Consider the following 72,089-nt stretch of genomic DNA (forward strand, 5'->3'; position numbering starts at 1 on the left):
GCGGAGAAGCAAAACCTGCAGCCTAGAACTGTTCCAGTTAACGCAAATGATGTGAGGAGAGCAGACAGGCGAAAGCAGTAAGCCCCAGAGTCATGTAAAATGCAAAAGAAATACTACTTTATTAAGGCCTTCCGATGGTGAGGGCTAACAGACATCCAGCAAGCTAAACCGTCAGAAAGGATTGCCGGTGTGTGTGTGTGTGTGTGTGTGTGTGTGTGTGTGTGTGTGTGTGTGTGTTTGTGTGTGCGTGCGCTATTAATTTCTTTTTAATCAGTCTACGTGTTAGGTTTGTATAGACATATACATTAACATCATGTGGTCAAACACTCCTTCTTAGACTCTTTGGGGATGATATGTTTCTCAGCTCTTCTTTGTTAATTGGTTGGAGGTGAGGTGAATTGTCTGAGCCTTGCTATTTAGCCTTTGCCACATCAGGTGGGTTTGCAAAATCATTTAACTTATTAACTTCTGAGATTGAGAAACAGGCCTGTGGGGACAACAGTGACCCATCATGCTGCACACGGAAAAGGAATACACAGCAAAATTGTCTCTTGAAGGCATGTCTATTCACTACAAGGACAGTTTTCATTTAAGTACTAAAACTGCCAGGAGTGCCGTGTCTTTCAAAAAGCATTTTCAGGCCACGTCCTTTTATTTACCAAAAGAACCACGGGCATCGTTGTGTACTGAGAATACCCTTCTCCCGGTCTCTGTAAAGCATACTGACAGATGTTTTTTAACAGCTCAAATTTCCATGCTTAGCTCTACGCATTCATTGATACTGTTAGCATTATGTGGCACGTGTTTGCTTTTTAGCATTACGAAGGCTAATGTCCAAAGAATAAGACGGCAGGTTATGTTGGCTGCCCTACAGAAAAGTTTCATTGTGTTTTCAAATAGAACTCACCTACATCATGTAGGAGCCCTACGTTCTCCCCCACATACTTCCCTAACTCAGAGTGGACGATGAGGCGAAAAATAAACAGAAAATACGTGTTTGGACATATCAAACAGATGCATATATTTTTCAGTGAGCAGCCTCCGGGTATAAAGTGTTTTTGAAGAGTTAATCAGAGGATCAGTGAGTTCAGATTCACTGGCTTGATTGTTGCGATGTTCTGTATCGAAAGGCATGAATTAGGATTGCAGTATTGCCCCATCCTTATTTTCCTTGTTATTAAAACATACATTTCTAATGGATCTATTTGTGAATTTGGATTATTGCTTGCCTTTTTTCCACTTTTTTAGCAAATATTTTACATTGTTTGCTGACCATCAGAACATAATATAATGCCGCAGTAAACTACAAAGGTGAAGTGGAGTTGTTGGATAAGGATAGAACTGTATGGAACGCTGCATCTTACAGCCCACCCCGGGCCACTGGCTATATTTAGGTTTCTCGCGCATTTCTCTACTGATGATTGTATTCCTCTCCATCTCTAAAATGCTAGTTGACCCAAAGCCTAATGTTTTTCACCCTAATGTTCCTTCATGTCCTGTTTTTGTCAAAAGCCATATGCATTGTCTGTGAAATATTCGCCGCTCCAAACTTAAAGCTCCGCTCTTCTGTGGTGTTTCATGGTTAATACATGCCCTGTGATGCTTTTGTGATTGTATTTCTGACCCGAGTCAAGGCTTTGTCCTGAATGCTAGAGCTACAACCGCAAGGCTAACTGGCCTTTATGTGGAGTGTTGGAGTCAAACTCTGTTTTGGCATGGTTAACTGTATTTTTTGATGCCAGTCCAATGTATTGTCTAAATTTCCATCTATAACAGGCAGATAAGTGCTCTTTCTAATGCTCTCTTGCATTGACGAGGGATGGAAATGATAGCTTTCTCTTAGGATCGTAGTGACAATTTGGTACGTTTTACCTTACCAGTCTTGGACCCATTTCCATTTCTGAACTCATGAGTCATCCTTAGTAATGGCAAAGCAGACAAACAAAATAGGTCATAGGTCGCAGTACACTTTATTCAGTGTGATTCCTACATTGTTGTTTTTTTGTTTTTTTTTTTTGGTCTGTACGTACATATCCACTTCTATCTGCGCATTGCAGTACATGAAGGCACAGCAACACACGCTGAACGTCTTAAGTGGTCCAGTGACATCAGCCGGAATTCGAGCATTGCAGGTGTAGAAGCCCTGGGATTTTTCCACAGCCACTAGAGATGTGATTTTTTTTTCCCTCAACCCAACTTCCAAAACGAGCGCCATTTAGCCGACCACTTCTCTCCGCAAAATAAATATTTTAACATCCAATCTATATTCATTATAAAACACATGCCCACCTCTGTACGTGGTTCTGCGGACACAAGCCTTTTATTTATTCATCTTATTTATTTATTTTTCAGGGAACAGTATTTTCCCTCCATCTACAATTATCAGGAGCTATTAGAGGGCACTTTAAAACTCCCGAATCATAGCCGGTAGCGAGTCAAACCACGTGAGATGAAGTTGCTTGAGGGGAAGGGAGGTACATTTGATTGAAACTGACAAGGATAAGTGTAGAAGGCAATAAAATAGAAAAAAGGCTTCTGAATCCATAATGAAGCCAACTGAAGCAGGGCATAAAAGCCAACAGTATTTCATGTGTTAAAAGCATACGACAAACAGATACGGCACAACGGGCCATAACAGTAAAGTCAGCGGGTACACAGCTGCAACTGCTCTGTAACTGCTAAGACTCTTGTTTTGTAAGTGTATAAAACAGACCTTGGAAATGCTTTCAGGGCAGTGGTATTTAATAAACAGATTTCAACACTTTTAATATTTACTGCTATAGTTATTGATATTGGAGTTTGTACCTTTAACAGTTTTCTGTAGATGCTTGACTACAAGCAGTGTAGAAATGACATGCAGAAATAAGCATGTTTATATGTAGTTGTCAGTAGGTAGTACACCACTCTTGTCATAGTGTTGATCAAATCAGATCCAAAGTCCATATGATACATTTCAATTGGTTTTGAAGTTGAGGCATGATTGCATTTTTTAATATATTAGTTTATTCAGTCTTGAGCCTCCCTGAAGCATTAACAGTGCCAAGTGTGCACCTGCACCATATGAAAACAATCTGAACATCCCCTGCATTCATAGAACATTCATAGAACAAAAAACAGATGTCTTTAAGTAAAAAAATGAAAATGAACGTACCTCTGTAATACACCAAACAAATGATCTCTATAAAAATAAAAATATAATTTTTAAAGTTTAGACATGCTCACACAATATTGACAATCTGCTAGGTAAGTGGTAACTTTACACATTATAGAAGGGAGCATCTGTTACACACAGAACTCACACTTGATTACATTCCATGAAGAAACCAAATTAGGGCCTCATTGGATATACGATACCTGACATTGCTAACACAAGTTTGCAAGGCCAGTTCACTTAGGCTGTGATTTGCAAAGCCAACTATACATGTTCATTTTTTAATAATGATTGTTTTTTTTTTTTTGAAAAACATAATTATATCAGGCTCTAACATGTGTTACAGACAGTTGTAACACAAGCCACTGAAGCTACTGTTCTAGTTTACAGAGAAAGGCCCAAAGTGACCTTTAAGAAGATGTGAAAGAATGACATCACTCCACAGAACATAACCTCAGGGTGAGGGAGAAAGGAAGGTCAAGATTTGCACAGCTCTGGCAGCTCTTACAGACGCGTAAGTGTAATAAATGTATATGAATGATGGGTAGAAGACAGGAAACATAAAACCCAGACATTGAAAGATGCATGAATAAAAGCAGATTTTCAACTTTTTGGAGAGGAGTATCATTCCATTCTCTGACTTTTCCATCCAATGTTTAAATTATCATGGTCATTTTTGGTGGTAGTTATAGCAGTAGTAGCAGTAGTAGTATTTATTACTGCCATTAGTGGATACATTGGAAATGTAATTAATTACATTTTATCACATTAGCCATTCAATTTGCTTAATGGTACAACATCAGGGTCCTAACCAGGATTCAAGCATGCAAACTCCTGGGCACACCCTGTGTCTCTGACCGCTTGTCCACACCACCTTGTCTTGGCGTTCACAGGTTTGAGGTGCTCAGAGGCTCGACTGCCACAGAGGAGGCCATTCCATGTCACGGATATGCTGCTCGCACCTGCACCTGCTCACCTGTCAGAACACTTAGCGGCATTTCTCCTGCTTTGTTTTGATTGCTCCTGAAGGCCTGTCACACTCGGTGCATATGACACGGTATATGTGTAATGAGCTGGAACATCCTGCAGTAGAGATACTGTTCGCACGGCTCACTTTTTGCACTTGCGTTCTGTATTAAGAATGTTTCATGCTTTGCTTACAGCTGTTTTCATCCCTGTGCCTTTAGCCTTTGTTTAGCATGCCATTGGGTGCATTTAAAGGAAAACTATGCGGGGTCATTGTGAAACCAGTGAAATGCGTAAACTCGACAGCGCGCTGTTTATTTTGCCATTTATTCATATTATATCGCTTCTCAGAGTAAATTAAATTAGGATGAACAATTGTTCAGCACACCCAAATAACTGAAATTTGCACTTGTGGGATTTGTTTCAGACCATTGGTTCAAGCAGAAATGGCAAGAATGTCGTGAGTTCAGTTACGCTTGAGTTATGCTGTCGGCCAGTGCACTGGTGAATGGCTCAGGGTTAGAAAGCTGAAGTCCCATTGCATCAACGACTTTGCTGAGATGAAGAAAAGGAGGCCCAGGCAAGGCCTGGCCAAATTTACTCAGCATGTTTGTAAATGTAAATCTTATTTACATTTCTCAATGCTGTTTTCTTTCCTTTGCCAACCCATGTTTGGCTAAATGTGTGAACAATGTGCGAACAAGGGGCCTATGCAAATCCTCTCACCTTGCAGTTTATCCTTGGTTTTTTGCTGTTATTTAAGAAATAAGAAAGAAATGTTATTTAAGAAGTGTGGCATGTCTCATTATTTACACAACTTGTGAAAATGTTTTATTAATAATTAAAAAGTGGTGTGCTGAGGTGTTATATGCCAGCTGCTTCATAAGCAGTGCTGTTATTGGCGGACAAGACCAGCGCGCTTTCCGTACCGCCTCCCCTGTCGTGCTGTCACCGTCGTGCTGTTCGGTGCTCTGGCTGCACTAACCTCCGGTGTGGTTTTGAGCGGTTTATTTGACGAGACAGCTCCTGACAAGGTAAAGTGTCTTTACTTATTGAATCTGTCCAGTTGCTCCTTGAAGAGGTTACACAAGGTGACGTCTGACTCACCCGTTTCATGCACCACGTGTTCCATGGGTGGTGAAGCAGCACGAATGCTCTAAATGTGATCATCGCTCTAACGTGCTCAAAAACTTTCCCTTTTGCTGCAGTGAAATTCTGTGAAGGTTACATGCTCAACACGTAAGTGTGTCCATCACACTGAAGATTGCAGGGTTTTATGTGAGTTGAATGGTGCTAGCAGTGCCTTTATGACCTTCAGCCATCTGTATCAGCTCATGCAGCCTCACTCTATTTGCACAATAACGTGGAATCTCTGCACTTGTGTGAACTTGTCTTGGTTATGTTTTATTTTCTCAATACTTCAGGTTATTCATAAATGTTGTCACCACACCTGACAAACTATTTGTTGGCAGCTCTTCCTCCTCTTCCTCCCTCCCATCTTAAACTTCTTTCTCTTCTTCCTCACCTCAATTTCCTCCCTCTCCTTGGTCGTCATTTTGAATGAGTTCTGAACTGTTTGGTGTACCGCAGATATGGAGCTGTCAGAAGGGATGAGAGCAAATGATTTGCAGCTGTTTACCCCTGTGGAAGAATAGCTGGGAGCGCAAATAGCTGTTCATCTTGATGGAAACATCCTCATGACAACCTTTTACATTCCTTTGGCAATGAGTGAGTCAGGTTACTGCCATGTGTCGAAACGAGAATATAAATCAATAGGAAACATTTTGCAGCTGTCAGATATTTAATAACTCTCATTTTCACACTTAAGTCTGTAATGAGTAAACACCCTTTTCCCACATTGCTTAATACAGTGGTTACTCCATTATCATCCTCAGATTGTTTTATGAGCAGAACTAATGGGTTGGGAAGGAAAAGGAAGGAAAAGGAAGGAAAAATTTTTATGGTTATGCACCAAGACGGGTAAAGCACAGTAGTATGCAAACAAATTTTCTTGTTTTATGAACAGCTCCACTGAATAAGCAAATTATGTAGTCGGTGCTTATTTTTGCACTCACTCTGTTCATTTATTATGGCAATTGAAAGCATACTTTATGCAAAATTCTGTTACTGATTATAACACATGCTCTTTGTTAAAGAAAAGCTTTTCTGTGAATATGTATGTGAAATATACAAACCTTTGAATCCCTCTGAATCTGGCACTATGTATTCAGTGGCCACAGCACACATCACTTTCTCTTATGAAACGTGTCGGCAGTTCAAGTGTCCCTCCATGAAACTTATGTAACGTAATGGTAAGCTTTTGTAGTCTTGTCTCTCTGAGTGAAGGATCACGCCAGAGGCCAGTAAAGCGCACTGTAGGACATCTGATTGCTTCTGCTCAGACTGACTTGACTCGATTGCTGCTGCACATTGACACAGCTGCTGCGCGCACATGCACGGTTGCACGCTGTCTTCGGACTGCGTTGAGGAGGTGACCTGATGCATGATCGTTCTCAGTCTGAAACGAGCGTGTCCGCAAGCGACAGCATGCTCTCGATGTTCCTCGGTAACAAAAAGAAAAGGTTATAAAGATAACTGTTACATCCTGTGGGACATACTTTCTGGGCAGTATTTGCACAGGGTTGAGGTGAGGGGGTGTAAGCCACTCTATGGGAATAAAAGTGCATGCGTTCTGTATGTTGCCTAAACCACAGGGAGAGTATAGTGCTGATAACAGCTATACCCCAACTATAACAGGTAAGGCCACCATTAAACAGGTGCAGGGCAGGGCCCAAGAGCAGTGAGAAACCTCTGCAGCTTCACAAACAAGAAACCCCGGAAACCTGGAGCAACAAGCAATGGCATATTAGGGAAGTTTGTTTCCATTTGGACGGTTAGTTTATTCTCCTCCTGTTTTCGGTATGTGAGAACAGTTTACTGTAATGAGCGTAAGTGAATGAGCATAAATGTAATTTTTTCAGAAAAATTATGACATAATATCACTGGACACAATGACTCGTTTCCATAGTGGTTTATATTAACAATTGTATGCCCTGTTGAATGGCATGCTAACAAGCAAACTGTGGATTTAGAACTACCTCAAAATGTTAGCAACTGTTGCTAGATAATAACACAAGTAGATAGTATAGTAGAATATAAATTTTCAGCTTGGGCATTTTATTTATGTTAAATCTGAATAAAATCTATCAGCCTATGCTCAGTCATCCCCCAGCCTATTTTTGTTCCCAGCAGCATAATGTTGAGACACCATTCTCTTTCAAACTTCACGGTAGAATGTCACCTGAGTGACAGGCCACAAATTAAGCTGTAGTAGCCAAGCTAACATGCAGGTGACCAGTGCTGTGATGTCACTGACAGAAACCTAATTTATCCATCTAACGCTGTGTCAAGACTCAGCGTCATTCCCTACAATGGACTTGCATCCAACAGCTGTGTCAGACAGATTTATCACAACCATTTGAGCAAAAGCAGTCCAGTGTCCTGCAGTGTGTAATAATACCCTCTGGCCACATCGTACCACAACAGAGACACTACTGATTCCTGGTGACAGAACTATAGAGATACCACACATTGTCACACGGGTGGTCATTAATAATCTTCTGTCAGGACGTCCACTCTCGCCCAATAACTTATATCATCACTGTGGCGCCATGAAGTGATTTGATTGATTCATAGCGCTCATTAAGCGGTAATGGAACTGGAGCCAGTCCCTGGCCAGGACATGGATGAGTTTTGTGTGTTTGATGCTTGAACACAGAGCACGTTGCCAAGTGTGTCCAATTAAGGGTTTTAGCACGTTGTTGTTGTTGTTTTTTCCCCCACTTGCTTGGCACCGGGCACCATTGGGCCACACTGAGATTGGACAGTGACCGTGACTATAATAGACTATAATCTTTATAGTCGCCCATCTTGCACAACAAGTGTCACACATGATCTCATGGTATGCTCTAAAAAGCAATTAAAGAGTGAAGATCAGCTGTGATAAATAAGAAAAAATATTTTTTGAGTTAAGTAAGCCTGTTTTCGCTAAGATTTCATAAACAGCACAACTCTGCTTGGTTATTCATTTTCTGTGGCTTATTCATCGCAGTTGCTGTCCACTCATTGATCACATCTCCAGGTTTTCCATCTTCCTCCATTCCGTTTCAGCCCCACAAGTGTACATATAGTTTTCCACCAATTTCAATGTACTGATGGTCATTAGACTGATCCTGGATCAGTCTCCATATCAACTCCATTATGTTCCCTACATTCAGCATTTAGGCCACCTCACTACCTGCATGTAGTTTTAGTGTTAGTCTCTGCAATGATGTAAAACTATGTAAAACATGTGAAGGAATTGGCTGACAAAGCTCAACATCATAAAGTCCTATTTTTTCTTTTTTTTTAATTCAACAGTTTGTCGAAAGAACTTGAGTAACTGCATCGTAGGGACACCTTTTTCCAGGTAAATAGCTTACATGTTGACTTCAGGATATTTGCTGAAGCGGTTTGGGACAGCAGTGTCCCTCCTCATACATGAACCTCTTTCTCTGAAGCACCACATATCCTCCTACTGCTGTCACACAGCATTAAGAGATTGCTCGTTGCCTGAAATTAATTGGTAAGAAGTTTAAAACACAGCACATCTCACTTAGACTGAGGGACCCTTAGGCTTGTGTGAGAATGACCGTATTCCCTCCAGTAGCCTGGTAAATGGGAATTAATAGTGTATGTCGTAAGTAAAACTACTGTCTACAATAAGAGGATCCAGACGTGAGTGGATTGTCATCTGAGACAAGTGAGGGGGAGACCCGTCGGCCACGGCTGAGTGCACCGCGAAGTTCTCCAGCCGCGGAGACGCAGCGAGCCCCGCTGCCTTATGGGAATCGCGACTGAGGTGAAATCTCTTTCCTGATGAATTGGGGCTTTTAAAGTGTGTCACTTGATCTATTAAGTAGCACGCCTTCAGCTGAGCCTGTGGGGGCATTACTGAGAGAGAGTAACTGGCCTCCTACCCCTCCCCAGGGTAAAGCCATTCCATTCTGAGTCTAAACAGTAGAGGAGCAAATACTGTAATAATTCAGGTTATTGCTGCACTGTATATTTTGTATAATACATTGTTTAAAATTGACACCTATCAAGTGTCATTAATCCTTTTGTAATCCTACTGAGCTAAGCATTTTGCAATTATCAAAGATGCATTACAGTGAGACAGACTCCTCTAATGTAGCAGTCAGACCCAGCTTAAAACAATAAAGGCTGATGTAATTCTGTAAAAGATATTAGCCGCAATAAATGGTAACAGATTCTAAAGTTGCAGATGCGGTTTTAGGTGTGTAAATGGTACATAACATACAGCCAGTGCCCTGGGATGATACAGATCACTTCGCTGCAATAGGTTTTTTTAAATGGTAATAAATTTGCCTCTCAGTTATCTAACTTTACACAGCAATAGTCACATTTTCATTAAACTTGGAGACAGCTGTGATAAGATATGTTTGAATGATTAGACCTGTGACTGCAGTACAAGAAAGTTTTTTCATATGAATCAATTTTCTTTCCATCTCAGTTTCCCCTGACGGTACAGGGAGATGACCTCTGAACTCCAAAGGAAGAGGTCAGAGGTTATATTGTCAATGTGCTCAATAATGCCAATCAGCAGGGTCTGTCTCAGCGGTTTCTGACAAAATATGCCTTTATTATTTTAGCTCAGGTTGTGATGATGTATGTCAGTTGGTCCAGCTGTGATAAGCCATTTTTTTAATGTTAATTAGTCAATACTGGATGCTGAATTGGATGAGATTAAGGTTCTAAAGGAGAAAATGAAGTGATACATTATATAACCTGCATTGATGCAATATTTGCAAGTCTTTAAGGCAATGCTCTGTGTTAGTTTTTTCTTTTCTTTTTTCAAGCATCAAACCTAAGCTGTTCCAATTCATTCTAATTGTTTCCTTTGTTAAATAAATGGGTCCTATTAGCTAAGAACAGTTGATTTAAGAATTTTTGTGGAGCCAGATTTACTGCAAATTACAAAAGTTTAAGCATGCTTGATTTAATGAACTGTTGTTATTTCTTGCCTTTGATGTAATTACCAAGACCAATGGCACAATACTTGCATAAAAGATTATGCATAAGATCACTGCAGTGTTGCAATCTCCTTTGAGAATTATACCCCCAGTTGTATAACCCGATTAGAGTGAATTTTCAAGCCACTCGTGGTGGATTTGGGTTTCTCGAATGGTAGTGCAGTAGAACAAATCTTGACTAGGTAACAGTATGCATGGATCACAAGGGCATATTGGTAAATGAAGGAATTGTTTGTATTTTATTGTATATGAAGGTCTCCTTGTACCTCCAGCCACCTTCCCTGTACTGATGTTATTGTTTAACATAGTATAGTATTTTCATTTTGATGCTAAAAAACTTAATTGTCATAATCCAGTTTACATGTCTCTTTCTACTTCAATAATCAATCAAATGACTGGCATATTGTCATAGTGTCCTCTGTCTTTTGAGGTATCATGGTTAATGAGAGGTGTTTGATAGTAGCATGCTGTGTTGGAGATGTGTGGAATAATCAGGAAAAGGGTGTGGTGTGGGTGGGATATTGGGTCTTGAGCAAAGCAGAATGTTTTCAGAAAATATCAGATGTACAATAGAATGCATCAATTATAAATTGTATAGATTTTAAGCAAATATTAACACTTGGTTTGATGTTTGAATATCTCTTGACCTTTTGCTTGACTGCTTATCTTGACTGCTGCTTATGCTTCAGCTGGATGTGTGCTCATAAATAATGGCACGTTCAAGCCATTTCAGGAACAACCTGGACTGTAAAGCCTTTTTAGAAAAAAACAAACGTCAGTGAGCCAAAGTATAGTGACAACATACCGTCCACTGCATATATACAAATAATCCAGTAAAAAGGTAAAAGTGAAAAAGCAACAGGTGCATTTTAAAATGAGTAATCCTTGAGTTTACAGTTATGAATCTACATTCAACAATGTACTTTTGATGTACTTATGCTTCTTTTGGCTGTGAGATGTCCCTCAACAACCTTCAATCAACTGCGTGCAGGGCAGAAATATTCTTTTATGGCTTAATATGCCATTTTTTTTGCTCTTTGGTTTATAAGTATACAATAAGTCATCTCTATATTTACTTATTTATATTTGTGTTTTAAAAATATTCCTTTGCGTATCACAAATAGCTTTGTTCACTTCCTGCGTCCTCCTCTCGGTAGTAGGTACTTGGGAGAATCTATTTCAGCAGACAATGAGGAGATAAGTGACCCTGTGGCACTGCTGTATACAGTGTGTGTACCACTTCATGCCTCATACCATGTTTATTAATTAAAGAGCTCGCACTCAGGGCCCCTTCCGTCTCCCTCACACATTGTCCTAATGTGCCGGTAATGTCCTACTAAAAACAAATTATTGATCAAACGGAGGAGGGGAGATGCGCTCTCGGTCCATACTGTAGCGGCGCTGAAACAGAAATCTATAAAGCCATAGACTCCACGCCACCAGGCGACATGTAATATTCACTGTGGTTTCACACTGCTCTGTCGATACACGTCCATTAACAATGGATAAGCTGTCAAAGTGACCCGCTACGGCGAGGGTAGGGAGGAAGGGGGTGGCCTTTGCATGTCCATATTAATATGAATTTTATCCCCTGAGCTCGGTCACCTTAATTCTCTGTCCATTAGCCGTCTCATGTTTCTGTCTTCTTCAGCTTATGTCATTGATTTTCTTTCTTTTTTTTGTCCTCTTTGCCAAAGTGTGCACAGTTATCTGTAAAAGGCGAGGGCGGTGCATAGATTTCGGCTATGTGTCCACAGGGCGTGGGCCCTCCTTTTTATTCCACTTGGTAGCCTGTTTCTGAACTCTGACCTTTGCTGACAGTATTGCTTCGCCTCCTGTTATCTCTTAATTCCGCATAAGCATGCTAAACGGATGTGTCCGATAATGTGGCGAGGGAGATACACTGCCTGGAGTGTCTCTGGGAGACCCGCGAATCTGGACAGATGTGTCTAGATGAGGGCAGGGCTTTGAAGTTAGCCAAATGGAAGCCAGTTTCCTTGTTATTGACAAAATAAAATTATCTTGTGTCACAGTCAGCTTTGAGAGATGGAGTTGATAACAGAGATTTCAGTACGGAAGATAAGAAGAGATTTTGTCTGTCAAGCAGAGCAAAGGTCAAGATATTCTCTGTCATGTTGGGAGTCTCTGGAATCCTAGCCTAATGTGATTGTCTGTGTTGGGCATTCTGTTCTAATTCTGCATCTCCTGCAACTTTGCAAGTTATATTGTGATAATGTCACAGTGCCCACGACGGAATATTACGTAACACAAATTAGCATATTCTACGTATAAATAGAGTTTACATGCTTATTAGTGGTCACTGCTTACAGAATGTCCAAATACATTTAAAATTCAATGTCTTTGCCTATCAAGTTGTGTAAGGTTGCATGTACTTGCCACGTGATAAATCTCCATCTAGAAATATTTGGGCCAGAATGAAAAGTTACAACAACCACAAAACAGGAACTTTTTTAATCGTTACAATCATGCATCTGTTTCAGATAAGATGGAAATCTCACCAAGCTTCTCACTTCTGGTGCTGAAAGACTGAGATGGGCAAATGGGAGGTGGATGATGTCATATTGATTTGGCCGCTTCCTTCAAACCAAATTAATAAATCAGAAATGGGAGCCCTGGAGTCCCACTTAGCACGTTCATGAGACAGATTGCGCCAGGTCCTCACAAAGCAGGATGATCTACAACTTTATGTTTATATATATAATTTTTTTCCTCTCTATCTTTTCCTCTCATGAAAGGGGGTCGCCTTAATCCCTTAGCCCCCTTTCAATTTACCGGAGCTCTGTGCATTACTCCAGGCCACAGAAGTCTACTAAATTAATGGATCAATGAGCCATCTGAAATTCTTCAGGGAGCGTTGAAATGCCCAGGGTTCCTCTCTGCTTTCGGATCTTAACGAATAGGATGTTGTTTATGTTGTAATGTGCGCTGTCATGGAGCTCTTGTTACTAACTTCCCCCTGGACCTCAGGAGACTCTTGGGAAAGCTCTCCACCTCCTGCTCTACAGCGATTGATTTTTTTTTTTTGAGACTTTGAGGATCTTTATTCTATTATCTTATTCACTGCGTAAACAAGTGGTGAAAAAAACTTGTTTTGAATTTTGCATTTTGTACACTGCTTGCTGGTATCATTGATCTGATCTTTGCAAAAACCACAAACACGAGCTAAGTAGAGTGTTCCATGCACAGCGGGATGCAAAGTGAAATAATCTGAAGGGGAATGGAGGTGGTCCTTCCCACAAGCCTCATTTCAAAATGTGGTGAGTCATGAAGTATTCCACTCTTTCTGAAGATGGTAACTTTCCATTGGATCGTTCCTCCAGGAACAGCAGGTACAACAGACTACCCTTTTGATTCAATCTACCTTTTTGCTTAATTATGACTTCTAAAAAAAATGCACATTTCTTCTTTTTCACAAGTTTGGCGAGCTCACTGATCACAAAGTCACATCAAAGATTCGATTTCGATTGTTTGTGTTGCATAAAGTAGAACTTGCACGTATTTGTAAGTCAAAGGGTACGTGTTCATGGAATGTAGGTGTACATCACAGTGTGACAACATGTTCCAAGCGATTAGATCTCTGGAGTAATGATACGCTTTCTCTGCCAATCTGCATTCTGCTTTTCATTTGTCCTTGTCAGCTTCTGTAGAATTAAGGCGAGTGCATTGACATTGATTGGGCCACACACAAGATGAAGCAGTGAAGCCATTGGGGTGAGAAATCGAGTGTAGAAATCAATGTTAAGTCAGGGCTGTCTTCATAAAGAGCCTGATTCAGTTCAACTACAAAACTGGTTTTCTTTAAATTTAAATGAGAAGTTATCAAATGTAACCCATATTTTGTGCAATTTGCGATAACCACTGAACTCCTAATGTGATGCGTTATCCAGCAGCCCATAATCACAATTAAATACACAAGTATTCTAAACTTTGTCATTTGGAATGTATGTTAAAGAGAGGGTTGAATGAGAATTGGGGCTTTACATTGCCTAACTGACATTCCTTCCTAAAAGTTCCAGGGCCTCTTCTCAGCTCAACTGGGGAGAGGTTTGACTAGTCACCCCGTGAATCTTACCCAGCAAGCAGAGTATTCTACAACACGCAAGCAAATTTTTTTGGCACTGTCTTGAGCTGAGAGTATCTGTTGCGACACACGTATTGTGAGGCATATCAGCCTGTTTAGGTGTGTGTATGCGGAGTGGACTGCCTGTTTGGAGCTGACCTCCACTTCGGTTCATGGCCTGTTGACATCTGGCACTCTTAGCCCTGTTATTAGTGCAGCAGCCTCAGGGCAGGAGCTCAGTGGAGCCATGACCTTCATTCACTTAGGGGTTTCAGCTTCTCTTCCCCTCACTGACTGGGCCCACGCACATCTCACAGCGGCAGTCTATGGATCTCTGTTGTCACAGCATTTGTTGTGCCGGCAGCGACAGACGGAAGGATTATTCCCCTGCACTGCACTTACACAGCTATCCTGCTATTCCAGAGTTAGGCCTCTGTTAAATTGGTCTGCAGTGTACATTGTCCTGAAGGTTGAGTTTATGTGTTGCTTATTGTAATTTCTGACACAAAATGATGAGGTCTGCGGTCACAGAAACTGATGAACAAGTTATGTAAGAAACAAAGAAAAGATGGCACTCTAAATATCGCACACCTGCAGCTGACTTGGCCCTGTTTGATCAAATGGACTACTTCAGATGCTGACGTTCTTCTGATTTTGTATTTAAAATAAAAGAATGAAATTCAGCACCCTGAATCGTGTACCCATGAAAGGGCACAGACGTCAGAAGCTGAAGAACTTTTGACCTCAGAGAAATCGAATGTCTAATTCACAGTTCCTTGTCTTTCATCAGGTATTATTCCACAGGACCTTTTCTGCCTGCAGGGGACTGCTTTGTCTGTGGCCGTGATGCTGCAGCTCAATCATAAAGACCAGAGGCATGAGAAGAATTCTCGCTCACCTCACCCCAATTGCAAGGTCTTTGAGGGGATATTATTCATGCAGCAAGGGAACAAACAGTTTTCAGTACATTTCTAAACTGTCATTAGCATAAACACACAGACTTTTCATGGTAGTAGCAGTCAGGTGATTGCCATATATGACTAGCTAATCAGAGCCGATTAAATGTAAACATCCCTTATTAACATAGGTTAACAAAGCATTAGAATCTGCATCATCCAGCTCATGTGACTTTATTAGTTGCTGAGCTCACCACCACCTTAGAAAACTTGGAAGTGTGTATATTATTCTCTTCACTTAGCAGCCTCGTTTGACCCCATCGAAGGTGCACGTCAGTTTTAACCACAGTCATATCTTTCAACACCAGCCAATCAATGAACGTGTGCGCGCTTGTGTGCACAATTCAGTGATCTGCATGCTGAGGATGCACAGGGCTGCACATCTGCCTGGACTCTGACGTGCGTCTCCTCAGAGCACGGCCTGCACCGGCAGAAGCAGCTGACCTAATTGACGCTGGGCTCCCTCCATCAGACTCCCACCAGCTTAGAATAGCACTCCCTGCCCCCGGAGTTTTCCCATCCAGACTGAATGCTTGTCCAATTAACACTCCGCACAGTTAGCCACATCAGACACATAGCTAACAAGCCGCAATTAGAAGCAGCGTACGCGGGCATGCCGAGGGGCCGTGGGGCTTTTTGGAGACGCGTCGAGGCAAGATGGAGGCGGCGTGAGAAGCTGAGGACGTACTCTACCGTGCAGACACTGATTCATTAAATCGATTAAATAATAGCCTGGTGGTTAGATTCCACTTCAGCCCTAGACTGCTGTTTAATCAAGAGCATCACAGATGATAAGATCTCGAATTCTGCTCATTCCATGAAAACACTGCGGCAGGCTATGACAGATAACATTAGGGTTTTTTTAAGTGTGAGTTCACCCAGAATCGTGTACAATGACGATTGTAAACAGCTGTTCTGTCCAAATACTTTAATTAGCTCTGTTAAATATTTAACTATGTAACTTTGCTGAGCCAGTTAGCTTTCCTAAATGGTAAAGTTAGGTAAATTTTGGCTAGGAATCACAGAAAAGTTGAATCCTGAGTGAAAATTGGTACTTCTGGATATAAATTGTGTTGTTGGAAAATATATAGATTCCTCTTCATTTCTACAGGTGTCAATGACCACTGAACTCAATGTTGTGTAATTATCAGAAATATTTATCTAGATGTGTTTTTTCAAAGCTAAGGGCGAAGCTTAGCACACTATACTGTATAGATGATGGTGTCCCATGTCAAACATTTTTTGCACTTATTTGGTCATCTGAGGTAACCATTCCACAGACTCATCATTCATACAGGTATTAAACTGCAAACATTTATTTGTTGGACACACAAAGGACAAAACTGTATTGAAACCATCAGTGAAAGGGATATATTTATAAAAGATAAAAATGCTTAATTGGTTCAGTTCATGAAACCTTTTCATCTTCTACTTGATCAGTTTTTGAAATAGTTTGAAATACAGAGTGATTGTATGCAAAGCATTGTTGTTGTAACTAAAGTATGATAGTGGATTATTTTATGTACTTAATTCTTACTGTTCTCTGTATTTTTCACAATATAATAAGTATTACTTTATAGGCAGCCTTTTCTCAATTAGAACCACCCCTGGTGACTTCTGAAGAATCAGCCAAGTGTGTGAAAAATAAACCTTGTCCTTACACAGAGAACATAAATAAGTGATTTAATCTCCATTTGAGGCTGGTCTGTCCTCACTTTTACACTGGACTGCCTCTGCCTGTTGAAGACAATGGCCTCTGTGGTGTGACTGAGAAAGGCCACAGAGGTCAAACTAATGGGAGGCTCTGCGGCTTGGCTGACCCACCGGGCCCCTCTAATCACACAGAAATGAGTTCAGCGCTCATTCTTCAGACCCACGGCCCACTGCAGAAATATGAATTGTAGCAGGAGTGAAATTCTGGGTAACATGAAGGCGCAGAGAGAGAGAGAGAGAGAGAGAGAGGCTCCCCTTCTCTGCTGATCTCTGTGGAATGCGCCCACCACTGGAGGCCACTGCCCATGGCATACACAGCGCTGATGCACTGTGACAGTGTGACAGGACCCTGTGTGTGTGTGTGTGTGTGTGTGTGTGTGTGTGTGTGTGTGTGCACATAGGAAGAGAGGGGTTTGTGGATTGGGAAGGCTTTTCCTCTGCTCGACAGTGGTGCTGTGATCTATGAATGGGACCAATGCATCAATCACATGCCACAGGGAATATACAAGGTTACACTGAACAAGGGGAAGTTCAAGGGATATCAGAGCATTTCAAGCAAATTGGACTTTTAAAAACTTCAGATCCAGGTTTCAAAATGGCCATTTACTTGCCATTTATTAAATGCATGCAGTTGCATTGTGACACTGAAGAGGTTTTAATAATGCCCATAATTGTTCATGACATCAAAAAAGCTGTTTGGAAAAATAAATATATCTTACATCCAGATTATGATTTAACATGTCAAATGGAGCATGTGAGTTCTGTCTAATAAAGTTTTTAGGCAAGCTGAAGAAGATGCAGTAAATAAGAAATATATTTGTTAAACCTCAGTAATGTCATTTTAAAATATCATCTCAGCTATATCAACTATATTTCTTTTCTAAACGCAAGATAATATAAAGTTCAGGTTGTTCACAGGGCACTCCCTCTTGCTGCAGCCCCAAGGGCCTGTAATGTAAGTTCATCAAGATTGAACAGGTGGAAGTGGGCAGCCCTGAATGTCTCAGTGCGGTATATCAAATCACTTGTACAACAGGTTCATCCCCATCATTGTTAATGTAAATAGACAAGAATGTGACTCCCTGTAATTAATCAGTCACAGCTTACAGGTAGTTTAAGAGCCAGCAGATTCTGACAGGGCTAATTAGCCATCCATGCCTACAGACACTGAATATTTGCATTGCCTTCTTTTCTCGTTTCAAGCAGGTCTGAATAAGGAACAAGAGTAAATCTAGACTTTTTATAAATAGCTCTCTCCTTCATTTTGATAAACAAATTCAAGATTGATTCACACTTCTCTCTTACAGCATATTTTTGGGTAATTTTACTGACTTTCAAACTTACAATGTTGTATTTGAGAAAGTAACCCTTTCTCAAATTAGATTCAGTAATAGACAAAATCATTGCAGAGTGAGTGTGGGCCTAGGTCACCCAACCCGATTTGAATCAAAGACGCAATACTGCCCTCATATAAATTGGGATTAATGTTATTAATTTGTTTCTCAGGATTTGTACTTTTTTAGATAGGATATGTGTCTGTATGTAAGTACTGACCTTTATAGTCAGCTTAAACAAGCTTGGCCCCCTGTGAGATAAAATGGATCAAATTCCCTACCCTTCTTGTCTCACGCCTTTGAAGCTAATTAAGACATTATGCCTCCGTTCAGCGGAATCACAGTGTGCATCTTTTCCTTTTCTCTGAGTAATGACTATTTTTACACAGCACACTTGTAACTTACAATGTGTCAGAAAGACAGAAATGACTCACAGTGAAGGGAAAAGCACGCCGCGGAGCACAGCATGGCCTCTGTCTCATTCCTGCCTGCGCAGAATCGCAGCACAGGGCAGAATATCACTCTGAATGTAATTGGCTTGTTTTCATATCACATGTATACATTACATTGCATTACGTCATTTAGCAGACGCTCTTACCCAGAGTGTCTTCCGAACAAGCGCATCACAATGCTAAGAGTAGTTATCGAAAAGTACTACAAGACGTCAGTAAGATACTGAGTTAAGTGCTAAACTAGTGCAGAGTGCTTTTTAATAGAAAACAGGGGAAGAGATGATAGATTGAGAGGAAGGTAGACTAGAGATAAAGGTTGAAGAGATGAGTTTTCAGCTTTTTCTTGAAGGCACCCAGGGAGTCCGTTCTACACTTTATACTAAAGCAAGCTTTAGTTATATCCCTTCAGGGGGCTTTGAATCATGAGTCACTGTAATGAGCCAGCCTCACCATCACTGCTTTTATGCCAAATACTGTTTTGGCATAACATGGTTATGCTTGTCATTGTGTGAAATGTATTTACTTCCCCCATGATATCAGATTGGTCTCTCCTGTGCCCAACGGCCGGGCCTTTCTCTTTCTGCAGTTGTCATTATCTACCCAAGGGCCTCTCAGACACAACAGGTACCAGGTACCAGGACAAATGTGGTTTTAATATATCTATTGAGTCTGACAGAGCTCTTTTCTTGGCATATATGCCGGACGTGTGTGTGTGTGTGTGTGTGTGTGTGTGTATGAGTGAGTGAGTGTGAGACACCTTTTTTCAGGCCCTCATAGTGTTTCAGTTTGTAACTTAATGGACACACTCCGTTGCTTTACAAACTGTCAGTCATGCACAGATTGCAGCTGGAGCCACAGGGCATTTTGGGAGCTGTGCTTTAAGGCCTTAACAGAATGTTCAGAAACATGAGCTGTCTCCAGTGGCTGTGAAAGGGCACTTTAGGAGATGTAATCTCCTGCACCCAAACAACCTATTAGAATTTAAACGAGAAGATAAGATCACACATTACCATGCATGCAGTGGGAAAGAGCACCGAAGTCGCACTTAATAAAATGTACAATTATTATAAACTGTGCTGCTGTATTTAGTTTTCTTTTTTCATCCAAAGCATAAATAAATACATTTTATGGGAATAATGAATATGAACTATTATTTATAAATATATTTATATATATTTATACTGGAACTGTACACATCCTGTCCCCGTACTGTCGCTATACTTGCTGTATGCACTTTTGTCGCTTTGGATAAAAGCGTCTGCTAAATAAATAAATGTAAATGTAAATGTAAATAAATAATAAAATAGTCCAGTTTGAAGATTGCTCCAGATGGCATTTTCTGGGGTATTTTGGTTGCAGCATTTTATTAATATGACTGTTTGTGTTTTTAACGAATTCAAATAAAGCCACCAAGTCAAAAATGCTAACTTAACAAGTGAGTAAAGTTCAGAGCAATCATGAATATATCATCAATGCAAATTCTGAAGATGCAAACAAATGATTTACTTGTCTGCAAGAAAAAATATTAAATCAATTATTTTAGCATTAGAGATAATGAGGCACACTACTAGCTTGAAGTTGTTTTGTTATTATTTATTTGCTTGTTTAAAATACATCTGAGTGAATATTAAACATGCAAATTCTTCAACAGGGTTTGATAATACCACATCACAGCTTAATATGTCGGGAAATTTAGATGCTAGACAGCATAGTGAAGAATGCGCCATTTTAGCATTGAATTGGAACCATGTGCTCAGTGGGGCATATTATTTGTCAAACTTCAGAGACGTGCTGACAGTTTGTGAGAGCCTTGAGCTGGGAAAAGCTCCGTTGAAATTTGGAACAGCCTAGAGTAACTTCAAGAAATTCAAAACTGCGCTTTAATAGAATACCGTGTCTTTTATAGCTACCAGCGACATTAATCAATAAGTGGTACAAAACATCCATTATGCACTCTAGTCATGGATATCTCTAAATGTGTGCAGATGGTGTGTCTCTGTACAGAGGTCTTTGATCAGGTAAAGGGCTCCAATAGATTTTTATCCCCCTCTGACAATTGCTGATGCAAAACAACTCACAACACAACAGAGAGAGGCAGAAGGTCACTCGGACCTTGTGGTTTGGGGAGGAGAGAGGGAGGCGACAGAAGGTTGCCCGGCGTTCACACGCACCGGTCGCTGGCAGAGCCAGGAAGTCTGCCGGCTCGCACCCGCGCCACCCCCCCCCCCCCCCCCCCACCCCCCCGACCATTAAAAGATCACAAACATTAATGGGGTTAAGAGACTGAAGGAGGAAACTCAATATTGAAGCTACTAAGAACATGCCACCTCCACTCTGGCGCTCTTACCGTGCCCTGTCAAAACTGGGAGGGATCACGGCCGAGCGCCGATCACAGACACACCGATGCCTTTTAGGGCGGCCAAGACAATCGCGGTCATGCTGGAAGATTTCAGAATGATGTCACACTAAAAAAATAAAAAATGAGTTGTGGAATGGATAGAAAACAGATGGACTCTGACATATTTAGATCTTTAGGCAAAAGGTTTTCTAAGGTTTTTCTAACCAGAATGCATTTGTTGAATTCAGGTTTTATTGAGAGTGAAAGGGATATCAGCTGCGAATCAATTGCTTCTTGGTGATGAGAAGCAATTAACAAAATATTGTCTTATTCATCTGCAAATTCCTATATCTCGTAACCTGCGTTATGTATGAGCCTTAGGAAGGTGTACATACATGTATTTATTATTTATTACATGAATTCGGTATATGTGCATCTGTCTTTCCTCACATTTTTCTGCCTTTGTGATTTGCCTTTTTTAATGTAATTACGACATAATGTAACAGTTCCTCAAAATGCCCTGTGGATCTTATCATTCACATCTTGAAGCATGTTCTAATTCAACTGTCATAGCTTCATGGATTGAGAATTCCTCAATGACATAGTCCATTCTGAAGCAGGATATATACTTTTGTGAGGGTATGCCAGAGATATGATCTGTTAGCCGGAGATCAATCTGATAATATCAGATCCCAGATAAAGAGCACTGCACTACAAACAAAAAAATATCTATCAGTTGTTATGTTGTTTTCTACCTTAAGGGAAGTGTTGTATGTTAATAGACAACAGTCTCCAGTGTGTTTCATTGAACATTTTATACAGGCAGATTTTCAAATGCATTCTGGACAGCGTAGTTTACTCCCAGTTTACTGATCAGAAAGGAAGTTTTTTTTTTTTTTTACATTACACAGTCAGAATGTAAAAAATTCTCTTGATGGGGCCAGATTCAATCTTACAATGTGCTTTACTATGAGTAACAACTGTGAGCACACACGGTTTTCACTTTTAAATATTACTTTTAATTAATAATGATTATTATCACTAAAGTATTGTTTTAAAATTACTATTGTAATTAGTAAGTATGCATAGGTACCAGTATGGATTGTTTTCTAGTAGCCTTTTCATTTACTGTATGTCTATGGCATTCAAATGGTCATTCCTTTATACTCAGAATGTCCATACAGGGGATATTGTAGTAGCCCAGCAAATTGGAAGCATTGGATTTCTTTCACTGTCCCAGAGAGTTGCCTTTGCAGACCCATGAACCTTTGCAGACAAATTCTATAGTGAGAACATTTTGGGAAGGAAGTACTGTAGTCCACACTCCTCTCATTAGATGGTGAGCTACATATATAATTATGTGATATATGACTCGTGAAGTAGCCTAGAGCCTAGAGTTCTCAAAGTTCATCATTTATTGGAAAGGGGTATAATAGGGCTTAGCAATATTGTGCTGGCACAGATACGCTCAGTAAAGCATATGCAGAGAACGTATTTGGCTGCAATTCCTCTGTTTTTTTTTTAAAGGATTTTGGCGGTCATATTTTTCACCAGAGTAATCGATTTGCCTTCATTGAGTTCATTGTCTGTAGCAATCAAAATCACAAGGCATTATTCTTAGCAGCGTATTTGCAAGTTGGGAACTGTAATTCAATACAGAAAGTATGCCATGTACTGTATCTCTCGGGCAGAAGACAGACAGCGTTTAACCGGTGTGAAATCCGATTAATTTCTCATATCTCCTGCACCTGACTGCAAAAACGAGGTGAGAGATGAGAGGCATCAGAAGGCAACAGACTATAACTGGAATACCATATGTAAAAGAGCTCTTAAACGCATCAACCCCCCGTGGTATGCACTATTGTATACTACTATTTGCCACAGTCCAAACTCATGTCAGTCACTGCTACAAATTGTTTCTGTCCCCGAAATATTGTTTGTGCGGTGAATTGTCAAGATTTCTGTTAAGAGCATTTGCAGCCTTGTGGGCTTCCAGCTTCAAAGATAAGTTGATAAAACTCCAGCACTAGGATCGAATGTGTTTCCCCAGAGCTAGACCCCACCAGTGGAAAAAGGAAATGCTTTGCTGCATTTAGCAGCCTTTCTGCTTTCTCACTTCTAAACTTTGTTCAATTCTCAAGCTGCCAAGTGGCTTCTTTAGAACATATGGCAAGCTGACACCATGCACTCTCCAAAAGGGTTTTAAAGAAGAATGGCCACGAGGAAAAGTTTAGAAAGATTCACCGCCGAAGGATATGGACGTCCTTTTCAAGACGTCCTAAAAGAGCTATCGGTTTCCTAAATGTGAAGGAAGAAACTGGTACATGCTAACTACAAATATTTCCATTTAATCTTGGATCTGCTTTGTTAATCTCAGATCAGTTGACCTTGCAGAGAGGCTGTGTGCATCCTTTATTTTACAGTGAGCCTTTCTGTGTTCAAGCAAACGTTTCAGACCGCTGCCCGTGGATAAGATGCAGATACATGAAGGGGAGATAAATGAAGTTAAATATAATTTGAAATTTTGCGCTGCCTGCGTAAATAGTATGTACTGGCAAAGTGGGAGAGTATCAGTACTTTTACAGAACAGGATCTGCAAAGTCTTCGTTTGAATGAAGGGGCCTGTATAAGTGAATAAGGAAAATTTACATTTTTTTACAGAATGGAAGAAAAAATACAAAGCCAACCAATGGGCATTACTGACAGTTTATTAGCACATTTTCCTTTTTTCTAGAAATAATAGCAATATACATTTATTATTGTGCAGTTACAGGGAAATTTGTTTAGTCCTAATCATTGTTTTGTACTTGCTTGACCCTAAAGACATTTATATGGTGTTCCTGTGCCCTTTTGTAGCAAACCCCCCTGGTGCGAGCCCATGTGGGATTAGAACTGTAGAGCTATGCCAGATAAGAGAGGGTACAATCCAGTTTGACAGAATTACTTACAGCAGATAGCAATTAGATTGGTTACACTGTAATCCTGCCCGGATAAAGGCCTGTCCTGGCAGATGAATTGTTTTGGGGAAATACGCTTCTCAGTGGAGCTCGGAAACCAGCAGGGGGTGAACAGGGTTTCTCACTTGATATTTGCAACCTCACCTCCCATTTCCCGGGTCTGGCTTGAAATTGCCTCACAAAGGAACGTTTGTCCAAGAGGTCAAAGCGCGTTTGACCATTTATTCACCTGTTGATGCTTGAGAGATTTGCGTTCCCTCAAGAAAACAAGCACTTTGTCACGTTCTGGTGAGGCTCCAGGGGCCAGCTTATGCTGGTTGTTTTTATGTTTAGCAAGACTGTAGCATATGGTATAGAACCATGTGGTAATAACATTTGCCCACTTTTCAAATTAACTGTAATGTCTTTGTCTTTACCACGTGATGCACTAATGCATGGATCAATCAACACATCTAACTAGTGTACTGGCTAATAACTAGCTAATAATATTAAATTATTATTATTAGATATTAGGCTGAATTACTCTCAAAATCTGAAAATGATGTTGTAGTGCAAACTACTGTAAATTAGCTTACAAACTTATTAATTGTATCTATATGACTGTATTAAGACAATTGCAGTATCTAGAGTGTATATAGCTGGCCACATGGCTTCACAGCTGCATGAATATTAGTCATTTCTGATCAATATTCTGAAAATAATTCAAATAAATAAGTCAAATATTAGTCTTTTTAGTTTTATTAGTGACACACTGATTTGAACCAATCATTGTCTTTAATTGTTCCATATAAGTCTGTGATTAGCAATGAATGGTAGCTGTGCTCATTGTGAGGATAAATAATCACTTGCTCTCCTATCATTATTGGAGGGCCTTATATTAAGATGAATTTATTCAGTTATTTCAAAAAATAAAAGCAAAGAGTAAGGTAATTATAGACACCCTAACGGTACAGATAAATTTTTCTTGAAGAATATAAATTCTGCATACAATCAAAAAATGTTTGTAAATTGTGCACTGATGTTTTCAACATTTAGTGTATCATTTGGTACTATTCTTACAAATGGTTAGATATCAGATGAGTGAGATCAGATGGTGAGATATAGTTTAGTTGGATAAGCAAGCATTTGTGACAAATGTCAGGGACCTACGGCTTACATGAGCATTTGTGCTAAATTGCATTTTGATGACGTGATAGGTGTCAGGGCAGCTACACGGAAACTATTCTTCAGCAAATTATTTGCAGCCCTTCCAGATGGTCACACACCACAACCTTTACAAAGTCCTCTTTAAGAGTCTTGTGAACTTGTCCAAAAGTTAGGGTTAAATTTAGGGGTGTGGTCAGTGAACTGAAAGACAAACCCAAAATCCCTTGACAATGTAAGAAGACCACTGCATATAAATGTTTCAGAGCAAATTTGAAGGTCCTGGTTTAATTGCTTTAGCAGGCATAACAGCATTTTGCAAAAACATCCAAAACACAAGATGTCAAACTATAGAGGGCATAGACACCCTTCTGTGTCTCTATTCCTGCAACCTTTCCTTTGCAGATCATTTACAGCAGTACCAGGAGTTTATATGCCACACATTGCCAGTTCTTGCAATGCACAGATAAGAGAGGTGGTGAATTGAAAATGTATTCAATGTAAATTTGAAAATCATTTTCGCACATATTGGGCGATGCTGTATCCTTGTACTTTGAAAATTACTTTTTCCACCAGTTCAGGAAGTGGCAGCCAGTGAGCTACAAATAGGAAGGCAGAGATCCTCCATTTATCTGATAATTATCCAAAACTTTATGTCTATTGTTTTTTTAATTGTACAATAAATAAGCATGGAAGATGAAATAAGCCTTTTTACCTGATCAGGTCTAATGTGACAGTGTTACCACTACCCATTTTTGCTAATAATATGTATATGATATTCCATTTCTGGTTTCTTTGTTATAAAGATATATTATTTAACATTTCTATACATTTGAGTATAAGCACAAATAGATGGACAGTGTAAATCAAACCCACATTTATTTTCAGCTGTATTTCCCCCACAATTCCTGAAGAAGATGTATTTTGATTAAATTGTCCTTTGCCAGATGTGAATAAACTTTTTGCGGGCATTTAGTAGTGTTGAAAACATTCCCTCCGTCTTGAATGTTACACAACTGTCTTAGATTTAAGATTTAGACTCCCAAGTAGATTGTATCTAAACCCTACCAGACACTTACCAGAAAACATCAAAACTCATAATTGCAGCATATGGTTCCATTAACATTTTCCAAATGAATTATTATGAACTGAATTAGTCCCATTTTTGCCAATCACTGAAAAAATACAGTCCTCCCTCCCTCTATCCTTTAACAAAGGACAAAGAACCAGGGGCAAGACTTCTGGTGACCTGCTTGGTGAGTGATCAATTGTTGCCAAACTCTAATTGGTCCTGGGCCTGCCCTCTGAAGCCACACTGCTGTGCGCTCACAGTTAATCCTTCTTCACCGCGACCATTACCAAGGTGTTTTCTCTAAACCCCTTTGAACGTCGCTCGTGTTTACTCAGTTTTAATTCAACCAGTTTCAGGAGATGTCGTTACTCATTGGATGTGCCCAGAGTGTAAAAAACATCGCTGCTTGTTATCATTTCATCCACAGGGTGGACTATGGATTTCGAAATGCTGGTGTTATAACTGCACTATAAAGTATGTATAACCACATTAAAAAGTGACGGTGCCTGCAGATGGAAGTAACTTTATTCTGAGGATAGTGGTATAGATAGCTTTTAAAAGCTATTTAAACAAATGCCACACATTTAAAATGAGGCTCACTTTACATTTTTTGTCTGTTTGCTTTGGCCAATTTAAACTTGCAACAGTGCTTCTGGTTTCTGGATAGATCCATACATACACGTACCATTATTCGAGGTGAAGATTTGAAAGGTTACACTCCAAAAAACAAATAATGTAACATTGCGGCATTGGTTGAATGAACTGGATGACTGTACGTTGACGTGAAAGATGGAGAAGAGGCAACAAGAGGTTCCATTTGCTCCAGAGCCACTGACCCGGAAAGGATGCTTAAGTGCTGATGTAGGTCTACAGGAAAACTCTAAAGTAACGACGCTCCCCACCACTCACAACACATTTCACTATGTTATTTTTTTTTTTTTTTTTTTTTTGAGGAGGAGGATTTATGAAGCAAATTACATTTGCATGCCCATTGTTATTGTTTCAGGTCACATGTTATGATGATTGAATTCCAGGCTTCTTGTCATTCTTCTGATGTGCACACAGTAATTCAAAAGCCTGCATGGCATTGGCTATAGCCTTACCAGAATGGGACCTCCTTTTACCATATTCATCTAACCTCAAATTAACTTATCTAAAATCTACAAAAGAATTATTTATCGTGACTAAAATACAGTATTCAAGGACTTATATCCCAATATATCTACTAATATATCAACTAATATCTAAGGGTTAGTGATTTTTAACAGTAGGCCTGAAAGTGGAACATGCTCACAGAAAAGGGTGTTGCTTCACTGTATTTACCTAAACTAAAAGATTAAAAATGTAAATATTAATATTTCTACAGTTTAGCTGCATTAATACATTGTATCTGCTGATACTGCAAATCCATAAAGTATGTAATTTTTCAGTCTACACTGTCAAGAAGAAACACTGCTAATATGTTTGGTCTAAGAAAGGGCCTTGGCTGCGTGCATATATTCTTTGTATTGTGTGCATGTCTAAATATGTGCACAGTTTTTGGAAGTAAAATGCGTTCTTCCGAACTATAACCAGGCGATCTGGCACATCTCATTAAGGGGCGGGGTGGAATGTGTGCGAGGAAATTTTATTTACGCAGACCAAGATACCAATAAACGAGTACTTTTTATGTTGTTGTTCAGTTTGAACGGTTTTTAATTTGTTTATGACGGCTTGCTACGCGGTAAGAGTAGATTCTATAGAAATAATCGCTACAGAATTACCTGATATCTTTTGTTATTTCAGGCCAGGATAGTTAATGTTACGTTATAGCCGCGAATGCAATAACTTCACTTTAATATCGGCACTTGTAAACTTATAGCTGGGAGTTCACTCTTTAAGTGCACAGCAGCATTGCATGACCCTCTTCATTCTAAGGCCTGAACGTAGTCGATGGACAAACAAATTAAATAGCAGTGCAATGAAAAGTCCATACTTGCAAACGTACTGGTACTTCTCCGGACACACCCTTCTTATTATTTATGACCCATAACCTGCGCATATGGTTTATAATCTCTATTTTGCTTCCACATTTTACTGTCATACATACGTTTTGGTATGCTCCATGTTCCAGAAAGATTTATATATTTTTATATTGCGTGGCCGACATTATCATTAACCATCTGAATCAGATCTGACACTTTTCACCTTTGCTGATCATTCATTCGGTCCGAGGGCCGATATGAGAATAAATGGAAAATGAGTAATCACTTATAGCCTACTCGAAACAGATCACTATTTACTAATGAATTACATACTGAAATATTACCAAGGAATATATGCATAATCAGAAGAAGTCGAACATGAATTGCACAATAAAGTTGTGGATACTTAGCGATAGGTTCTGTACGGTTTAAAAATCAATGGTTTAATAATTTCAAGACAGTGTAAATCGTGTTACCTGGACATAGGACGCAAAGAACAAATAAGTAAAACGGTATGCTTCTAATTAAAATACAGTTAAAACACATGCTTAAAACAAACAAAAATAACATTTTATACATTCATTTAAATAGATACTAAGTTGCATTATTTATAAAATAACATTTATGAAACTTTCAATGATATAAATGCATGCAAAGATCAAACTATCTTTGGCGGTGTTCAGTTCTCTAATGAAATAATAATAATAATAATAATAATAATAATAATAATAATAATAATAATAATAATGTCAGTGTAAACAGAGAGAAACCATAGTGAGCATGTTAGGAAATGCTATTTGAAATAAATACAGTATGATCCAATAATGTAATACAGATTACAGGCTATTGTTTATCAGACCGCTCTCAGCTGTCTACATTTTATACATAACTAATAAAACACGGCAATTGGTGTATCAGGCTGATCAAAATCGTTGAACTAGTACAATAAATATGACCAGAATTGCGTAACGATGCGACAGATACCTTCCTTGCTCAGTTTCTGAGCGTTAAAAATGTACCAGACAAGTACGCTGATGTTAACACAGTGGAAACTAATAGTAAACAAACGAGAACGTGACGTGTTGTATGCCGCTCGTACTGTAGCCATTGGCGAAGAATTGAAGTGAATTTCCCGAGGGATATGCCATTGAAATCATACATCTCCATCGAAAAGGCTAAAATATTTGCTGGCGTTTGAGAAGCACAGGTAAGGCGTGCTGCTTCCAGGATATACAATAGGAAGAGGCATGGGTAATAAGCATCTTCCTAATATATTGCCCTCTTTGTAAAGAGTCGGAAGTTGCACTGTCTTCCCCGCGTCAGTAAAAGGGTCAACAGCGCTGGGTCCCTCGAGTTCTGTGGATATCTGTCGTTTCAATTTATTCCTGCGGTTCTGGAACCATATTTTGACTTGAGTCTCGGTAAGTTGTAGCGAATTCGCCAGACAAGCCCGCTCGGCGCTGCTAAGGTATCTCTTCATATCAAATGTAGATTCCAGTTGAAAGATCTGTCTTTTCGAAAAGATGGTGCGCGTTTTCTTTTTCGCCATCACTTTGTTTTTCTTGCTGATCTTGTTCTTAGATGCTCCGTCGTCGCAACTGTCCGTGCTATCTGTCCTTGGACATGTGTCAGTGATCTTCAGAGCGTCCTCCCGGCATACTTGCAGGGCATGGCCAGTGGCGTTATAGCAGTGCGTGTTTATTTGTTCTGCGAAACGAAACGACGACACGAAACATGTAAATGTGACCCAAATGTAATACCCCACTATTATTTACACTATACGTGGTTTTTCATCGATGCACGGTAAATTACCAATAAAATATAATGCTACTTGGAACCATTCATGTGCCTCAATAATGCATTGCTATTAGTGAAATTCACAGTAGGGAAAAACATACCTGTCTCGTGTTGCCTGTAATCGTCCTCACGCCTTTGTTGAACTTCGTGATCTTCAAGTCGGTGCGGAGAATCATTCTTACGGTCTGTCGCGATCTGTATTTTAGAATGGCAGCTGTCAAATTCCTTGCTGTTTTCTTTGAGATTGAGGATATTGTCAATCGTGAATTTCAAGGAACCTGGTCGGCATGGCACGTCTTCCTTGTTCATATTCTCCAATATTTAAAACAAACCCCTGCGCTCCGAAATATCACCGCGGTCCCAGAAAGCTGCAAGGTCTTGATTCTCCAAGCACCATCGCTCCGCGAGTAGGACCGTTGCAGTTTGTGCCTGACAGTTACTCCGCGAACCGGAAGAGCGTGGTTTCGCAGCCATCAAATGGTCAAATGGTAAACAGAACGGGGCGACCAATTAAAAGAGAGGGCGGGAGTTGCTCGCAGCTTCGTACAGCTGGTTACAAATTTGGGCTAATTTACTAAATTACAAATTACTATGATTTGCGTCCGATTATAATTAACGCAGTCTTTTTCATGCTAAAAGAGGTGATTTTGTTATATGGGAAAATGCAGTTGCATAACGGTCTTTCTGCATGTAGACTGTTTTATTTAAATATGTCTATTAGACCATGGATAATGTTCAGGGCTCAGTTCAAGTTGGAAGTTTTTTTGTAGGTTAACATTTTGGTTTACTTTATACAAAGTAAGCCTTTGGCTAGATTCACCGGAGGCAAATTTAATGGAGAATGATTAGCATCCATATTTTATTGACTACATTTAAAAATAATTTTCATGGCTGATCTAAAAACTCGTTTATTGATAGACCACTTTAGTTGTAATAAACTTTACATGCTTTTTTATTAGTATTGATTTTCGTTTCATTCAGTCTTTCTGTTCGGGTGCGTGTGTGAGATTGTGGTTGCCGCTCATTATATCCTGCATGTCTTGATAATAATCGATAGTCTGTTGTCTATGTCTTTATTTATTTAGCTCAACTGTTTCACGCCTTTTAGACCTACAAAATATATAATTATAGTCTATCGTAGCCAATTCTCCCATAATATCATTGCATTGTGTTTATTTTGAAATAAATGACATTCAAAATCATATAATAAACCTTAAACTATTTGGATGTGAAGATGATACGTTTATAACATGCCCTGCGCTAGTCTCAAGGTGATTAACCATGACCCCTGCGTCTATTGCAAGTTTAGTTAGTGTTGTTACTACTACTACTACTACTAATAATAATAATAATAACAATAATAGCACTGTATATGGCATATTCTTTAAAAATTCAGAAATTCAATTAGAGTGATGCGTGATTCGACCTAAATACTCTCTCTTTATAGGAAGTATTTTGTTATTTGGGGACTTTATATATTACGAAGTAATGTTTCACATCAGTTTTAAATATGCTGTGTAGGACAGTATGATATAATAGACATTATTAACGTGATATTGAAATCTTTAACACCAAAGTGCAGCAAGAAAAGTTTATTTCATTCTTTATTTTCTAAATGGGAACATGTAAATGTTAGTCTGGTTTAAGACATTTCGGAAGGGGGCAATGGATTAAAACGTAATGTTTCCATTATTTAAAGTCTATTTTTTATTCTCAGCAGGGCAACTTGATAAAAAACCATAACTGTCTCAATTCATCACTATGTAAATGTTTATTAATCAGCCCAATCCATCTTTAGAACTAAATATTGACTGCTTGTGATGATTCGGTACATTTGTGGTACATTTTGTGTGATTCCTAGTGACATGATCATGAACAAAATTGTTAATAATACTACCTGTCAATTTTGAAAGATGATGTAAGATATTATTACATATCCCATAGTATCCCATATTATCACTATATGATGAATTTAGTATAGGTCTTTGTACAAATGCCTGACATGAATTAATGTTATCTACATATTCCTCCATACGTTTCCACCATGGAAGTATGGAAGTTGTGAATATCAGAACTATAACTCTAACCGATGTTCTTTAAACAGTTCTGAAGGCATTTTTGAAAAGTAAATCAACAACTTTTGTTGACTTAAACTATTGTGTAAAATGTGTATTGTCAACAGTAATTTAACGCCAGTGTTTTTTTTTCGCTTGGTTGTCTACTATCACTTTCTGTTGGAACAACTAAAGTAACTCGCCAGTCTACTTTAATTTTCCAAATCCACGTTTTTCTGCATACCTGTTGGTAGATAGTTGCTGTGTATCGTTTACATCTATTATTTTGTTATGTATGCAAACGTATTGAAGCTGCAGATAAAATGTTCTTTTTACTGGTGAATTTATACAATTCATTCTCTGGAGGACGTGCTATTTTACCGTGTCGCTCACACTATATATATGAAGGTGTCAAGCAGGTTGTAGTTTCAAAATCCGTGTCTAATAGGCCTATATCAGGTAGGTTTAAGAGTATCATTGAAAATAATATTTTGATATTTCTGGTTGTGACCACACACAATGGACAGCAAATCTCCTCATAACGCGCCATATGTGGTGAAAGGGGGGACGGAAATAAACAATAGAACACATAACCTTTTCGCCATTGAGTGTTTATCATTTTAATGTAGATCGAGTCATCCACTTGTCTGGAAACATTTATCAATTTATCTCGAACATTTTTCATTTTTTGCATCAAAAAAAAAAAAAACAAAAACATTTTAAGTAGAAATATAAAATATTTGCTTTTCCACAGAAACCTTTTAAATGAGCATGCGCGGTGGATTGTGTAGTTTCAAAACGACCCGTTTATTAACAGTTACCCGTACAGCTGATTTTCCGGACAGCTTGGGTGTATTGGTGTCATTTTTGGATGCCTGTTTATGTTTCAGACTTGAAACTAATAAGACCAACTATCCTGGCAAAATGCTCTACAGAAAAAGTAGAACAGGCCTGGGACCTAGATCTGAAACAGAGTCCACACACGAGATGTTTTTTTTTTTATCTGTTTTATTTGCAACAGTTCAAATGTATGCTGTGAAAAAATGACAAAGTTTAAAAACAGTACTGACACAATGTCAATGCAAAAAGACCCTCCCGTCGTCGTCAAACCATACATAGCGGTCCTGGACCATAAGCACACATGCTCATTAAAAAACTAACGTGCCCATATAGGTAGAGTTTAGCATTAAAAGTAAGAAAATTAAACGGATTTCACTCCTTTTTTTCTTTATGCATGATTATGGTCTTGATTGATACAGTTTGTCTTTGGATGCGGCAAACAAGCTTGCAGTTATCTGTGGCCGTGTGAGCTATTGCACTTCTCTGAATAAAAAAATAAAACAATGATGATGGTTATGATAATATGAACTGCCAGACAACGCTGCCCCAATATTAGCTATACAAGGCCTGTCATCTGTGACCTTAACAAAGACATGGAATGAGTTAAAGGTGAAAGGGGATAGTTCATAGTACTCGAAAACCCAACTACTGGGCTCGACACTTGTGACATGCCAAACCCCAGTGTAGTCGGCGTCGAGCTCTCGTGGTATAAAATTGGAACCCTCACAATCCTCTGAGCAGAATGGGATATGTTCGCGGCCTCCAAGTCTGCCGCTAACTGCCGTTTCCACTTGTTCCTTCGGTTCTGAAACCAAATTTTGACCTGCGTCTCGGTAAGGTGTAGCGACGCCGCCAGTCCTGCTCGTTCGGAGCTGCTTAAGTATCGTTTCATATCGAAGGTGGACTCCAGCTGGAAGACCTGACTTCTGCTGAAGACGGTGCGGGTCTTCTTCTTGCGGGCCGAGCTGTGATCTGGAGTCTCTTGGTCGGGGCGCTCATCGAAAGCGGTGCGCGTATCCTCGTTTTCACCCGTCAAACTCGCCCCTCTTCTCCTGTCTGTTTCCTCGTTGCCGTCAGTATGCTCCGAAACCACCGGGGAATCTCGGTCACTGGCTGCCAGAGCAGAACAGGGATCATCCGAACTGTGCGTATCCTCGTTTGGACCTAGAGATTGACGTAAAATATCAGTTAGAGTGACGACATGTCACATGTCACAAATAAAAATAAAAAGTTAGCAACACGTAAATTGATGCTGGTTGAAATTAAGTTAGGCTCGCTATATGGACCAAATACTGTTAAACCAGGTCTACCCTCCACCATCAATCATATGCTCAACCAATAGGCTCAACCAAAAAAATGTCCCCATTCTCGTACAAGAACACCCCATACTTTCCCATGTAGGCCATGTCATCGCGCGTGTAAACAGTATGTCTGATTTGTGTGAGACGGTTTTTCTAATTTTCGGTTCTTTTCTGCTATTGAATGCACTTTTTTAAGTCGCTCTGGATAAGAGCGTCGTCCAAACGCATAAATGTCATGTAAATGTAAACATGCTAATTTGTTTGCTTCCAGTACGTTTGCGTGTGTTAACGTTTTTATTTTTAAACCCCAGTCTTCAGCGTGTAAAATATTTCACGTTGAGCCTGCTAGTTTGAGAAAAGAACATCAGCTTGCCCTTGCTGCGTTTGTTAGTTTTACCTAATGGAGCACAAATCGCGCGGAGACGTGCCAGCAGCGTAATTATTTCTGTCGGTGGGTATGTTAGTGCGCTGCAGTTGCCAGAACAAGAAAGGCCAACTTACAGGCTACTTCCTTGAAGTTCTCCATAATTCTTTCGAGGATAAAGTCTGAAAATTATGTCTCGTTTTTCATTGTTTCCATATAAATTTACATACAACTTCACGTGTATCAGAGATTCCAAGTGAGTGGCTACCGTTCAAGTCGTAAGCCAACTTTCCTACGATTGCTGAAGGCAGACTGGTGTATCTTTAACAAACGTACTAATTAAGAATTTGGAAAAGGAAAGAAAGTTGACAGCAGTCCAAAGGTAACGAGCCTTCATGCGGTAAGATGTCTATATATGGCATGCATATCTCATAACAATGTACTCTTAAATGCGAAAAATGCAAAATATATATATATGTGTGTGTGTGTAAATACATCAAATATCTTAGACTTACTCCTCGGTCTTCCGCATGCCTGATAGCCGAGTGGTGTCCTTTTGTACCATTCTAACGGAGAGTCTCTGTGGGGAAGATTGTGCAAACCGAATCCAGCGTTCGACACTTGACAGAATACTTTATTGCAACGGCTAACGGTGTCCCCGCTGTGAAAACCCTTTTCTTTGGGGCAGTCGTCCGCGATATTTTCCTGGCTCGAATCCTTTGTGTCTTCATTTCTGTTCGAGCTGAGCAAATGTTCGATGAAAAACGATGAAACCCTTGGTGATGTTGAATTCTGACTGTCTGACGCTTTGTCCGGCATATTCTGTGTATGTTTAATCCCAATGACTCGCAGCACCGATGTCTTCTTACTTGGCAATGTATTCTCTTTACGTACAGTAAAAGATTCCGTTTTGTGCGTCTTGGCTGTTCCAATGAACCATTTCAATTATTCCCGTGATTAAAGCACTTGGAACTGCCACAGGATATCCGAGGCGCCGCGACGTAGGAGCACGCAGTAATGGTAAAGGGGGAAAAAGGAAGTCAAGTTAAACGCTTAACAAGCAACGAGCATTCTGCGATTGGACGACCACAATAGCAAATGGGATTACTCAAGAAAGCGAATTACTTGCAATGAATTCACTACTCTGTTTGATAGTGCGCCTTAGGGGCTAGAGGAATCCTGTCAGCAAGGGGCTTTATTTGGGTCAATTAGGGAGCAAATCAAAATACAGATAGAGGCATCTTATTCTCGGATTCCACGTAAAGTGAAAGGGCTTTAGCAGAACATGATACAGTACCTCCTATTGGCTGTCTGTGTCGCTACATCCTGGCATTATTACAAAAAGATGAGCAAGACCAAGTTAGTCCATCTACGAGCTTCAAACCTATCATATCTTCGTCATTACAGCCTCTTTTATTCTTCAAGCAAAACGCACGATGTTCATTGTTATTGCACTTCTAAATTATTTACGTAATAGCCTACTCTGAGTTCTTGCGCCCCGCTTCGTTCGTTAACTTTAATAATTAAGGTAGGCCTAATAGTATTTTCTGTAATTGAAGCGTGAAATTGATTTTTTTTATATATTTCTTGGAGCGTAACAAATTGATTTATCTTGTTATTATTAAGGTGCATATTTGGACCTTTTGCGAAACTTTTTTCCCCCCAATTAATGCGCTCGGAAGCCGCCCCGATAACTTTATGCATCTGAGCATTGTCATGTGACATTTATGTTTTCGAAGGAAATGTCGTCATTCTTGTCCTCGTTCAAAGCCACTTTTGATGAGACAGTTAACGAGCTTAGAGAAACTTAATGACATGATTTGGAACGTAAACAACTAAATGCCGTAAACATGAGCTTAAAATAATACCCATTTGTTTTCCTGTAGGAATACACAGCCGCTTACCGATGGCCATGACATAGGATCAACTTGTAGGCTAATTTTAAAAACGGTAAGTGTCCGTTCCACCTGGTACCTGAGGATCAAAGGAGTCTGGAATTCCGACACTGTTAAGCGTTGATTCTGCCTTTTTTAAATTTTGCACACTGTGTCATTTATGCATTTGAGCTGACGTTTTTTTTTTTTTTTCTTACAGTAAAATATTAATCTTGTGATCAAGTGGAGATGTTAGGCCAATGCAGCCAAAATATCGTAATTCAAAAGTCAAAAACGTAATTCCTTGAACAGCCTGACGGGTTAAGATTAAACGATTGATGACAACATATTTTTATTTTTTATCAAATGTCGCTAAGATTTGCGTGTCGTCAAACAATTCTGTAATAAATGGATACTCCATGTTAGTTTTGCACACAAGTTTTCACAGACATTTCGGGAAAACTATTTACAGAACATTACACATTTTTTTTTTACAAAATTATTACAAAAGTAGACATTCCATTCGAAAACATATCAGACTGATAATTCGTGGCGGAAGGGTCAAATGCATGCGTGCATATAATAATATATTCAAAGCACATTTTCTCCAGGCAGGTAATTCAAAAGTCCAAGTTCGTTTACTTACAAAATGTTGGGTAAATTGTGTTCTTCTCCAGGATGTTGGCCTGGATAGGGCCTCTACTAAACGGCTGAACAGTGAAGCTGTCGAAAGAAAGGCATGCAAAGGTGCATTACTGAATCAGACAATAAAATAGACACCCGCAAATAGTCACTCCATAATAAACACAATTACGAAATAAAGTTTATGGAATGAAGTCAAATTTTATACAATCAAGGACTTTAATAGTGTCCTCACGCCTATTACAAGGGCATGATCACAAAATTAAAAAGTTGCAAGGTTGTGTACTTACGGAAGCAGTGTACTAAGAGTTAATATGTTTTACTCATACAGAATCATGTGAAAGTCTTTCTTCAGGCTAATTCTTACAAGCGTCAGCCTGCTTTGCCGGTCATTTTGACAGCAAACAAATTAGACCTTTATTGGAGAAATCCCCTGCGGTTTAAGGGACATCAAGGGTGGAACATAACAAGCCTTACAATGGTCATTTACTTTGTTTGTGCATTGTACACCTAATACTTTAACCGTCTACTCAGTTTATTTCCATTAAAAAATCCCCAATGGCACATACACTGCATGATATGTGACAATTGAAAGGGGGACCACAACTACATTTTTGAACAAATGGTATTCATTGTAGGGGCAGGACAATGGTAAAAGGGCCGCTGGCTTCACAAAAAAAGATTGATTTTGCTGAAAGATACTTAGACCAGATAGGCTTAAATGAATGTCATTAAAACAGCGTCCAAATTTTGAGTCACGCATATGTTGACAACAACTGCACCACATGTGTCTGCTTGTGTATGGGGCAGATGGGAAATGGATGAATTCCTTACCAGTAGGGGTTCCTCTTTCTAGTGTCAACGAGTAAATTAATAGTTTCTTCTGAAATTACAATCAAGACGGCGGAGGCATTTATATTTTAGTTGTTGCAGATGACTGTAGGAAACAAAGACCCATCTCTCCTTTTCGCTTGCTTTGTGTTTGTTTAATAATTTGAATTTATTATGGTACTTCAGTTCTCTTACAGGACACTTTCTCTGCACAGTGCTGGAGCCAGTCTCTGCTATGGCACTGACTGACTGCATTTAAAAGTGTGCAAGGATTTTGTTAGATATTTTGGGGTATTTTAAGCAGGGTGTGATATTTACAGGGCTTTCAAACATTTGTGATAGTTGTGTGTATATGTGTTCACTGTAGAAGGTTAGCACTGTCCTCAGTGCTTGAAAAACACCTGAATATCTTCAGCATAAATATAAATGAACACAGAAAGCAAATGTACAGAGGTTACAGTTGTTGAAGGACAGAATAACAAAAATGAGAGAGAAATGCTGTTTTGTTTGGAAGAGGGTCAAATAGCACATTAACGTACGAGTTCAGTGTCAGGCTTTACACACACGGCCAAAGTGGTGTGTGTCGGGCCTGGCTGGGCCACGGATCTCTGTTTGCCCTTTTCACTGTTCCTTAAGGTTCCCTCTGGCTGTGAGTGGAAGAGATTACTTAGCTCATATTTCTCTGTGTATATCGCCACTCTCGCTGATATGACACCAGACCACGACTCCCCAGTCCACCCCCTAGACCACCCTCCAGCTCCCTAGGCAGACAGCTCTGTCCTTCAACTCATGTTATCCAACTGATATTTACACACTCTGGCGTGACCTTTACACCGCCTGGCAATGAGGAATCGCGGGCTCCAGCGCGGTAAACATCTCTGCGGCTTTGAGGTCTTGGGCGTCCCACCCCTCTCTGAACCTGCACGGATAGGAAGATTACCCAAAAGGCTGTGCGATAGTACTGATCACCTGACCTGATTTTGGTGCGTCTTCGTGCTTGCTGGTGCAGCATCCCTGTTGTCTGTGCTTGTCAGGGATACTTTATAGAGGATCACAAAAGCCTTAGAATGAAACATTTCTTGCTGTTTTGGTCTATTTCAAGAATCTTATATTTAGACTTTTTTACACTTTTATTTAACACACTAATATATGTGACATTGTTATGCAGGAAGGTGCATTCGTTTGTCTGAAATTTAAGTGTTTGGAGAACTGTGCCAAGGAAGTAGTTTGGCTGGGGTGCCCTCTACTGGTTAAGATACTGATACAATGCATAGACGTTAGCTGCAGCAGGAGTGTCCGTCATGCCCATTAAATAAAGCATGCTTTCCCTCTCCCTGTCTTTGTCTCTCCCTCTCTCTGCATCATTTTTCACCATTCCCTCTTTCCCTTGCTCTCCAATCAGCTGTTGACTTTTTAAAGCAAGTAATTTTTTTCCTTAACAGATGTACAGTGCCAGTCATCTCAATATTATGGTAATGTTTAGGAATGTATAGGATGTTTAATCAACCAGAGAGATGTGGGACCTTGGTTGTCTCAGATCTGATTAGTATGTTAGGTTTTTAAGGACATGCATTTTTCTTGGCAAAGTAGGTCTGATGGAAGTATACTTTCTTGCCAGTCTTAGCTATTAGCATGTTGTAAATGGTGTGGTGTTATACATGATGTATAACAAGATGGAGTGGAATGCTTTAATGCGTGCTTTGTGGTTTCTGTTGCAAATATGAAGCACATCTTAACTCATAAAGAGAGTCTGACCTCATGCCATACCATGACATATGTAAATACAGTCACTTATCTCTCTCCCAAATCTCCACTTGCTCCAGCCGCAGTTTGTTTTGTTGTTAGCTTTGAGTCATTTTTGTTAACTTCACATTGCTATGACCAAAAAAAAAAATTGCCTAAATTTATCCCAGAAAGTTAGAGAAAAAGCACCTTGTGGTTAAATTTATATGAGGCCTCATTCCCTTATTTTCACTCTTGAGAGCCATCATGCCATTGGCTGCACTGATAGTGCAATTTCAGACAATATTTATGTATGTTACTCTGCTTACTTGTGCATAATACCTTGATTGCTGTCTGCAGATAAAGCAATTTAGCCAGGCTTTGTTTTCAGGCATTAATGATTTACTCTGTCTAATAACATTGTGCTGTGTTCCATTACTAACATTAGTGGAGGTTAACATTCCTGGACAGACTTTGTGACGCCATTGCAGACGGATTTGGTATTGAATAAAGTGAGCATTAATTGAACAGTAGACCCCCTAAGCTCCTCCAGTCCTGAAATCGCATTCATGTTTTAATAGGAGGCTGGCAATGGGCTCAGAGCAACTGGATATGCTCCATTCCTTTAAAACACACTTGAAAATATGCAGGCTTGTCCCAAGATTGCTCAGGCTGGCCTTTGAAGGCAAATTAGGCGAGGCAAACACCTAGATTTGAACTCCCCTTGAACCAAATACCATTTAGTTTATTGTTAGCTTTAAATACATACAGTATGCACTCATACAGAACACAGATGTATATGTACAGTGTGTATATGTATGTATGTATGTATGTATAACGCATGATTACAAATCCAGGATTTGAGTTCTGTTGGGCAAACATTACCTAGCACATACCAAGCTGTCAGTACAACTCTGCTCTGGATATGCTTAGTAGGCTAGAAAGACACTAATCCTAGGTTTTTCTTCTCAATACCTACTCATTTTCCTTAGGATTTTAATTTAGTTGAAACACCATTTATATGTGTCTTAAGATCAAGTTAGTTTTGCACAACATAAGGAATGATTTAAAGTAATTCAGTTTTATGGGGTAATTCCAATTTCAGATCTGCATATAGATTCAAACTAACTGCAATACCCCTAAGTTTGAATACCCCTAAGTTTGAATAATTTGATCCCACATTTTGCCAAACATATGTTGTGTAATTATAAAAAAAGGAAATACAAGTATACATGTATTGCACAAAGATAAGGAAAATGACTGTCATTTTCTACAGAAAATCATCATATCATTGTTGACATTTATTTATTTTAGAGGTTTAGCAGTCGACCTCAGTCTATGTACGAATGTGTAAGGTGTAATTTGCCTTTCCCATTGAAGCATCACAATAACATTACTACTTACAGTACTACATCTGTGTGATATAGTTGGTGTTTTAACTTGTTTTGAATTAGTTACATCTGTCTACTTTGTGCAGGAGCAACTCTATACTGTTTTCTTGCTTGCCAATTATTAAAGGATATACCCTATTTTCTCTTTCGGTCTGAGCTAGTAATTCTTGACATCTAAGACTAATGTATTTATGTTAATCTAAAACTTATTTATGTAATTATTATTTTTAAAGGTTGTCAAGCCCTCGAATGTGTCTCTGTGTGGAGTAAGCTATTTTGTTGAGATTTATTCAGCTATATATGTGCCGCTTTGCTTTATGCAGAACTGTGCAAATCCCACATTATTAACATCTAATGGATTTGTTATTGTGTGCAGTAGATGAGTATGCAATATGAGTTTACATACAACATAGCTATAACAGAGACATTTGTAGATTTAGCTTTGCATCATTATAGAAGTACTATTAAGAATAATGGGTCACTGTTATACCCGGAGGGTCACTACTAGGGCCAGAGTACTATGTATGAAAGCTGTGGATCTCCAGACCTCCTGGAACTGCCTGTAGTAATTCAGTCATCCAGAAAGCGTTCATATATGAAGGCCTCATATGTGTCACGCATAGTTCAGTCACTACATTGGCCTGCCTGTTTACCATGTGGGGTGATTGTGTCGTTCTTTTCTTAACTCTCATCCAGTGGAATTTGTAACCGTTGCAAGGGGTTAGTACACATGACTCAGTTTGCACCGTAACAACAAATACATCATTTTTGACGGTGTAGGTGTGTTAATGGACGGGTTTACTTTGAAAGCACAGTATGATTTGGTTTGGATCCTAGAATGCAGTAGATGTTAGCTTTTAGTAGTAGTGAACAGGCGGTAGTTGGGGGGGGGGGGGGGGGGGGTCACAACTCCGGACTTTATTAACAATTTAATTTCAGTTAGGTAAGCTTGTAATTTCATCACAAGCTTACAAAACTGGACAAAAATACGTAAGATCTGAGAAGGAGCACATTCTTATTTTGGTTTGTATGTTTTAATTCGATAATAACCGAAATGCTTTCTTTGCGTTTTTCTTGCCAGCCAAAATATCCATATAAGACAGACATCAAACTTGGTGCGGACTTCCAAGTTTTGATCTTTACTTCCTACATTTAAATTTTCAGTTCAATCCCTCTTAAACACTTTCAAAGAAAACCGTCAGCAGTCCTGTATGTCAGTTTGAGACATTACTGAAAGAAAATAGGAATAATTTGTTGACTTGTAAATGATGGAAATTTCAAAAGAATTTGCTTTTAAAAGTATTTGATTTAAAAAAAATATCAGTGCACTAGAGTATTTGCCCACGGTTTAAAGGCAAGAAATACAACTGTCCGTTTATTTAACCCCTTTACGGCACATTAACCTCTGTCAGTACGAACTCGTCAGCAGCAGACAATGGAGTATAAAGGTTGACTTTTTAACCGAAGCCTGGCACAGCCACAGATCACGCACACCAAATTCATCCAAGCAACAAGGAATGTACTTAAAATACGTTAATAATAACTAAATAAATTATTTATGAATTTCACTGCAAACACTGAGCTGTACTACCATACTTTGTTCAGGAAAATGACATTCATAGGTATGCTACACATTTTGATACATTTATAGGGTTTCATTTTAATCTGTATTATGTATAATTTACACCTCCACCGATCTTTAACACGTATACTTAAGGTCTGGGAGGTAGGCATATTTTAGTTTTGAATTACTTGTCAACATGGAAATTATTTGCCCTTCCAGTTAGGTTTGCTTTCTAATCCTTGCTGGCTGCCATCTCAGGGCCTCGAATAAACCTAGTTCAAACAGGCACGTATTGTATCCCATAATGCCGTAGCAAATGAACACTTCTGATGGATTACTGGAGCACTAAAATAAATAGGCTTATGGGAAATTAGATCAATGTGCGTGTACTGGAGTTAGCTGCAAGACATACTTGCTCTCAATACCATATATGTACTTTGCTCTGTAAATTCCAGTAACTGAGGTCAAATGGAAAAACATTATTTCTCTTATGATTGATTAAAATGCACCTCTTACACCTCTTATTGATTTTAAGCCATATCTACAGCATTTTTTCCTTCCAATGACTATTTCCGTAGCTGCTTAAAATCAGCGCGCGTTCACACACAGTTACCACGTCAACATTTCAAGTGTTACAACGATTTCTTCAGAAGTTAACTTAAACACCCGGCCTCTGAGGTGACCCACCAACAGACCTATTAGGACGCACCAGCATATTGGACCAAAGTTGTGTCTAAGTGTCCAGGTAACTCTTTAGTTCGTTCGTAAACTGCCCGACAAAAAAGAAAGAAATTTAACCAATTTTCTACAGTCAACAAATGCAATGGTTGTGTCTGCACCTGAAACAAAGTTGAAGAATAGTACATTTACAGTAATTAACATCTGGTTTAGTTCTTACTTCTCAACGAGAAATACATTTTCACCAATGTAATTATATCACACTGCAGGTATGTGTATATTCATGCATACATCTACATTTTTTGCCCAGGTATATAGGCATCAATAATATACATTTTGTTATTATTACACACACTACATGTCTCTTAGCAACAGGTCTGTAATCACTCACCGTATTCAGATAATTCTAGTGCGGAACGTTTCATCAGGATTATGCGTATTATCTATCAGCTTTATCAGGAGATTGCTTACTAGGTTGCAGATCTTTTCTCATTTCGTTTATTCAAGGAGAACGCCATACTACAGTTACCGCACCGCGACTCGTGCGGCATAAAGGTTAGGTGTTACATTTCAGAATTAAAGATGTGAGTGAAATAGTACCTATTACACCAACGTCTTGCTGAGGTAGCCCGTTGCCCTTTACACAAGTAGCTGTTGTAATAGAATACGGTTTAATACACAGGACACTGATGTTGTAGGTAGCCTTCAATAACATCTACATTTTTTTGCATCTTAAGCCTATTGAGTAATACGTCTCTTTAGTATTTCCACGTTTCACTCGCTCCCACGAAACAATAATTCAATCGCATTTGTATTTTATTTAGGCCTAGGTAAAGAAAAATATCACAGCACATTTCATTGGAACACTTTATGTTACAGCAGATAGTATGCAGCTTGAAAGAAATAACAATGATGATTTGGAAACAGAGAGGAAATTGCCTTTAGAGATGGCAGATGAAATTTTGTCTGATAAAACAGTGCTTGATCATAAAAAGAGATGTGCCCTCATGGACGCAGAAGCGATGTGCTCCTGAGACGTTCATACTGTAGTAACACAAAGGCGGTCGTTTTTTTCCCCCGAGGTCCCCTAATGATAACCAGAGATAAACTTTGTGGACAAATCCACTTTGTCTGTTTTGACGAGTTAAGGTAATTTGGGACTAAGTTGCAACAGATGGACACAAATCGAAGTAACAGAGGTTATTAACGACTGGTACACTATGTATCCTACAGAGAGCGATTTTGCCTCATCAAAATGCGCCAAAATGTTCGAGAAGTTAGTTGCTGCAAGTCATGGCCGACCCTGATTGGGTTCTTCATCCAGAATGTAGCGATTATTATATTCTGACAGGGTCGAAAAATGTATCGAGCAGCGCCTAAGTGATGGAGATGGATATTCTTAGAAGCTTGAGGCTCTTCGAACGGAGTTCAGTCTTGGTTGACTTATCCTGAGTTTCAATAATATGTGTGAGAACTTATTACTCGTTTAGTTACGCACCCGACAGGTTCTTTTTATAGACTTTGTAATTCTAATGGTTTTATTATTGTAAACTTGTTAATCTTCCTGAAAGGTTAAGGCTCACCACGAAGAGTACATAATGAATGGCTGCCTTACAGGCTTGTCGTGAATGATTTGGTTCCAAACCTACCAGCCTACCTACCATTATTTCTCCTACATTCAAACATTAAGACAAACATTTAGGATACAGCAACGTATAAGTATATCAGAGTACAATGCAAAATTCCACACTTCAACACTGATAACTCTTATGTATTCCGTTTATTCCAGTAAAATGAATTTTTGAGCATATTTGGAAATTCACATTAAACACGGTTGGTGTGAGAACCAAACCTCTTTGATCAAGTTATTTGATGAATTCACAAATACTCCTTGGTAAAAAAAAAAAAGTAATCCCAATCAAATAAACAACCCATTTAATGTGTTATACATAAGGTTCCGCCAAATATCTTCAAGTATGAAAGACCTACGTATGTGTAAGCCCACAAAACGCTGGTCTTGCCGCAAAGGTATCGTAGCGATGATACACTATCTCATATCTAGTTTAAAATTTCAGCCCACAGCTTTAAAAATTCGTTCATGCACGCCTAATAAGTAAATGGCACGAGTTGGTGGCATATTGTCTGTGTTGCGCACACGTGAATATTTCACGATGTTGCTTTGTGTTATATGATCTGCTCAGGTGAAATATAAACACATTTGATTCGTAGCAGAGGGAGCTAGACAATTATGAGTACTGGGCCATTTTTACAATCTTCTTTGATAACCGTATCAGTGCTCTTCTTCAGCCCACGCAGCACGTGATGCAGTCCTTCACTGAAACTGCCCGTTTTGACTGGCTTCACCTCCTTGATGGAGTTATTTAAACTGACAATTAACCGGTTGTTGCGAGGGAGGTTACTCCACGCCTAGCTGAACTCCTATCGAATTAAGATATTGCGTGAGAATGAAGTGCGGACAGTCAGAGTGCATTGAGAAGGAAGATCACTTGAAAGTACACAGCCCTCAAGGTTAAAGCAAGTCTATAACGGGCTGTTAAACCACCAGTTTCTTTCAATTACTACGAGGGTGTTTTTGCATATATTTCTACTGTATGTTTGAACATGGCTTTATTGTGTTATCGTTTAGGCTATTGCTGTATTCTATCAGCGGATAGAATACAGTCCATTTATTCTCTTCAACTTTTCTCATGACATAGGTCAAGGATAAGGTAACGTTAGCTCAGCGTCCGAAACAATTGATCAGTGCCTGCAAATATATTTAAAGGCACCCTATAGGCCTATGGCATAAATAAGTTAAAGGTAATATTACCTAAATGACATTTTTAAATATGAGTATTTTATAGCGCTATTAGAAAACTGAGGTAGATTCATTCATAGTTTTTCTTCTATTCACGATTTTTGAGAAAAATCGCGGATTAGGCAGATTAAACGCGGTCCTTTTAAATGGGCACAAAATTTAACAGGTTATTTTCATTTATAACAATATGGAAACTACTGAGGAACTCTGATGGGCGAAGACTGAATTCAAACAAATGAATATACAGTTGAACACAAAATATCACTGTGTTTGAAACAGGCTACATTAAAGATGTTCAGATTAATAACTCACAGTAAATCCAAATTAACTCACCGTTGTTTTTATTTTTTTTATTACACTTTAACACTCTGTAACAAATAGAATGGATGGCCACAGACTTGAAGATGAATCAAATTATTCAAAACTCAAGAATGAAGACGTTACTCATGTTCTCTATCGTGACATTATATGACCGTCTCATGCCGATTATTTATTTATTTCAATTTATTTAGTTATTATCTCGGTTCGTCTACGACTGCTTTACTTTGCTTTCGTCTGTTCTTGTTGTTGCCTACATTTTCTGGAAAAAATGCATAAGAGTTTATGCAGAAAGCACCAGGGGTAAAAGGCCACGGCCTTGTAGACGCCACAATCAATAAAACGGAATTTCGAGAGGAATCCCAGAACAGAATCCATAGTCCACTGTTTCAGGGAATTGCGTTTGGTTACCGAAACCCTACATGTATGTACTCGCGAGGATATTTTCATATTGGCTGTATACAGTTTTTATATTGTTATGTCTTTAATATCAGCATTGAACTACTACTGTTACTATTTTTATCTTTTTTTTTGGTTTGTTTGTTTGTTTGTTTTTTTTTTTTGGGGGGGGGGGGGTCAAATCAAGTGTAACATCCTATTTTAAGAGCTATATTAAAATATGTTCCTCCTAGGACAGTATCCTCTTTCCATCTAAAGGAATCAAAGTTATGTACAACGTCATTCAAAAGGATGGGTGATAGAGTACCCTATAGCACTGCAAGCGGGATCTACAGAGGTCAGCTACACTTTTAGCAAGTTAGGCTACATGTAAGTACATTTCTTTTCTTAACGATGTATGGGGAAAGTATGGAATTCCAATAGTTCATTTACAATTGGTACACTCGGGCTGAAGTCGATCTGATGTGATTAAACTTACATGGATAAACAGAAAGCAGGGGAAAGTAAACCAAAAGGCACATAAAAGATGAAAGAGCGGGTTTTTAATGCGCACCTCGAGGATAGCAGGGCTGCCCTCAAGCGTCTTGTTTTTCCTCTTTTTGTCACGCAAGTTCTCCGACGCTCCTCCGGTAAGCATGTCGAGTGCCCGCCTGGCGCTCCGAACTCGCCCTATTCCTTGTGACGGGTGAAAGTGATTTTTTTTTTTTTATTGCCGACGACTCGAGTAAGAGTGTAGCAATAAAACAGCTCTCGGTTTTAAAGCGTATAAAGTGCTTCTGATTTATTAATGAGGCGGGGCTGCGCGTGATTTCGTTTCTTCAATTAAAGTTCCCAAGAATCGATGACCGCGTGCAGCAGAAGATATAGGCAATAGAACCTATGAATTTACAAAAAAAAATATGCCTATTGATTTTTTTTGGAATGGTAAAGTTTACTACAGCGCTTTAGTTAAGTGCTAGTTGGCGCCGTGCCTCGAGTCACTAGAAGCACAGAGGAATTGTATCAATATGTCAATATACATTGATCAATTTTTATATTGATATACAAACGGCAATAATTTTATATTTGAGAAACAATTTGATCATTAATATCAGCAGATATAATACATAAACGTAATTTAGATGTAATGTCTAATATTATTATTATTATTATTATTATTATTACTATTATTATTATATAACTTTGATTGATACTGGTAATTATATACTATAACACGCAGTATTATTATTATTATTATTATTATTATTATTATTATTATTATTATTATTATTAGAAGTAGTAGTAGTTGTAGTTGTAGTAGTTGTAGAAGTAAAAATGTAACATTCTAGATGAAGAGAAAGCTGTAAATGATTTCTGGAGAAGATTTTAATTTAAAAAGCAGAGTATAATTTTGCTTTGAGATTTTAAACAGCTTCTTACATTAAAGGGTTCTCAGATTAAACAGACTATTGGAAGCTGAAACCAATTTATTTGCATCAGGAAAACTGTTTGGGGTGTGCGTGCGTGTCTGTGTGCGTTTTTGTGTGTATCTCACTTAAGGAAACTTCAACATTATTATTATTAATATTATTATTATCATTATTATTATTATTATTGTTTTTGGTGTTGTTGTTGTTATCAATAACTCTGCTTTAACAAAATCAAGCAAGTCAGAATAATGTACATCCAAGCACAGCTAAAATAACTGAAGTTTATTAACTTAATTCTATTTTACAAGATATATGTATACAATACAATAGAAGAGGAAATGCGTTTTTCTACTTTTTACCTTCTGAGAAGCTTACAGTTGACATAGGAGTAATATACGAAAATTGGATTAGGAAAAACGAAAATCAGTACGCAAACTCGTATTTGGTGAGGTTCGTCTCTTTTGGCTTAGCAATTATGCAATGGGTGCAGTTAGATGACACGTATGAGGACGATCAGGAAGAGAATATGGCAGTGCTGCTCGTGGATTTATGTTTGGCATAACCAGTGTTGGCTGTATTTATGGTATGCAAAGAGACCTGCTGTTGAAACATAGGTGAATTTTTTTCTGTGCAGCAAAGCCTTGTTAGTTTTGTTGTGATTGTCATCATGCTGCATGGATTCATATAACACATGTTTTAACACTATTGCAGTGGAAAGCCAAGTGGAGTCCTTAAATGCAGTCAAGATTCACTCGTATATATAAAATACTATATAAACACATATTAGAAACTTCCCCATTGCTATAGATTAAAGCCTCAAATTGTTTATTTCCCATGAATCCTGTTGTAGAAGTGTGTCGCGTGGAGCTGATTTGGGGTTTTTGATGAATGACTCGGTAAGTGAACATGATTATGGATTTCAAAAGCAAGTTTGCTGCATTTAATATTTTGCTTGCAGATGTTTCCTTGTTGTAAGTATTCAAATGCTTTCTATGAATGAATAAATTTAAAAATACACCTTAATATTAGTATTATAATGTGAATAATTCAATCAAGAGGGCAATTTTAATTGAAGTATTTGAGCTGTTTAATGTCTGTCAGCTAATGTGTTGTTAAATCTTTAGTGGGATATTTAGTTTTCAATTTTTTTTTCAATTTGTTTTTATTTTGGAGAAGGTTTAACTATTTTTAGCTATTTATCTTTTGGGGAAATATTGGTAAAGCAAGTCACTTTGCTTTGCAATATACATTTCTAAATGCTTTGTTTAATGCTGTTTAATGCTAAATGCTTCTAAATGCTGTGTTTTGTATATTTAAATTGCTGTGTGTGTGTGTATGTTCATATATAGATTAGTATTGAATAGCTAAACACAACTGCAATTATTTCACATTGCACATATTTCACATTTCCAGAATTACACATTAAACAAGGGTACAACAGAATATTTTTTATGAATCTTGACCTATGATCTTCTTGGTTTCTGACCAACAGCTATACAAGGTGTCTATGTTATAATTTTAGTTTTATATTATGTAGCATTCATGGACCATCAGAAATAGTTGATGATTAATATGTAATAAAAGTAACAATATACAATCAGATCACTTACCTTGTTGTAAATTTTAAGTGAAAATACTACTTAAACACAAGACTCTAACAAATAGCTATTACAGTATAGCAATGATGTTATTATTAGTATAAGTAGTAATTATGCAGCAATATTTAAGTATGATAAATAATCATTTATTACAGTTGATTTTAACAGGTTTTCCATGTTTGCTGGGATGCACAGCCTTTAGTACAAATCACTCAGCTATAAAATTGCTGCCGAAATTCCTAAAAAGGTCCTCTACGTATTTTCAAACCCTAGTTTGTGCATGCGAACGTGACACCTACTTGTTCAAAAAGTCAAGGGAAATGGCAAAATCCCAATCGATAAAGCGGTGTTAATCCGCAACTCTTAGCACTGATAACTAGCCTGATAACCATCTCGTGCATGTTGAAGAGAGTGAGAAGTGAGGAGCATGGCTGACCCAAGGAGAAATAAGACCTGAACCCTAAACATGGCGGCCGAAGCTGCTGACCCAGTAAGTGCGGGGGGACATGGGAACAATGGTGACAGAGGGGCAAAATAAATAAGCGCTCATTTCTGGACAGCAGGAACTCTTCCGTGGAGGAAAGGGCGAGTTTGTCTCTGTCGGAAGACAGTCCCAGCTGGCAGAGAAGTGCTAGGTTTTGAAAATAACTGAAACATTCGCAACTGTTTTTAATGTGAGTGTTTATCTTTTTTGGACTGGAATTTATGCATGTACAATTTATCTGTTGAGCGTGTTACCACATGTGTCAGGAAATGTTTTCGCATTATGTCTTTCATTTCCTCTTTTTTATCCTGTATTGATTCCATAACCTTATCTTGTCTTTCTTGGTTAACTGAAGAAATGCTTTCCCCCAGATAACAAAGCAAACCTGCGTATGAATAGTCTGTATGGCAAATCCATCCAAATGTATGCAGATGCTTTATTTATTATTATTTTTTTAATAGTCTGGATCACAGCAGAAAAGTTTGGAATTCTCATTAACAGGCCACATTGCAGACTTTGAGACACTAAAATGTGTTACACAAACATAGGCCCAGAGTAATTGTTTTTTGTCTTTAAATTTTAGTTATGAGTCATGAGTGCTTATTTTGATTCTTACATCTTTTTACAGTTTTTTTCTTTCTTTTCAGTGACTCATGAAAATTCATGAAAAATGGCGCTCATTTAAATTTGTTTCTCACAGTGCATTTCTGTGAGTTGATTGTTTTTTACTTTCTTTATTTATGTATTTATTCATTTGCCTTGTCGTATGAGTCATATTGTATCATTCTTCAAGATTTAAATGAAACAATAAACAGCAAAAAATCGGGGGGAAAAACTGAAATGGAGATATATTGCATCTTTATATCAAAGCACTCCACCAAATAGCCTTGTGAAGTATGACATCATGACTATGAGACCTCTCTCAGAAAAACCCTCACACCTAGCTTATATGGGCAAATGTTTTTCTTCTTTTCACAATGTTTGTTACAAGTCTTAAACATTTAAAACTACAGGGTTTATCCCATTTTAACTTGACGATTTTAACACCGATCCCTAATCAATCTTAAAATCCTGTTTCACTATTTGAATTCACACAATTTGAAGTTTAGAAAATCCATATTATTAGTGGTTCCACATATAGTTGTCCAATTGATATTAAGTGCTTCCTATGAGAGCCTTTCACTTACCTTTCTGTGTCAAGGCCATCAAATCAACATCAATAAAATACGCACTAATGTACTTTCCACTGTGTAAGAGCAAATAAAACAAATAATCCTGTACATTTCAAATCTGTGACAAGGGTCCTCCTCTCTTGGAGCGTTACTGGACAAGTTATACAGTTAAGCTCTGGAGGTCACAAAGACTTGGCCACAGAGTGGTTGCCATGGGCTCCAAGGTGCCTTGTCATTGATTGGACAAGCAAACAGTTAGCTTTTTCTCCTGCAGCGGGACATTGTGAGAAACCCAGACGCCAGGTCTATTCCTCCTGTGCGGCCCCTAACGGGCTTTCTGGGCCTCGTGAGGTCCTTCACGCGGTGTGATCAGAAAGATGTCTGCTCCACTTACACTGATGCCGTGACAAAAAGGGAGACCACTCGTTCGCTCTGTGTTTTCAACCTTGGATGGATGTGTGTGCCACCACCAAGGGTTTTTTTTTACAATGGCTGAACACAGTTCAATCTGAGATGACAGAAGGGTGCGCCATTTTTTATTAATGGAGAGCATATACCTGATTCTTTCCATCCTTACTTCCATGTTCGTGTCGTGGGCTACTGTCGTTATATCACTACTGTTGTTGGCATTTGTTGCCACCTTGACGTTGTATGAAAGCACTACGAGAGACACTGAAACCGAATTGCTTGTATGTGTTACAGTATGCTTGACCAATAAAGTCTGTTTCATATGTGTAATATGATAATATTAATAATATGAATTTTTAATACAGTGGGTGAAGGACTTTTGCAAATTACTTGACTAAGTAAAGATGAGTGTGTGCAGAACCTTAAGGGCTATTGATTGAGGGCACATGTCAAATGACGTTAATCACACTATATTATTGTATAATACCTTATTATGTCACTCCCAGTTTGCATTTTTACCCATTGAAGGTAAGTTCTAATGGCAGGGTCCCACGTTCCACAAAAGAGGTAAAGAAAGAAATGGGTGTGTTGAAACTGAATGCATCATCGCTCAGGCTTTTGACAGAGTAGCTCGAAGCTAGAATCAGGTACAGAAAGGTTTCTGTCACTGGCGTTTTGTGATAATGGATTTATGAAAGTTGACAAAATTAATAATACCCAGTTGTGTACGTGTTCACTTCACCACCTGCTGCTTTGACATTCTATACTTGCTATTACCAGCAGTGTACTTAAGTGTTGAGTGTTGAGAGCAATAAAACAGTATTGATTGTAAGGCCATGTTAACTTTATTTTATACTTACAATGGCTGCAGTTGCCCTTTAATCTCATAATTTGGTGACGTCACTTCACAAGTATATGTATGCAGATATCTGTGTAAGTAGGTAATTAAGTAGGCCTGTCTGGGATTTTAGCAGGATTGATTGAAAGTTTTGAATATGACTTTGAACACGAGTATAGGAATTATTTTGCCCCCTACATCCATCAAGTTGTTCTGCAATTCTGTTAACTCTGAAAAATATCATGATTCTGTACAGTAGAAGTCTTTTTTTTTTTTCAAAAATTTGAAACAAATCTTTAGAATGATTTATTTTATCTATGTGCACTACATTTTGCTCAACACTTCATTTCATTAATAAAGCTGATACCGAGTATCAGTAGGAGGGAGGTGTTTAAGAAATTGCTGTGATTTTTTTCTGTAGAGGGCGCCAGAGTACATATATTTGACAACCGTGATCCCTCGTTCACGTTGCATGATGGTAAACCATATCATCTAAAGGAGGATGGAACAACTTGTAAGAAATGCAGCTGAACCATGTGAACGAAACACAACATTGTAAAAATGTTCTTGTGCTTAGTGGTGTATTTAAATGTGTCATATTTTGGGCTGTAGTGGTGTTCTAGAGAGAATTGTTAATGTGTTAGCCTCTCCCTGTTGCTGTAGTATCTGTAGTATTAAAAGGCAAAATATTACATACCAAGACAAAATCAAGAATAGGAAACGTAAGCATTTACTAAGAGACAAAACACTCATTAAATTATTAAATTACTTAAATTATACGGCATATGAGTAATTTCTAAAATGTGAAACCGTGTAAGTTCCCAATAATAAGTGTCTGGTGTGCGAAAAGGAAAGGTTTCCAGTCACAGTACTTCTCATCTATTTAGTTCGTTTTATGAACACTAGATGGCGCTGTTGTAGTGTCAGTCGGCAAACTGGAACTGGAGTAAGTTTCTCAGCCCGTCCTGAAATTGTTTGAGAATTATGTAATGCCTTGGTTTTGGAACACTAGAGGCACATTACTATCTAAGTTTTGTTGAACGTTAGCTATGAACGTTAGCTATGAATATGCAGTGATGTAAAATGTCTTGCAGCTGTTGGGTCATAATGACAAAGTTAAAATGTGCACTTTGTGTCAGTGTCAGTGTCAGTGCATGTGAAGAAGAGCTGGAGCATACCTCTATCAGCTTCCGACTTCTAATGACCTGTCAGCAAATTCAGATCAGATTAAAGCATTGTGGCTATGCTCTAGAATAGAGATTTTCAAGATTACTCTGCAGTACTGCCCTTTTAAGCCCAAGGATTTAACCCAAGTACCTTTCATGATGTTTGCTCCTATGCTTTTATTATTTACTTTGCCTATTAACCTTGTTTCAAGGTAATGCCTGCAAGATTTTGAAGTGCCGGTGGGATAAAGCATTTGATTGAAAACCTCTATATCAACGTACTTACCCATTGCTTCAGTAAATACCTACTGTATAAACAGACAATATGGAAGATGTGCACTACGTACGTTACCCTAGATATTGGCTGAGAAATTAAAGTAATGAAGTCTGTATTGAACAGTTTGCAGTGGATGATAATTGTAGCCTTTCCAGAGAGAGAAACTGTGATCATTGCATGATCATTAGGATTGCTTGCGTGGCCTCATTGTGGAGACAGAAGTGTGATCGTCAGGTGCAGAGAAGGGTGCTGTCAGTGTTAGCGGTGGCTGAGCTTGTCAGTTTGCAAAGGGCACTTTGTGTGGGTTTCAGCTTGCAGAACGGGCACAAATCGGGAAACAAATCCCAAATTCCTTCAGGGTTAAATAATTAATGAGCTTGGGTATTTCTGTCATTCCATTAAAATTCGGGCCTGCAAAGAATTTAATTACCGTGAAATCTGAAGAGTCAGCACACCTCACTGTAGCTCTTAGCCTTTTTGCCGCTGCTGTGATCTTTTGAGCAGATCTGGGTGCATTCAAAGACCGAATAAGAGAATCTCTTCTGTGCTGAATATAGTAATTTGCCCTCCCAGTGTGTCTCATTGGGCCTAGTGTGATGCAGTGTGACTGCCTGCATATATTTACCAGCATCTCTTTGGTTACTCCATAGATTGTGCCTTTAGCTTTGAATCAACAGACTCAGCCTACTGTGGCACCTCTTATTTAGGTTAGAGTCATCTGATGTTTCCTGCTGTCTGTGAATACTAAGGACCAAGGCATACTTTGGTTTCGAATCTAGTGCAACAGCTACATGCACACCCATAGAAATTACATTCAGACCCATGTAAGTCATGGTGTTGCTGATGATTCTTTATTCATTAAACCCCTGCCTTCAGATAATTCTGTTCTGAATTACAGAACCTTGAATGGAAAGCATTAGGAGTCGGACAGCTCATTACTGCTGGTGCCTCATTTCTGTAGGGCCCTCCCACTGCAGGGCAACCCTGTTCCCAGCGGTAGTGTGGTCAGTGAGAGCCTCCATGACCATATTTCCTGTTCTGCATCTGTGCGGTTTGTGTGAATCAGCCGGCTGTCACCATACCCACAAGCTCAGCCTCTGAGCAGTACAGTGTGCATTCTCATGGCCATTATGGCATGGGGAGTGGCAGAGTGGAAAAAAGCTTAAACTGCGATTTCACTCACAAAGCATTTTTGGCATACCTTTTTCCTTTTACCGCTAGTAATATTGTACATTGCTAAAAGTTTATGTTATTGACGAAATTATTACTTTCTTATGTGAAAACATGAAAGCCGATTAATGTGAAAGGTAACCATGAATGCTTTGAAAAGCCCCAAGCAGGCTGCCACACCTTTTACTTGAGGCCACTGGCAGTGATATCATTGACGGTGAGTGGTATAGGGTTTGAATATTGATTTGAGATGTATGTGACTAGGTCATGTTTATAAAGCTTCACACAGCATCTTTGCATGTCAGGAAAAGGAAGCAATATTTTTCAGCAAGAAAGCATTGCATTTAAAAAAAAATCAGGAATTCCACCCAGATAACTTGGTTTTGAAGTTGTTTATATGTGAAACTGTGCAAAGCTCTTTTAAACATAAGAAAATATACAGGAAATACACAGCTTTAAAAGTGAGGATAAACAATACATTTGTATATTCCTATATAGGTTAGTTATAGTTGATAGTGATAGTTATAGCTAATTAATTAAATTGTTAATTAATTAACTGAAAATTAAATAGTTAATTGAACTATGTTTAATCCTGACCTTTAGGCCCCTCAAATATCAAAATGTGGGAGCAATATGTGAAACACATCATGTGACGTGTACCAGATACATGACGTGTCTTGGAAAGGCCAAACAGAATGACAGTGAATGGCCCTGTAATATACAGGGCATTGTCAGTATCCACAGAGGTAAAAGTATATAACTGTGGAATTAGCAGAACAAACTTCCAACAGCATTAGCCTGTTCTGACTTTCAGCTCTGCATTCAATTCCAGTGGAGTAATCGGAGCATAGACAACATAATGAGAAACGGCATTGAGCATGCGGTCAAAGTATTACATTGAGGGTAGCTGTTAGCCTCTGTTCCTGTCTGTTGTAATGATCTGGGAGAAAGCTCTGCAAAGTCAGTCAATGAATGGAGTGGCATCGCCATTGTATGCTTGTTTCATTGAGCTAAATTACCTTTTGTTCACATTTCAACCCATCCTAGGCAAGTCTTTACCTGGTTCCTCAAGAGGTGTTGTCAAGAGCTGGGTTGAAGTGTCCAAGTATTATCTGTAGTGCTGTGTGTTTCTGTGTTTCCCCTGTGAAGCAATAGTGACATAGTGAGTGCATTATACATGATGTATCTATCGATTGTCTGTTTGCTCTCATTTGCCAAAACGTCATTGCCTAGAAAGCACAAAGGTCAACACTGCTGCTGAAGTTTGGGTACTCTCATGTCATCTCAGCAGGTTGATTGCTTAAGGTGGCCTCTGCCAGTTCATTTTGATTTAACCTGTCCATTTTGAACAGAGAATGATTTAAAAATCTTTGGTTGGTGAGGGCTATGTAGCAAAAAGTACTCCAAGAAACTGACACGCCATCTTGTGGACAGCTCTGTTTTTTTTCCTTTTGCTTTATGTTGTCTCAATAAATTTATATGAACTTTCTCATTAAACACATGATTCTCCTGACGGTGAATAATTACATGGTGCACTCTAGCTAAGAGGACTAAAATAAAAGGTACTGCTCTGCACCCTATTTTAGTATTCTACAGTATTTCATTCCTTTTTTAAGGGGCGCCTTCAGCTGCATGAGCGTGACAGTTTTGAAGATGCACTGTTGTAGTTCCTTGTATATTATTCATTAGGCCCAGGTTGTCATGGTTGGCATGGAGACACTGTTGTGAGTCCTTCACTATCAATCTCAGATCTCATCTCATTGTGAAACCAGGCCATTAATGCAGTGCAAGGTAACTGTCTGATGAAAATTTGAATTTTAATTTGAATTAATTTACCTAAAAGGTGAGAAGGAAAATGAAAATTGAGTTTTAAATAAAGAGAAGGTGGTATCATATCAAAGATATCAGCAAAAATATAATCTTCGTAAACACTCTTTCCCATCAAAATGAGCTTTCATAGCATATGGCCTTCCACTGTCAGTTCATGTTTGCTTCCTTTGTGGGTCCTTTTGTTAGGATCTACATTGTGTTTATCTAAGCATGCACAGGATCTGACCCAGGGCAAATTGTCACTGCAGGGAAAAATGTCACTATCATACCAAGGCTGATGATACCAAATCGTCTGCGGGAACTGGCAAAGTGTCACCACCATATTGGGACAGATAACACCAGTTGTCTACGGGAACTGTCCTAGAACAAAGGGTCATCAACACATCAGTGCTGGTAGCCCACTGCCTCTGTCTAATCCCAATCAACAACTGTTGAGGTGTGGCCTAATCACACCTAGGTATTTCTACGAGTGTTCATCTCAGCCTAGGCAGTCTTAGTTTGGGAGCTGTTTGCGTACGTAACTTTGGCTCCTGGGGAATAAACCTCGTCTCTGCAAGACCGGGTCTCATCTCATTCACTACACTCTCCGTTCCACAAAGTAGAACCTAACAAATTGGTTATTGAACTGTTGATTGGCATTGAACTTGTCCAGTGCAATAAATTTAAACAGAAATGTCAGGTTTGAAAGCATCCAAGAAGGGACTGTCCTTCCTGACCCTGAGACTCATCTTAGTTTGCATTCTACATAATATTCCATATGTACTGAAAAACATGCACTTAGATCGTTTTATTTAAGCACCCCAGTTCCAGGAATCAATCCAGCTAACCCTTTTATTACAAGTCTGATTCTCTACCACAGAACATTATGTTGTGACCCCAAACTTGCAATATATACATGGTGTGAATAAGCCTGTTGATCGCAAGTCTGGTCCATTTATCCACTGGAAGTGCCCTCTTAAGATAATTGTTTATAGTGGCCGGGGTAGCTGGGGTGGTATCCTTAGTGAATGCAGTGATACAACCATTATCTGATTCACGGTGCAAGATGTGGACTCATTGTTTAATGCATCAGACAGAGAGGCTACGGCTCTGCAGTTAGGCCATTCACTGACTGCATTTTCTACCATTCACACTGAACAGATGGCCTCAAGGTAAACCTCAGGTTGGTGTGTATTATGAAGATGCTTGGGGAGAAAAAGGTTAATTTATATCCTCAAATTTATCTTAAGAAAAAAATTAAGATCACAGCAAATAGTATGAAGGACAAGAAATTCTACCAGTGTCAAGCAAATCAATATTGCTGACCTTTTGTAGTTCTTTTGGATTTCAAATCAATGTGCAGTGGCAACAAAAATGTTGTCATCTGGTTCTTTTGTGGTCAATTAATGCCTGCGCTCATTCAAATACACTTTCTCAGTGTTTTATCTGTGTCACAACATTGAGCCACTTTCTACAGTTCTGCTGACGACTATCATGAAGGAATCATTTTGAGTACATTTTCCCTGATACAAAAAACTACTACAGAAAAGTAACTTGATTCAGGTTTTACTGATGCAAGGTGAACAACTATTACTTCACAACAGTCTCAAACTATTATTCACAAAAGAAACAATTACTGATGCAAAGTGAACAACTATTACTGCACAACAGTCTTAAGCTATTATTCACGAAAGAAACAATTTCGTATCATTGCAGGCGAAATCCAGACTCTGGCTCCACATTTAACTCCTCGTGAAGGAGGTCTTTCGCAATAAAGGACAAATGCTGATGAAACCCACTGATCCTCAGAATCAAACAGGTCTATTCCAAAGCTTTGCACAGTCACCCAGCCATTACCTAACCAGCAAGGGCAGGTAATTACAGCTTCAAAAGGCCACATATGGCTGGTCTCTGCATTAATGAGGAAAAATGAAGTATACTGAGCATCAAAAGCAACACTACCCTATCCATGTATGTGTGTGTGTGTTTTTTTAAGAAATAGCTGTAAGGAATTTGAACCAAGGGATCAAATACGTGACAAGTGTTGATTAATTGATCTTTCAGGAGTGACCCTGATACACTCGAGTGACCAACTGACTGCTGTAGAGGCACTACATCACCTCATTAGCCCGGGCGGTGATTGGACATGCGATGAGGTGATTTAGCCTGTTCAATGTCAAGCCCTGCGAAAATCAAGACAGAGAAACACAGAAGGGAACCAATATGTCCCGTTAATCAAAAGAGTGCCTTCTTGGCTTGGGCGTGCGTGGGAGGCTCCATTGAGCTGGCACGCTGGCGTTCTCCGCCCTAGCCTCCGGCTCCTCACCTGGTGGGGCGCCGCTGCCGCCGCTGCCAAGCGCACTCCGCCGATGCTGAGCCCCGGTGCGGGGGGTCCACGAATCACAGCGCCGCGCCAAGACCGAGGCGCGAGTGCGCTCCGTGCTCCCGATCGCCTTTGCACCGCCAGCTTGGCGGCATCAGGGCGGCATATGGGCAATTAGTCAAACTGAAGGCGCAAACTTTTCATCGGCATCCAAAGCCAGTGCCTATAAGCCAGTGCTTTTAAAAAACACACACACAAATAGAGTTATACATCACTGGTGTCACGCGGCCTCGATGTTAACGAGTTTCGCTCCCAGGTGGAGCTTGGCAAACAGTTCCGTCCAATAAACGCCGACCTCCGTTCCCGTCAGCCGCAAAATCGGCATCTGCGTCTTGGCCCTGTTATAAACTCTCATTAGGGGTAGCCTCCGTTCTTTGGCGGTGATGCGTTAATGCCTGTGTGATTATACATGCAGTGATATCGGGTGTCTGTACAGGCCTTTTTCACGTCGCAGTCAGCACAGGCACCGTACGGCAGGCGCACTGAATATGGTAAACAGAGTGGCTAGAACAGATGAGTGAAAGCAGCACCAGCAGTGGGGATGGGCGAACGGCTGGCATGTTTTTATTAAATTACCCGTGGAGGAGCAGAATGACAATCAGCACAACAAAGCACAAACACGAACATGACTCAACTGGGTTATTACAGGAGCAGGCACCAAAGTAATCAACTTTTGGAAATGTAAGTATATTACCAAAAAAAAAAAAAATTCTGCGTTCGTTTCCCCACAGGAGCCCGGCTGGGTGTTAATGGAATGTGTTTTGTGTTGAAAGTCGGGTTGATATCTCACATATGCGCGCGCATGTGTGTGTGTGTATTCGGATGTGTGTGTGCGTGCATGTGCACGTGTTGGCATCCTACATCATCAGAACAGCTTTGACATTCCAAAAATGTAAACATAAATCAGCAAAAAGAGTATTTTCACACACCTTACTTGTTTTAAATGAGTTGACTTTTCCCTCAACACCCTATAGCATTCAAGGGTTTCTACAGAAAGCAGTTTTAATCATGAGGATTAATACAGCTCAGGAGGTTTAGTTGGGGAAGGTGTGTCTAATTTTAGCCTTTTTTTTAGTCACTGTTTTAGCCTTGCACCTGCAAAAAAGACCTATAATTAAGATTTAGCCATGTGTTTGTATTCAGGCAATGGAAGAGTAAATGTTTTTTAAAAGGCTAATTGGGTGTCAAATGGAGTAACTGACATCTAGGAGACATGGAGCCATCACACCCTAGCATCTCAATCTCATGCACCAAAGAGTGCTTCTGTGAAAAACCGTTCATGTGCTACATAATTCAAATTTATTGGCCTGGTGGTTTTTGTTTGCTTGTTTTGGTTGTTACCCAATTTAACGGCAGGAAAACACTGCATTCTGTCGCAGTAGAGGACTACACACATTGAAATGTGTAATATACTTGTTGAATAGACTCACAATCCATTGGTAATCTGGGCTCTGTTCTGAACAAGATCTGCACCTCTGGGATTTTTTTGTAAAGGCCGAGAGTTAAAATGAGTTAAAATGGCTGTTCTTTCTCTGACCTTTTCTCAACATTGTGAAACACAGCTCAACATTTATACATTTGCTCTTCTTCAATTCATGCACTCCCTGACTGTGCTTTATTAAGAATTGCATTTGCTACTTATTTTCTTTAGCTCGCAGCTACAGTATATCATACTTTCTGTGCCAGATTCTTTCATCAGTTTTTTTCTTGTTTATTTTGTATCTATAATATATTGTAGAATTAAGTGAAAAATATCATTTTAAAAAGATAAAATGGAAAATGGAAAATTTACATTCAGGCCCAGGGACAAAAACTCATGATATTGTGATTTCCAAATATGAATCATAATTGATTAGAATACAATGCATTCAAATATTTAAAAGTAACTTTAACATCGATATTTGACCAACTGACAAATTTGTACATAGTGAGCTAGGAAAGACCTTTAATGCTTTGTGGTTAAGTTTACATAGTGGAACTGTTTGGTTTAGGTGCGATAATCTTTTTGTGAGACTTTTCTTACAATTCTATTAAAAGTAAACTTTAAATTATGTGAACTTATCCTGAGAGTGGTGTGTTCGTTATAGAGCGACAAGGATAAAGAAACAGTTATGTAATGTCAGCATCTTATGAAAAAAAAGACTAAATAAGGGACATTTTGAAAGCAATGCACAAATCTGTACACAGTGGGATGTAGACACAATGAGTCTCATTCATTCCCTATGGCCTCTTATTCTATGGCCTCCTACCTGAGAAATATCAGAAGAGGTGCAACCTGGACCTTAATGGTAACAGGAAACATAAATGTAACTCATACATGTCAGGTCTGGCAAACTCATTGCATTGAACTCCGCAGCTTTCCTGTCCAATCCCTGATACAGTATTTTAATAAGCATGTTATTGTGTAGGTGGAATCCTGTTTTGGGTCTGGAGGGAAAATAAAAAAACAACAGTGGGGATAGAAAGCCAATGCAATGAACTTTTTAATGGTAGGACTATTTACCCAAAATCACCTGGACTAAAGTGAAACAAAGCCTTCATGTGGTCTGTCTGACGATCTGGTGATGCATCCCGGATATGATCATTTAGGAAGTTTCTGAGGTTGCCAGATGCAGGTGGAATCAATGTGGCTTCCAGGTCAAGGGTTATCGTCATCTTAGGGTGTCCTCCTCTTGAATCCATAGGAAGAAACAGAAAGAGTTACCAGAAAAGACCAATTAAATGTCGATTGCATAGTAGATGGCTGCTGTATTGAACACAGGGGCCAATCCTTTATGCCACTGTATGCCAGCACGTTGAGGAGGTACAGCTGCTGTGTGATGTGCCGGTGCACGGCAGCTGCAGGTAGTTCCTCATCCCCTGGCTGCGCAGTTCCCGGCTGCACTCCTCTGGGACACAAGTTGTGCAGCAGACCAAGGGACCCTACAGCAACCTCACAAGCTGCCTGGCGTGCCATATGTATCGGAATCAATATTCTTTTTTCCAGCTTTCCAGCAGCTTTCCAGCAGATAAGGTACACATAATGGCGTAGGGGGACATTGTTTAAGGAGGGAGAATACTGTGGACATGAGCTGTGGCCTCCATTCAGTGAGTCTACAATGCACTCAGCCCACAACAACAATTTGTTTCAATAGCTTCAACAAGCTATTGAAACAAATGAAAAATGTTTTTTTTTTCCATTTTTTTTCAATTATTTCAGCAACCTCCAAGCTGATAATGTTTTGAAAGAAACAAAAAATAGTATGTACTTAAATTGGTGGATCACATATAAGGAAAAAAAGTATTGGGGCTACATTTAATAATGTCCTCTGAATCATTTTAGAAGGACAAGCAGATGGAGGACAGGCTGGTCCTTGCACTGCATATACCCCACTCTATATCACCTTGCAGCATCATGCACCACTATACGTAACACTCCACTGCTCTATAACACTCCACACCAACCTCCACCATTCCACACTACTCTGCACAGCCATACGCCATACTATACCACCCTCCACCACTCTTACCCCACTCTACATCACTCCACACCATGCTACACTGTGCTACATCTCTGTGCACCACTCTACACCACCTTGCATTACCCTATACTCTATACCTCTCTATATCACTCTACGCCACTATACACTGCTCTGTACCACTCCACACCACTCGATACCACCCTACATCTTACCACCACATATAATGTAGACAGCAAGTTAACTTTGCATATTTCCCATGCTGATTCAACTATACAGACAAAATCCTTTTCATCGACAGTAAAGCTTGGATACCTGACTCCTTTAGTTAATTTTATTGCACTACCATTCTAGTAAACAAACCTTTGTATGTGGTGGCATTGTTCTTTTTCTTTTTGTCTGTTTGAAAGTTCTCTTGCCGTGGGTATTGAGCGTACTCAACATTTTAATTTATTTTGTTTGTTTATTCATTTGATTTTTTGTGTATATTGTTTGTTTCAGTGTTGAAAACTGTGTTCCCCCTTATAGAGTGTAAGAGCCAGATTCTGTGGTATCAGTCAGATGTCGATTAGTGAAGCAATTTTTGGTCATTTTTGTTGATTAGTATAACAAAGTTTTTTACTGTCAGCGGCCAAGAGAGACAAATGAGGTGCTGGTATATCAGCAGACATGCCTGGCATTTGGCGCTCTCATTTAGCCATTTTAGCATTACCTTTCAGCAGATCTGAACAGAAACTCAGAATGACTGTATGTAGCAATAAAGTATAATTAAAAAGAATATAAAGTATGTAATTTAAAAGTGGGTGAAACACTGAGGAATGAGACAGTTTTGTTCGCTCGGGCTTATTTTTCACACTCAAATGAAATTAGTGTCACCCATGAGGCACAGAAGGATTGTCTGCACAAAGGATAACGCCTCCGGGAAAGCACGCAGTGCCGGTGGAAAACAATAACGGGCCAATCGATAGCGGGAGCTGTTTGTCAGAGCAGACCTTGGAAGCTGACAGCAGCCCTGACAACCGGCTCGCATTTAGACGACTGTGATCACTTTCCCGGCCTTCTCTCTCGCTCTCTCGCTCTCTCACGCTCTCTCTTTGGCACCGGCACACCAAGAATCACAATTGTTTGAGAATCCGTCAAGGTTCACGAAGGCAAAAAAAAAAAAAATATTATAAAGTACTCACAGTCTTATTTATTCCTGGTGGCCATGACTGAAGGGAGGTTGCTTTTCTGCTAGTTTCACCGAATCATCTGACACACAACTTAAACAGCAAGTCAGTTTCTATGGCAACAACAGCCGTAGATACAGCCACATTGCGTCTTCAAGACATTTAACCATACAGTGTGCATTCCTATAGCACTTATATCATCAAGAGAGGCACAGAAAACAGCATGAGCTGCAATTTCTTAAACGGCATTATTGTCATATCTTTTTCCTTTAAACACTAGGAATATTGTACTTTATGTTGGATGGACAAAAAATCAGACATTTTATGTGAAAACATGAAAGATAATTGATGCTTTGAGCAACATGTGATACGTTTTTTAAGAAAATTACTACTTACTCATCTTCTGTGTGGGGAAAAAAAAATTCTAGAGTGGCGGACTATCACTATTGACGTGGGGGGAAAGCTATTTTATTTGGAAGAAAATAAGGGACCACACCAAATACTGCTGAGATCCTTCAAGCATCATTGTCAAACATTTAGAATGGAATTGTTGAGTTGTGGTCATGGTGGGAGAGTTATTTATTCAAAAGTCTTAAGGCTTCATAATGTAATTCCAGTCGACTGACAGCCAAGACCTTTTCTTGGTCACAAGTTGCATCATATTGACAATTTTACTATTTAATTTAAACAAAGCACGTGTGTTTGACTCTTACACATAGGCAAGCAAGTATTGCATTGCAAGCAAGTGGTGTGTCACAGCCATGCAAATTTGCACAACCTGGGAAACGACATGAAAGGTGAGGGTTGAATTGTGGGTTTTGGGTCATTTCAAGTTAAGGTAATGATTAGGGGTAGGGGCGCTGGCGTTAGGTTTCAGATTATGGGTGGGAGATGGGTTATTTGGATATCTTGTGTAATTACTGTCCTTTGATACACCACAGGTACATTAAAATTACATATGTAAATTGGCTTTTTTAAATATAAGGTCTTACTGTATTCTTTACTTTCCTACAGACTTGCAGAATACTTTAAATTTTCCATTGTAGTTCAGACAGAAAACTTGTGAAAGACACTTTTGGGTAGTAGTTGGCAAAACATGATGTTCCAAAGAACCATTGCATTCATCTGGAACAATTTGACTGAGGTGTTTAAAAATTTCTGTCTATAGATAACAGTAATCAAAATAATAACTCAGCTATCAGCCCATCAGACCAATAATGTCCTCAAATATTCCAGGTGTTGAGCAAGGTTTTGCAGTCTAGAAGGTGTGCAAAAGCTTTTGGAATGGATTTATTTGCTAGATAATGGGTTTTACAGACCATGTAGAGGCTGACAATGATTTCTTAATTTCTGAAGAACTGGCAATGACTCAGACTATTTTTGACTGCATTTGACCATGACTGCACTTGTCTGGATCACTGCTCCTCAGTAGTAAGCGTTTACATTGAAGTCCTTTGCATGTTATCCATTGATGTTTTGGTAGGTGGTCTCCATGTTGCTGTGTGGATTGGAATGTCAAGCCTATTATCTTTTGGAGCCTCCATGCTAGTGGGATTGGACAACTTTCAGAGAAGGTCATGCAAGGACAGTAATAAAAGGAAACCTGATTGTCTATTCATGATCAAGGAGAAAATGGAGCAGTTAAGCACAGATCAATACAAAAAGGAACATCTCGCTGACAAACCACTCTCCATCCTGAGCACATCTCTGCTGATCTTTTTTACATTTCTCCAGACTGCTGTTTTACTCCTCGTGACCTGCAGCAGTTGCTAGGAGACTTCTTGAGCCTGCCTCATCTCACTGCTGGCTTTTTCCTGATAATAGTTTCCCGAATGGCAACCACACTCATATGCTGAAGTCTCTTCCTCAGCCAATACAATACGTAAAGACAAGCTCCATTTAGTTACATCTGTTTTAAAATGTGTTAGCATAACGCAAGCTTTTGGCTAATATATTTCCCCATAAAATATTTGCAGGGAAGTATATCAGATTAGTGTGTAAACTTAGTGTAAAATTAGTGTGTAAACCTTTCATTTCTTAAAGCCACGTCACAGCTGTAAGGGTCTGTGGGGTCTGGAACCTTTTTCTTCTGGTTTCAGCTTGGTGAGAACAACTCTCAGTATGACCACCGAGAACCTGAGAGGGGACTGCTTCCTCCCAGCTGCTGCCGGCCAGGTGTTTCTCTGCTGCCAAAGAAGGGGAGCCTCTGCCAGCCTTAGGATTGGTTTCCCGTATCACTTCTGTGCCTAGACTGTAACATCCTATCTAAGATAATCACGCATTCAATGCATTCACTTCTTTATACAGATAAAACTTTGCAGTCAGTTTTTTTTTTTTGATAATTTGTTTTTAATCGGGGATGTGTTCAGCACTGCACAGCTAAAGGGCCTTGATACAAGGCTACTGTCTCTGAAACAGGAGAAGGCATTCAACTGGGTGGACCACCAATTTCCATTCCAGAGAAATTTACATTTATTCATTTGGCAGACACTTTTATCCACAGCAGCTTACAAGAAGTGCATTCAATAGGGTTAGGCAATTAGCGGTACAGATACTGAATGATTACAGCCATTCCATGATATTGTGGGAAACATTATCACAACATGTACCACTTTTTATACCTCTCATCTTATGCCACTGCAAGAGTTTGAAGTACAAAACAGGTTTTTATCTTCTATGCTTGAATTGTAATCTGTTTTTCAACTACTAGCTTCTATTGCAGTGTTGGAAGGAGGTCAGAGTTCAGACAGCCAAGGTGTAATCTGAATAGATGGGTTTTGAGTTTGAAAATGGACAGTGATCCTGCTGTTCTGGCTATTGTGGTGAATTCATTCCACTATGGTGTGACCCTTCAACATGATGAGTGACCCTTCCAGGAAGCGCCTACTAGGTGACCAGAGGTAGCAGAGCAGAGAGGTCTGACAGTAGCGAAGAGGGTGATGATAGATTGCAGTCAGGTTTGGGCAGATTTTTATTTGTTATGTGGGATTGCTGTACATTGGAGAACACATGCTTAAGATTATGTTAAGGCTTGTGCTTTTTTTTTTTGGAACATTTTTAAAGGGCAGCTTCTGCCTGCATGAACTGGTATAAAAATGGTATGCTCCTCCGTGGCACATTGGGCTTGACTGGCAGTTGTTTCTTCAGGCGATGGTGTAAAAAATACATTGCCCTCACTTCTCTAGTACAGTCTTAAAGGTGTGGGGTTTGTTTAATGGTTCTGGGCAGGCGGGGTGGTGGGAGATTCACATTGAAGGACGTTCTTTCCTTAAGCTCCCTTTTCCTGCTCCTATCTTCATCTTATTTGTCTGCATGTTCTACCCCTGTTAAAGCAGGTGTCACCAGATGACATGATCTGATACATTTTAACAGGCTGAAATGAAGGGCTGAGGAGGACATTGCCGTGCAGCCATTGCGATCAATAAAAAAGCTATGTGGATGGTTACAAAAACACACTCTACTGGGAAAGGGCAGCATTAAGACAGACAGTAAGCAAGTGCCAGACGGCCTTCTTCCTTGCCTAAAGGTAAATCCCTTCAGCAGAATACATTTCAGCGTTTACCGAACTATTTGAAAAAAGTACTGTTTCTTCGTAAAAGCACTGCTGACACGGAAAGTTAAAGATTCATGGGACCTAAAGCACAGGCCATGTCTGGCAGCTCCAGTGTACCACTTCCCCTGGTGATCAAAGCCCTCCCTCCCCAAATGTGAGGCAGAACTCCAAAGCATGACAGCTATGCCCACAGATAACTGGTTAATACATTTAACCAGGACTTGTCTGAGAATTCCCATTTCGCTGCACAGGTGAAGATCTTCTCCATCTATTTTTGAGATTACATTCAACTATACCCGATATACCCAAAAAGAGAGATTTTTTTTCATCAAATAATTGATTCATTTAACCAACAAAACTAGCAATCCTACAATAATATGCGGAAAAACAGAAGGACCAAGGGTGTTATGATGTTGTCATAAATTGGGTGTCTATGTTTTATATATATGTATCCCAGAGCAGAGATGATCTCCCCATAGGCAGTGCGTTATTTAAATGAGCAGTAGGATGATCTGTATTGCACTTTGTGATGGCCTCTAATATATTTTGGCACAGATCCACATATCAGTTGTTGTTATATTCAAAATTTCCAAGCTTAATTTTGAAAATAACCTCTGTGAAAGTAAATGGCACGGTTGCTATTGATGTACGGCCATGGTTACCCTCCTGGCCTGTGAATAGATTTAGCCTTTGTGTGAATTTTAATTTGTCTTCCCTTGGCATCCTCTTGCCTGATGAATAGAGGTTGGCAATGCACTATGGCAGGGGATCAACTTGCTGATACCTTCTCCCCAGATCCCCATCAGCCCACACCTCACAGGGAGGAGGCAGATTGGCTAAAATGCCACACCCAAGCAAGCAGCGCCACCTGCTGCTGGTGAGAGGAATTCTTTATCCATCCCCTTCTGCATTTCTTAAATTCTTAACCCTTTCTGTCACATGCAATAAGGCTCTGTTGTCTACAGCTGAGCAGTAAGTATGTTTACTCCAACCTGATCTCACTGTTGGAGATTTTAGGGGGTGTAATACATATTTTAGCAAGTGTGACACATATAAATTCTGTACTTTAATTAGGGTCTGACTCTTTCCAGTCTAACCACAATGTGAAATCATCACTTTGAGAAGTTGATTCAATAAGTTGTTACCTTTTTTATTTTGCAGTGCTGGGAATTCAATCCTTGCTAGAATAAGACAAATCTTTCTTAAAAAGGGATGCATGTTTAGATGTATTACTCAGCATTGAGGGAGATGAAACTGGAGTCTTTCCATGCTTCTCTATCAGTTTTCATACATACGCAGAAGGTGAATCGATGAAGCACACACAGTGTGGGATCAGAGCAGGAGGGGACCAAGGTGCTCTATGCCCCTCATACCACATACAGTGCTGGAATGGCCAGTATAGGGGCAGAGGTATGGAGTGTCACTCTTGGAACAGGGCTGAGCGATATATGCCCCACTACCGGCCTTCTCCAACACGTTGCTCCTCTGTGTTCATTAGGTTCTGTGCAGGTGGTGGCAATTTCCCCTGACTCTTACTCCAGGAAAAGGGGATCTGTCCTTGACCCTCTATGCAATGGGCTTTGATAGATGTTTAACACCATACCACAAGCCTTATTTCCTTTGGGCTCAAAACAGCAATTATTTGTTTGTTCTTAGCCTGCAAAAGACAAAAACTTCACTCTATGGTCAAGATTTCCTTTTAGCTGTAATCCATATTTTGGTCACATGAGCACAAAAATGAGCTTGTCATAGATCTCTTAAGACCTACAGAAACATCTGGGCTAGATACTAATACCACTATGAAGCAAAACACCAGGACCTACACTGTACTCTGTTGTATGTTTATGCACAATGGCATGACATATTCTGTATCTCTGTGGGATATGATGCATGTGATAAGTCTTTCTGACATAGTATACTACCAATAAATCTGCCTAGCAACCCATAGAATGTAGCCAAATGTCACTGAAGTCAGATAAAGGCATAGATGGACAGATCAAGACAATATAAAGACATTCCTTTGGGCTTTTGTAATGGGTATAATTTTCTCATTTTAGCAATATTAACATTGACATGCTGCTGGACCGGAGTGTGGGTGTGTGTTTGTCAGTATTTTTGTTGTTTATTTCACTTTATTTGTATCTCCTCTACCTGGTATTGGAGCAGAACAAACAGGTTGAAGCAGAACAAACAAGTCTACCGTGTTCACAAAAAAGAAAAAAAAAAAAAGCAATAGGTTGCGACTCCCTGAAGAAGACAGCTACGTAGGTGTTGTTCTTGCAGGTATGTCCTCACAAAAACAAAATGCCTTTGGAAATAAAAGAAAAGAGACGGTCCAGTCTAAAATCCAGTTGCACCGCATATATTGTACCCAGTAATTATCAAACACAATAGTGGTCTCCTGGAAAAGTGAATCTGTATATGGTAGGCTTTCCATAGTTTTCCTGAAGCTGGTTCAAGTCTTGCAGATTATTGCACAAAGTATGAGTTATCCCTGAGTTACTCAATCATGAGTGCTACGTGATTACCCAAAAACATGCATGTGCTTGTGTCTCCCGTTCCTGCTAGTGACGAGTCGGCAAACGGCGGGATTTATCCAGTCACACGCTGGGCCGGGCCCGAGTGTCCGTGCGCCGTTTGCGTTGCACATGCATGGCATGCCAACTTTAATGAGCTACACGGCTTCGCGCATAATCATCCGCACATCATTTCATCTTCTCCACCGTACGATGCAATTATCCAGTGCACAAAGCATGCTCTCTGTCAGCCACATTGTCTGCCTCTTTCTTTCTGCAAAACCTCTGCTTTTCAGAGGTGTTTCCCTAGACAGAGAGGTAGATCACGTTGGTTTGCTTGATGGCTGCAATTAGCTTTGGAGGCATTTTCATGACCACATTAGACCGCATTAGAGTTCACCCTGGTTGTGAAGTTCCTGCTGATAAATACAACTTTGTTGTGCAGGATTGAGGGTGTTTAGACTGCTTCCACATATGCCTGCTCAGCGTCATTCTGCAGGGTAATTACATTGTTGTGAAACATGGAACATTGACAAGCTCCAGAGGTTTTTAATTAGCCACGTTCTCATGGTCCAGTTCACTCCACAAGCAGCATCCTCCAGATGTATCCAGAGGAGCATGGTATGTTTACACCAAAATATTTTTTTATTTTTTTGCAAACATGAGCCTCGCTAAGTGGTGTAACAATTACAGGTTTGCTGTCTGCTCGTCCATTGCATTCCAGATGGAATTAAAGCACGTGGTTCACAGAGGTGGTCGGCTCATCTTTGAAAGACAACTTGAAAAAGCAGGGCTGGTTTCATATAATTTGCAGAATGTTCTTTGGAAAAACTGAAGGATAAAATGTATTAGGTACAGATTCAAGGTAAATGCGATGCGCTTTGTGCTAAGCACTCAGAAGATGCACATAACCATGGCACAGCCTAATTCCATCAATTACTTTCTCACTCAATGAGTGAGACACAATGTTGTAGTTTCATCCACCCAGCCAAGTTACAGGTTGGCAGGGAATACTTTATTGCTACTTGGGGTGTAGTTTTAGGCTTTTTATGGGGGTTCCAGAACAAATAGTCTATAGTAAATGATCCAAAAATCTCCATCCCTTATTTTAAAAGTTCATTTACCCCCACAGAAGTCAGATACTTACATGGGTCATAAATTCACAAAATGAATGCCTAAAATTTGATCATTTTACATTTTTTCTCCTCTATTCTTCTGTGTCTTCTTCTCCATTTCAGTTATCCTGGCCATTACTACATCACAATTCCTCCAGTTCCCCTGGCAATAGTTCTCATCATTGGCCTCACCTGTGCAAGAGCCTAAACATCATTATATTCAGCCAATAGCCATTTTTGTTCATTTTAACCAATTGAAATTTGAAACATTAACACTTGTGACTTCATATTTTTCCACCTAATAAGGATGTAAACATGTGATACAATTTCAGCCAATAGGAGATGTCAGAATAACCAGATAAAATCTTCATTGTCTAGGAAGTCATGCTGGCTAGATAACTAGCAGTATGTTCGTTAGTGGGAGCTGTCAGGATTCAAATGCATACCTTAAAGGTGTAGAACATTTAAAAAAAAACATTAGCACCCATTTATTGAAAGAAAAAAATAAAAGAAATCCACCTGCATTTCTTTTGTCAATTAGTTATTTTGTATAATTGAGCTGTATGCATTAATTTGCAAATCTGGAACCAGTATACAAAGTCTCCCTTGAGATGTTAGTGCATGCATGAAAGACTGGAGACCCTCCTACTCAGTATTACATGCATTATAGCCAAAGTTTCATGCAGCTGCAAGTCTACCAAACTATCATCTTCATGTTAAAATTGTTACAAACTAGCCTGCTAGCGAAGTGT

General features: G+C 39.3%; 2 protein-coding genes across 2 annotated transcripts; both read right to left on the reverse strand.

The window, feature by feature from the left end:
• Positions 1 to 29,372: 29,372 nt before the first annotated feature.
• Positions 29,373 to 30,325, reverse strand: hmx4 (H6 family homeobox 4). The gene is made up of 2 exons (XM_036516399.1): positions 30,118 to 30,325; positions 29,373 to 29,926 (listed from the first exon to the last, which is right to left on the reverse strand). Exons 1-2 carry the CDS (start codon positions 30,323 to 30,325, stop codon positions 29,373 to 29,375), a joined length of 762 nt encoding a protein of 253 aa, XP_036372292.1.
• Positions 30,326 to 33,238: 2,913 nt separating this feature from the next.
• Positions 33,239 to 34,737, reverse strand: hmx1 (H6 family homeobox 1). The gene is made up of 2 exons (XM_036516401.1): positions 34,713 to 34,737; positions 33,239 to 34,074 (listed from the first exon to the last, which is right to left on the reverse strand). Exons 1-2 carry the CDS (start codon positions 34,735 to 34,737, stop codon positions 33,467 to 33,469), a joined length of 633 nt encoding a protein of 210 aa, XP_036372294.1. The 3' UTR covers positions 33,239 to 33,466.
• Positions 34,738 to 72,089: the final 37,352 nt, after the last annotated feature.

This window comes from Megalops cyprinoides, chromosome 22, assembly GCF_013368585.1.
Source record: "Megalops cyprinoides isolate fMegCyp1 chromosome 22, fMegCyp1.pri, whole genome shotgun sequence".
Lineage (NCBI taxonomy): Eukaryota > Metazoa > Chordata > Actinopteri > Elopiformes > Megalopidae > Megalops > Megalops cyprinoides.

Bases quoted from the DNA above. Each gene is read 5' to 3' on its own strand.
- hmx4 (XM_036516399.1), bottom strand. From the start codon at position 30,325: ATGAACAAGGAAGACGTGCCATGCCGACCAGGTTCCTTGAAATTCACG. The intron at 29,927-30,117 runs GTATGTTTTTCC...TTCGTTTCGCAG, and splicing joins TTACAGGCAACACGAGACAG to AACAAATAAACACGCACTGC.
- hmx1 (XM_036516401.1), bottom strand. From the start codon at position 34,737: ATGGAGAACTTCAAGGAAGTAGCCT. The intron at 34,075-34,712 runs GTAAGTTGGCCT...GTCAATCTCTAG, and splicing joins GAACTTCAAGGAAGTAGCCT to GTCCAAACGAGGATACGCAC.